This window comes from Pollicipes pollicipes, unplaced genomic scaffold (assembly GCF_011947565.3).
Source record: "Pollicipes pollicipes isolate AB1234 unplaced genomic scaffold, Ppol_2.1 Scaffold_5724;HRSCAF=6776_pilon_pilon_pilon, whole genome shotgun sequence".
NCBI classification, from domain to species: Eukaryota; Metazoa; Arthropoda; class Thecostraca; order Pollicipedomorpha; family Pollicipedidae; genus Pollicipes; species Pollicipes pollicipes.
Genome location: NW_023596746.1, coordinates 17,086,283 through 17,158,371, shown reverse-complemented (window position 1 = coordinate 17,158,371; position 72,089 = coordinate 17,086,283). Strand labels below are relative to the sequence as shown.

The following is a 72,089-nucleotide window of genomic DNA, read 5'->3' as shown; positions in this document are numbered from 1 at the left end:
TGTTCAGTTCGACTGCATGGCCGTACCATCGATATATGCTCAATATACATTACACCAAATTATGATAATACGGAGCTCCTACGGCAACTTGACCAACTCGTTGCTCAATTTCAAAACCCTTTTCTCATCCTCGGCGATCTCCACGCTCACAGTCCAGCTTGGAGTAACGGCACCCAAGCCGTTGATCGCCGAGGACACTTGGTTGAAGATTTTATTGATACACACAACTTAGTCCTGTTAAACAAAGGCAATAATACTCATCACCACTTACCCACTGGTACAGAAACAGCCATCGACCTGTCGCTGTGCTCTCCCTCAATAGCAACATACTTTGATTGGACTGTTGAGGGAGATCTACACGACAGCGACCATTTTCCAATTAAACTTTACACCACTTTTGACGCAACCGCTGACGAAGTTTTGCGATCCATACCCCGCTGGAATTTACGACAAGCAGACTGGGCCAAATTTCAAGAACTGTGTTATGTGAACCGAGACTGTTATGAATCACCAGAGCAGGGCGTTGGCCTTATTACACATATTATTGATGCTGCAGCAACCGCGATAATTCCACTGACTAAAACCCCATCACGCCGCATCCCAGTACCATGGTGGACGACCGAAGTTAAGAAAGCTATTGCGCGTCGGAAACGTGCTTTCCGCTGCTTTCGTCGCCACCATGATGTACCTCATCTTCTTGCCCGAAATTATGAGCGTGCTCGAACCAGACGAACTATAAGGAGTGCCAAACGTCATTCTTGGCAAGCATACATCCAGCAGTTCACTGCTGCTACTCCCCTAAGCCAGCTATGGGGACTGGTTCGAGCACTTTCCGGAAAACGCACCTCTATTTCATTGCCCACTTTACGCATTAACAACCAAATCATTTCGGCAACACCTCTTATCACCAATGCTCTTGCTGAAGGTCCATCTTAGTGTAGCTCATCCGGAAATTACCGACCAGGATTTGTGGAAACTGCGCAAGCCCGTTTTCGTTTGCATACTGATTGTTTTGTTTCCGAAAACACCGAAGACAATAATTTAGCATTTTCATTTCTGGAACTACAAAAGGCTATAAAATCCACCGGCAACACCTCAGTAGGTCATGATCAGTTACACTATTCTTTTTTTCGTAATCTTTAAGAAGATATGCTTCGTTTTATATTGGCAGTTTTTAATGATTTGTGGTCGACCCATGTCTTTCCTGACGCCTGGAAAGACACCATCATTATTCCACTTGCAAAGCCAGGAAAAGACACAAAAGATCCATCAAATTATCGTTCCATTGCACTTACCAGCTGTCTAGGAAAACTTTTTGAGCGGATGGTGGTGAAGCGAATCTCTTGGAATGTAGAACGAGACTGCCTGCTTACAAAAAATCAATGTGGTTTCCGACACAATCGTAGCACAATAGACCATGTCATCAGGCTTGAAACTGACATCAGACGCTCCTTTAAACATCGACACCACACAACTGCCGTATTCCTGGATATTAGCCGAGCCTACGACATGGTCTTTAAACCTGCTCTAATTTTCAAGCTCCATCAGTTAGGGTTTAAAGGCCATTTGGCACATAATCTTATTGTGTTTCTTTCCGGCATCAGACCATTTCGTGTGAGATGCAAATCCGCCGTTTCCGACACTCACCATCTAGAAAACGGCCTCCCACAAGGGAGCTGTATCTCACCGATTCTTTTTAATTTTATGATAAACGATCTATTTGACTCATTACCATCGGGTATTTCCTCTTCACTTTTTGCGGATGATAGCGCCATCTGGTGCTCAGACGCTGAATATGACCATTCGCTGCCACGGCTCCAAGCCGCCCTAAACAAGTTCCAGCAGTGGTCAGAGCGATGCGGGTTCCGCTTCTCCGCTCCCATATCTGCAGTTATGATTTTCAGCAAAAATATGCGTGGTACTCCCAATTTTCGGCTTCGACTAGATGGACACCACATTCCTTTCGTTTCGTCTTTCAAATTTCTTGGCATCGTTCTTGACCCCAGATAATCGATGCGACAGCACGTGGAGCATGTTTGCTCCAAATGCATAAAAAGACTAAATTTCTTTAGATGCATTTCCGGGTCAACATACGGTGCCGACCGCCAATCGTTATTACGTCTATACAAACCCTTAGTTCTTCCCATCATTGAACATGGCTCCGTGGTATATGCAGGAGGCAGCCAACACACTCTCAAACCACTGTCCACCATACAGAATATGTTTTTGCGAGTTGCCCAAGGAGCTCTGCGTACTTCCCCGATTTCAGCGCTTGAAGTGGACGCTCATGTTATGCGTCTTGCCCTCCGACGAATGGAACACACATTGAGATACTTAACATAAGTGCGACAAAATCCCGGTCACCCAGCATTTAAATCCACACATGTCTTACCTCACATTCACCATAACTACGTAGGACCGGCAGAACGTCGCTCAGGACTTACAATAGCATCTCGAACCACTATCTACTGTATCACTCTTTAGTTTACTTTACCGCCTCCTTCCATGCCACCTGCTTTAATAGTACCACCATGGCAGTTAACCCCTCGGAAAGTTTTGTTTCTTTTTGATGATCCCAAACGCATTTTCACAAGTTATGTTCAACAAACATTGAATCGTCTAATTTTCAACAATCAAAATAGCAGCTTTATTTACACCGATGGCTCCAAGGCCAATAACCACACCGGATGTGCAGTTATTTGCACTGAACATTACCATAAAAACTGTCGGTTACCGGATGGCACCTCGGTATATTTGGCTGAATTATTTGCTCTTTTCCTTGCATTGCAACACATTCAACAACACACCCACAAAACGAAGACAATAGTTATTTGTTCGGATTCAAAGACAGCTGTGCAATCTCTTATTGACCCAGACTTCACACACCACCTCCTCGTTAAAATCTTCAATCTCTATCATATATTACATACACAGGATATGAATATCAAATTTCTATGGATTCCAGGACATACAGGCATCATGGGCAATGAACGGGCTGACCAACTAGCCAAGGAAGCTTTGACAAACCAATACATCATGGAGATCCCTGCTGATCATGCATCTACAAAACATTCCATTCGCACAATGACAAAACATTTTTGGCAACAACAATGGACCGATACTCCCAGAACACAACTTCATGATATCAAACCAGACATTACCCCTTGGCCATCAACGCATCGTAAAGACCGTCTGGAGGAGAAGGTGCTGACCCGTTTACGAATGGGACACACTACACTCACACATAGTTACATATACTTAAGTGAACCTCGTCCTCACTGCCAGCCGTGCGATCATCCACTTTCGGTTAAACATATTGTTATTGAGTGCACAAAATATCAACAGCACCGCAAAGATATGCAGGCTTTTTGTCGTAATCAAAATATCGAGTTTTCTTTAAAAAAACGTCCTTGGCAATGACCACCCTGAACTGCTTAACATTGTCTTTAACTTTCTCAGACTTGCCGGTTTGCTTCAAGCTTTGAAAATGTCAATAAACGTACACTTTTCTTCACATACATAATTACACCAATTTAAAATAACATCATCCGCCCGTGAAATGGTCTGAACAGGCCGAAACGCCTCAAACAAATAAATGAAAGTATCTGTAGTGGCAGGCTCGGACAGGCTCTCGTCGACCCATTCGGTGGCCACACACCCGTCTGGCACGACCCCAGCAAGTGGTTTGCTCCTTCTACGGCTCTCAGCCAAGGAGTCCTTTTTTCGCATCGTCGTTCTCGTCGCTTTTTCCGTTCGTACTAGCTTCAAACACACCTTTCCGCTTAGTTTTTGTTGTTCCCTTCTCGCTCCCCTAATATGGGGAAGCAAAGCAAGCGCAAGAAGAATGATACTGACACGGACTCGAACTCGGCCTCTGACCTTGATAATGCCCTGGATGTAGACGACGGAACTGCCGCCAACCCCGCTTTGGCTGCCGCTTCATCTGATGACCCTCGCGCGCCCCAGGCCATGACCGTTGGTACGCACACTTCCACCGCGGTGGGTGGACAGCAGACTCCGTCTCCGTTCAACGCCCCCGGTTCCGAGCCTCGCTCGTCCTCGACCACTCCGGTGCCTGCTCGCCCTGATGCTGACCCTCTCTCGACAATGACCAGTGTTCGCCTGCCTTTTGAGCCAATTCTGGATCCTCTCGGGTCGTACGTTGTCGTCCAACCTTGTAATGAAAATGTGTCGTTTCGAAAGATCAACGTTTTTTGGCCATCAAAGCAAATCAAAGCTATCTGCGGTCCATGCGAACTCAAAATTGAAGCACCAGCAAACGGATCACTCATCATTAAAACAACCACTCGCGCACAAACCAAGGCCCTACTCAAAACAGCTGAATTTTGCGGCAAACAAGTCAAAGTCTCCCTGCACCATGCCAGAAACACCAGTAAGGCCACCATCTTCGCGCCTGAACTCCGCTTCATGACGGAGGACGAGATCCTGGCGGAGCTCAGAGATGAGCAAGTTTGCCATGTCCGTCGGCTGACGACTTTCAGAGATGGTCAGCGTCACGACACCAGCCTGCTCGTTATCACCTTTGGTACCACCCGACTTCCAGATTCGCTCACCGCTGGTTACCTTTGTTATAAAGTAAGAGCATTCATTCCAAATCCACTAAGGTGTTTTAAGTGTCAATGGTTCGGACACGGCAGCAAGTACTGCAAACAGAGTGTCAGATGCTTGAAGTGCGGCAAGACTCCTCACGAGGGATCTGCCTGCACATCACCCCAGAAATGCCTGAGCTGTGGAAGTGCTGATCACGCCGCCAACTCTTCTCAGTGTCCCACGTGGAAAAAATAAAAATAAATTTGTTCTGAAAAGGCCAAGCAGGTGTGTCGTACCCCGAAGCACGGCGCACCGTTGAATCTAAAATGTCGTCGCAGCCCAGCAAAACATATGCACAAGTAGCGAAAGCCACGATGGCCACATGTGCAACACAGACCGACCCTATCACCCATCTGCCTCCCCTGAAACTTCTCAACCCTCGCCTCTCGGTTTCAGTTGAGTCAACTACACAGACCCAGGCGAAAAATGCCGTTGAGTCGCCCCTGGCTGGACGTTCGGATGCCCAGGCGCCCGTGCACCCCCGTCCCCAGGTCGGCCGGCGTTCCAGCCCGCCGGCTGTGAGTGATTCACGTGCGGGTCAGGCCGTCCGGCGTTCTAGCCCCCCGGCTATGAACAGTCGGCGGCCCGGACCCTCTGGCCACCACACGAGCATTACCTCCCCTCCCCCCACCACAACACCTGTCGAAACACGCCCGAACGAAGTCCGCCGGTCCCGTCCATCGGTGAGGGTGGCGATGGGACAGCCTCGGTCTGTTTCGTTCGGGTGTCAATGGATCCTTTCATCCCTAAATGTCTTTTATCTTACAGTGGAATTGCCACGGTCTCATTTCAAAATGGTCCGAAATGAAAGCACTTTTTGCCGTATTAGCTCCAATCATCATTGCCGTACAGGAAACATGGTTGTCCCACCGACACATATAACCTTAAAATACCAAATTACTCTTTATATCGCACTGACACCACGGACGGTGAGCGTCGCCAAGGTGGGGCGGTGCTGTACATCAGTCAAGAATTAACACACACGCCACTCATCCTTGACACACCTCTTCAGGCTGTTGCATGTTCAGTTCGACTGCATGGCCGTATCATCGATATATGCTTAATATACATTACACCAAATTATAATAATACGGAGCCCTTACCGCAGCTTGACCAACTCGTTGCCCAATTTCAAAACCCTTTTCTCATCCTCGGCGATCTCAACGCTCACAGTCCAGCTTGGAGTAACGGCACCCAAGCCGTTGATCGCCGAGGACATTTGGTTGAAGATTTTATTGATACACACACCTGCCAAATGAAGGCAATAATACTCATCACCACTTATCCACTGGTACAGAAACAGCCATCGACCTGTCGCTGTGCTCTCCCTCAATAGCAACATACTTTGATTGAACTGTTGAGGGAGATATACACGACAGCGACCATTTTCCAATTAAACTTTACACCACTTTTGACGTAACCGCTGACGAAGTTTTGCGATCCATGCCCCGCTGGAATTTACGAAAAGCAGACTGGGCCAAATTTCAAGAACTGTGTTATGTGAACCGAGACTGTTATGAATCACCAGAGCAGGGTGTTGGCCTTATTACACATATTATTGATGCTGCAGCAGCCGCGACAATTCCACTGACTAAAACCCCATCACGCCGCATTCCAGTACTATGGTGGACGACTGAAGTTAAGAACGGTATTGCGCGTCGGAAACGTGCTTTCCGCTGCTTTCGTCGCCACCATAATGTACCTCATCTTCTTGCCCGAAATTATGAGCGTGCTCGGACCAGACGAATTATAAGGAAAGCCAAACATCATTCTTGGCAAGCATGCATCCAGCAGTTCACTGCTGCTTCTCTTCTAAGCCAGCTATGGGGACTGGCTCGAGCACTTTCCGGAAAACGCACCTCCATTTCATTGCTCACTTTACGCATTAATAACCAAATCATTTCGGCAACACCTCTTATCACCAATGCTCTTGCTGAAAGTCTTTCTCAGTGTAGCTCATCCGGAAATTACCAACCAGGATTTGTGGAAACTGCGCAAGCCCGTTTTCGTTTACATACTAATTGTTTTGCTTCCGATAACACCGAAGACTATAATTTACCATTTTCATTTCTGGAACTACAAAAGGCTATAAAATCCGCCGGCAACACCTCAGTAGGTCATGATCAGTTACACTATTCTTTTTTTCGTAATCTTTCAGAAGATATGCTTCGTTTTATATTGGCAGTTTTTAATGATTTGTGGTCAACCCATGTCTTTCCTGACGCCTGGAAAGACACCATCATTATTCCACTTGCAAAGCCAGAAAAAGACATCAAAGATCCATCAAATTATCGTCCATTGCACATACCAGCTGTCTAGGAAAACTTTTTGAGCGGATGGTGGTGAAGCAAATTTCTTGGATTGTAGAACGAGACTGCCTGTTACAAAAAATCAATGTGGTTTCCGACACAATCATGGCACAGTAGACCATGTCATCAGACTTGAAACTGACATCAGACGTTCCTTTAAACATCGACACCACACAACTGCCGTATTCCTGGATATTAGCCGAGCCGACGACATGGTCTTTAAACCTGCACTAATTTTCAAGCTCCATCAGTTCGGGTTTAAGGCCATTTGGCACATTATCTTATTGTGTTTCTTTCCGGCATCAGACCATTTCGTGTGAGATGCAAATCCGCTGTTTCCGACACTCACCATCTAGAAAACGGCCTCCCACAAGGGAGCTGTATCTCACCAATTCTCTTTAATTTTATGATGAACGATTTATTTGACTCATTACCAGTGGGCATTTCCTCTTCACTTTTTGCGGATGATAGCGCCATCTGGTGCTCAGACGCTGAATATGGCCATTCGCTGCCACGGCTCCAAGCCGCCCTAAACAAGTTCCAGCAGTGGTCAGAGCGATACGGGTTCCGCTTCTCCGCTCCCAAATCTGCAGTTATGATTTTCAGCAAAAATATGCGTGGTACTCCCATTTTTCGGCCTCGACTAGATGGACATTACATTCCTTTCGTTTCGTCTTTCAAATTTCTTGGCATCGTTCTTGACCCCAGATTATCGATGCGACAGCACGTGGAGCATGTTCGCTCCAAATGCCTAAAACGACTAAATTTCTTTAGATGCATTTCCGGGTCAACATACGGTGCCGACCGCAAATCGTTATTATGTCTATACAAACCCTTAGTTCTTCCCATCATTGAACATGGCTCCGTGGTATATGCAGGAGGCAGCCAACACACTCTCAAACCACTGTCCACCATACATAATATGTTTTTGCGAGTTGCCCAAGGAGCTCTGCGTACTTCCCCGATTTCAGCGCTTGAAGTGGACGCTCACGTTATGCCTCTTGCCCTCCAACGAATGGAACACACATTGAGATACTTAACATAAGTGCGACAAAATCCCAGTCACCCAGCATTTGAATCCATACATATCTTACCTCACATTCACCATAACTACGTAGGACCGGCAGAACGTCGCTCAGGACTTACAATAGCATCTCGAACCACTGTCTACTGTACCACTCCTCAGTTTATTTTACCGCCTTCTTCCGTGCCACCTGCTTTAATAGTACCACCATGGCAGTTAACCCATCAGAAAGTTTTGTTTCTTTTTGATGATCCCAAACGCTTTTTCGCAACAAGTTATGGTCAACAAACATTGAATCGTCTAATTTTCAACAATCAAAATAGCGGCTTTGTTTACATCGATGGCTCCAAGGCCAATAACCACACCGGATGCGCAGTTATTTGCACTGAGCATTACCACAAAAGTTATCAGTTACCGGATGGCACCTCAGTACATTTAGCTGAATTGTTGTTACCAAATGTCTATGTAAAATGTTCTAGGTGATTATAAGTTAATTATATGAATAAAATAATATGAATAATGGTTTATGTTTGATGATATAATCTTTGAATTCGCTCCATTGGGATACCAGGGACCTGGTATTCCATTGGAGAATGAATTCATTAAATGGGGAGTTCATTTATGGGGAGGAGAGCGTGGCGGTCTTGCCGCCCGTGAAGCGGGGCGGGAGCGCGTTTGGGCATGACCGACGCGGGTCCGTTTGGAGGGGGCGGGGGAGACTGAGGGCGGGCGGGGGAGACGGAGGGCAGGGGTCCTCTCACAGGGGACGGGGAAGTGGTCCGACTCGACCCTGACGGTTCTGTCCCCAGACTGGTCCGGGGGGAGCCAGTCGTTGATGACCCCGGCCCGACACTGCTCTCGGGCGCGCACAGCGTGAGCCACTGAACGGCCGTGAGGTGGCGTCAACGGGGTCTCGGTTCTGACGGGTCTGGCCGGAGGGGCCGGGAGACGACCCTCAGGGGGCGGAAGGGGGGGGGGGGGTGGCCCGGGGACCGGACCTCAGGGGCCGGGAGCCAGGCCTGGCGGGCCAGGGTGCGGGCCATGGGGCCGCCCCTCAAAGGGTGTCCGTTGGGCGGGACCACACCTCCGCTCTCCACTCCACCCCGGCTGGGGCGGGTCGGGCGTGCGCCTCCGCCGGCGTGGGCCAGGCCCCAGTCTCGAGGGAGGGAGCGCGAGGAGGGAGGAGCGGGGAGGGAGCGTTGTTGTTTTGTTTTAGCCTGAGGTTGGCCCGGATCTCCAGCCACGCCGGGCAGGCGCGGCGGTCCCATGCCGGGTGGGGGCCAGTACAGGAAGCACAGCGCGGCTCCTGGGCATCACACTGGCGAGCCGAATGACGGCCCGCACATACCCCGCACTTCGGATGGCGGGCGCGGCAAGTGCGCGCGCTGTGGCCGAAGGCCTGGCACTGCGCGCACTGCTGCGGGGCGGGGTTCCACGGGCGCAGGGGCACCCGCATGTAACCGCACAAGAAGTACGGCGGAAGGGTCGTACCCCAGAAGCGCAAACGAAGCAGGGGGTTGGGTCCCAGCTCCGTACGGCGCGACGGCAGGCGCGCCACCTCCATGACACCCTGAGCGAGACACTCGCCGAGAATGTCCTCGGACATCTCGATGAAGGCCGGGACGTACACGTCTGCCATGACAACCGCGACGTCGCGGATCAGAAACCGGTTAAGTTTAGGAGTACGTACGCCTGATGGGCGCCCTGAGCTTTGACAAGGAGGGCCCCCGAGCGAAAAGGTTCGCCCCCTCGACCTCTCCGACATGGCGCTCAATTTCGCGGCGGGTCGCGAACGGGCTCAGTGATGCAAAATTTTTGCCGTCCCTATTTTTAATTAGAATGAACGATGGTCCGTCCGGCGGCGTGGGCGACGGGGAAAGGCGGGTCCCACGGCGAGGGGTGGGTCCCGGTTCGCGGCGAGATGGGGATGGTGACTAGGGCGGCATACTTCGTTGTCGTTGATTAGAGTTTTAGGGCGCGCCGACTATTGTCGTCATTTTGAGCCCATAACAGCTAAATGACTACCTACAGCGGTAAATGGCTAAACACACACACACACACACACACACACACACACACACACACACACACACACACACACACACACACACACACACACACACACACACACACACACACACACACACACATATAGATATATATATATATATATATATATATATATATATATATATATATATATATATATATATATATATATATATATTAGTCAAAAATGAAAACGGATGAGTTGCGGCAGGAACGCGTCACCAATGGTGTCCGAATACGTGAACCCATAATAACATTTGATACGAAATTTTCGGCAACCTAAAAACTTCCCATACGCGGGTGAACTATTGAGGCAGGTGTATATAAAGTGCAGAACTTAACATGCGATACGAACTTGAGGGCATGTTCGATATATGGTGAGCTGTCACATAGTAAATCGGAGAGCGTCAGGGACGGCGCCGCCGGGCCAAAATACCTCAGACACCCGACGCGTAGTATGGGACAGCATACGAACACTTGCTCTTCTGTGAGCGTGGTGTTGCAGTGGTGACATCGTGGTAGTTCGTCGTGACATAGTAAGCATCGATATGTAGCATAGTATGGTCAATCCGCAAGCGACACAGGATTGCTTCTTCCCGTCTGGACTTTCGATAGGATGACTGCCATTCCTGAACAATCGGCCTAATGCTTTTCAGTTAACCGGTGCCCATCGCATCCCATGTGCTCTGCCATTCCCCGCGCAAAAAGGCAGAGATGGCCGAGTGTAACGGGCATCGGAAACGCTCTGCCATAGGGACGACGAGTAGCACGTTTTGCAGCAGAGTCAGCCAGCTTATTTCCCGCAATGCCAACGTGGCTCGGAATCCAGAAGTACTATGGTCTTGCCAGCCCGGTACAGAGAGTTGAGACGCAGTAAAATATCCTGTATAAGGGGATTGACCGGATTAAAACACCATAATGCCGAAAGGGCACTTAGGCAATCCGACAAAATCACGTGCAGACTGTCTTCGCCCACCTCTATAAAGCAAAGCGCCTTAATGATGGCCACAAGCTTTGCGGTATACACGGACGCATGGGCTGGCAGTGTAAATGATCGCGTATCGGGACCACACGCAAAAGCGGAACCAACAGCCGTATCCGTTTTAGAGCCGTCTGTGTAAGTAATTGTGAACCCCCGATATGTTTCGACATGTCTCAGAGCTGTTGATCTGGCAACGTACGGAATCACATTTTGCTTCCGAACATCCAACAATGAGACGTCGACAGTTGGCGATACCATCACCCACGGAGCGGTCGGCAGGCTACGTGGGAGTGCCACACCCCGAAAACTTAAGCCACTCTCACGAAGGGCATTACGAACACGCACACAGAACGGCGCCACACGTGTTGCTTGTTCGGACTTAAAAACAAAATTAGATGTGAGGCGTGAGAACACAGCGTCATGTGTTGGGTGGTTCGGGAATTGCGCGCGTTTACAAGCGCGCCGCATCCCCAACAACTGCCTTCAGGTAGCCAGCGAAGGTTCGTTGGCTTCCACAAGCAACCTGGCTGTCGGAGACGTACGAAATACACCAATAATGATTCTCAACGCAGCATGATGGACCGCATTCAATGTACGTTTTACGGACTCGGAGACGTGTCGCCTTTCCATAAAAAAAATGCGCACAGTTGAGTCCAAGGCTAAAAGATGACCAATGATGCTACAGTTTTTCCTGAAACCACAATGCGCATTCGAGAAGATATTGTTGCTTTCTAGAAACCAAGACAACCGTGTCTCAACCATCCGCTCCAGGAGTTTGCACATAGAGGAGGTCAGCGCAATTGGACGGTAGTCCGATGGACTCCTCCCATTCTTGCCAGGTTTCACCAACGGAACTATTAGCGACTCCCGCCAAGACGTGGGGAACTCTCCTGTCTTCCACAACTGGTTGAATGCCACCAACATTTTGTGTTGTGTTGCTCTTGGTAGAAGTAGCCAGAGCATATCATTATGAATGAAATCCGGGCCTTCTGCCACGCTGCGCAGAGAGGTAATGGCAGACGTCAGTTCAAACATTGTGAAAGGTTTGTTATATGAAAACTCTTCTGCTGTATGAAAGATTACCTGGACTGCCTCGCAACGAGCACAATGGTGCATGAAACCGGGAGCGACAGTTGTCCGCCCACAACGCTCCGCGAACGCACGAGCCATTTCGTTCGCTACCTTAGATGGGTCCAGTATGTCCCGGCCATTCATATGAAGAACTGAGTGCGCACTGAGGAGTGTTGGCCTGCTAAACGCTTCACCCGCGCCCAAACCACCGAAGCCGGCGTTTGGCAATTCAGCTGGCCCACATATAAACGCCAACACGTGAGCTTGGCCTCCAAGATAGTACGTCGGGCTGCCGCCCGAGCTCATCGAAAAGTAATTAAGTTGTCCGTAGTGCTGTGTCGATCGAAGTCTCGCAGGGCTTTTCTACGCGCACGTATAGCGTCGCGGCACTGGTCCGTCCACCACGGAACAGGGGGACGACGTGGGGCACCGGATGTACGCGGTATGCTTTCTTCTGCCGATCATAAGATTGTGGAGGTACGTTCCTCTATCGATACGGGCACATCCGCCGAAACGGAAGCCATCCTGGTTTCCACCCGTGCCTGAAATCCATTCCAGTTAGCATTTCTAAGATTCCACCGTTGTGGCCTGGAACCGAGAGCTGCTCCGTTCTGGTAGCGCAACCAGATGGGGTAGTGATTACTACCTCACTACCAAAGGAGTCGTTGTCAACGGACCATGTCAGGTGTACCGCCAGTTGGGGGCTTACAAAACTCAAGTCCAGCGGCGATGCCTGACCTGACGGCAGCGTCATATGAGTTCGGGTCCCGGTGTTTAAAAGACAGAGAGACTCATCATGTAAAAAAGTTTCGCAATGCCTGCCGCGAGTGTTGGTCTGGGCGCAATCCTAAGATGTGTGGTGAGCATCGAAGTCACCCGGCAAAAGAATAGGCGGGGGAGCTCGGCCACCAGAAATCTCATTTCTGCCGTCGGAAATGGAGTGCCAGGAGGTAAGTAAAGCGAGCAGACGGTTATTGCACGACGCCCGAAAAGTACCTTAGCTGCAACAGCTTGCAGATCAGAGTGCAAGACGACGCGTTGGACGGAGACACTGTGGTGCACAGCCAAAAGAACTCCGCCGTGTGCAATTGGATCAGCTGGCATATCTCGACGCATTACGGTGCAGCTCGGGATATTAAAATGAGAGCCAGGTACCAGTTTGGTCTCCTGCAGGCAGGTGATGGCCGGATAGCGCTGATTCAGAATGACTCTGAGATCGTATAAACTAGTTCCCACGCCCCTGGAATTCCACTGTAAGATATTTGTCATAAAGCTAAGAAGTGAGGGTGACCATTACACACCTAGCTCACCAGCACGGCGCGCAGAATATCACAGTCAAGACGCCTGCAAGGGGTCGTACTAAAAAAAGGGGTCAAAGTCACAATTTAAGACAAGAAACGGTTCAAAAGACCTGGGATGCGCCTGTTGTAGGACCGGACATCTCGGTCTGAGAGTTACGGCTCGATTCCGTAGGGCGGTGCTCCACTCTGGGCCGAATCCTTGGGCTTCCTCCGTCGGATGGAGAAGCAGGACCGGCTGGGGGCGCTTTGTGCAAGCGTAACCAATCCTGGGTGGTGGAGGGGGAGGACCCATGAATGGGGCCCTGCCAGACATCTGAGGACCAGCGGGAGGCTCAACTGGTTTTCTCGGCGATGGAGCACCGCTGCGGGGGACGGACTCCTTGCCTGTCCCAGACACACGGTTTGCCGCTTTTGCCCGTTCTTGTTCGGCCAGGCGTGCCCGCTTGGCATCGCGGGCGCGCCTGTCCGCCTCGTGCCACTCCAACATTTCTATCGCCAGCCCGCATGCGTTCGCTAGTGGCGTCGGAGGTGACGAGGGCAGCGGAGCAAACGAAGCGCAGGCGGACGAGTGTGGCGAGGAAACCGACGCGGAGGCCGGTGGAGCCCGCGCGCCACGGCCACGCCGGACCACCGTCCACCCCTCCTCTCCGGCAGGAGACAACGGCGCCGGGGGAGTCGGCAACACGGAGGGTGCCGACCGGCCAGGCGCCGGGGATGGAGCAGAGGACTTAGTCCGGACGCCAACATCCGCCACAGAGTGGTCGGCCGGCGATGAAGGAGTTCAAACTGCCGGCTGGGAGTCCAGTGTACGTGCTGAAGGTACAACAATTAAAGGTTTTTCCGGAATGGTTTCTGAACGGCGCGGCGTAGCCACGCCAAATTTTGCACTGCAGGCAGTTAAACAGCAGATCGTTTTATATTAAAAAATTTAGCTGCACCTCGTGAGGTAGCTGACCTATGTCAGGTCAAAGTAAGGCCCTGGATTCTGTGAATCCAATTTCTAGGACACATTAAATCTGATGCGACAACGAAGGGTTAAACGAATCATTACATCTCAGAGATGCTTTCTTAGGCAGCGCAATAAATTGATGAACAAATGTCATTGACCTAAGGTCAGTCATGAGGGTCAGACCAGGGCCAAAACCAGCCTGTTTTTTATAACCGTAGGGATTGCTGTATGTGGTAGTTTCTGGTGCTCATTTCGAGTTAATCGAAAACAGGATTCGCATTATGCATATTCCATGGACATCTCAAAGGTAAAAAGATGTCACTGACGTAAAATGATTCATATCGACATTTTGTTTTAGGAACATACTGCCTAGCATAACCTTTGTCGTTTATTGAAATGCAACTCAAAGCAGTCTTGTATGGTTGTGGTCACCACGAACTTCAAAAGGTCAAACAAGGTCACTGACCTTGAATGAGCATGTGACCTATTGCTTAATGCAGGTGTCTAGTTCTGTGGACACCTTGGAGACCAATCTGGAATTTGACCTTGTTTGACCTTATTTGAACCGAAGGTCATGATCTAGGAACCTTAAACTTTGACCGAAGCGATTTCAGGCACAGGCCAACACACCCTAAGAAGTTGGCGTTTTCTAGCTCTCTTAGTACCTGAGATCTCAGGGGATCAAATTGCCCCCCCCCCCCTCACCCGAGCGAAGGGCACCCAACCGGCCACCCGGGTGCGTGTTAACGTTCCCATACTGAAATTATCCTGGAGGGCCCACCGTTCGGTACTGGAGACGCTGACTGGAACATGACTCTTCCATTGGCTCAATGTGAGCAATCATCGTGAGCTCTCATGTCTCCTTTCATTGTCAGAGGCCCCGACCAACGCAGGAGGCATCTCTCATTTAGGATCCCGCCGCCGTCCCTGTTGAGCAAATCTTTCTCCGATGGACTCGAGGCCCCTTGTTGACGCAGATTATGTTAAGGACTGTGGGCCCGTGAACGATATAGCATTATATAACGATATAGCATTGTTGCAGGGACCCAACCAACATCAGTCGCTAACCCGGTCATGTCTCTGCTTGGGAAATGGGCCCCAAAGGCTCAGACAGATACGGAGCCGTTTGTTCAGTGTTGGTGATCTCTGGCCGAAACAGAGAAATGCTCTTTCTCCGGGGTCCCCAATCGGTAAAATCGGTACAATCTAACTGACATTTGAGATCACGACTCTACGGATGGGGGCAGGGGCACAGCCAGATCCTTGGCAACGGGAGGAGGACACAGGGTTGGCAAAGAGCGCCCTGAAGTATAAAGGGCCCCCAAAATCGCCGGATACGGCTATTTGTCATTGAGGACATGTTCGTAATATGTCACATTTTTATTGCCAGTAACTGGAATATAGGCCAGCCGCTACCGCGTGATCAGTTCTCCCTTAAGTTTTTACTAAATAAACTACCAAAGTCATGCGTTAAATCACTGCATGAAATAAATCATCAGCACTATTCATTGTACACTGGCCCATTGGATTCTTTTTAAACCGATAGAACTCAGATATTTTGTCAGAATTTTTGTCTGGGCTGTTCAGAGATAGCAAAAGTTCAGCGAAGGTAGATTGAAAATAGAAACAATTTGATTTAACATGGCCAAGCCATGTTTGTCTGGACACGTTCAATATTCAGTTAAAATTGATTCGTGGTACAACTTATTTTACGTAATTTCGAGATTGCGCGCTCGCATATCTTCGCGTATCCCGACGGTGGGCGTTGCAGTCTCCTTATGTTGCGCAGCGCCGGCCCCGCTGCTAACATTAGGCCATGGCCAACAGGTGAACGGAAATGGTGACGCATCTCAAAGAAGTGCCTTTGAACGCTTGCTGAGACAACATCATGCATTTAGAGATGTTTCGGGCGCGTATTTCACCTGTGCGGCTTTTAGATTGATGATAATAACGTCTTAAGTTTTCCGTGTTGCTGTGACTGTTGATCTGCCCAGAAGACAATCTCAGAGTTGTAAGAAAAAAATTGCCAAGTGAAACCCTTGAACTGTGCTAATTGATTTTGAAGGACATTAAGAAACATTGTTTGTTTTTTTGGCTGTTTTTTGACAGTCATTGCTTCGCACTCTGCGTCGCCCCTAGCTTACTTGCAGTGGACAACGCCGTTGGGTTTTACGAAACCTGCAACCTAAGCCGTCGCTGTCCTTGCTCCTCGAGATTACGAGCGCATCAGTGAGGCTTAATGATTCACTCCGCTTATGGCTGAATGTGGCGTAGCCAGCCTCTCACCCTGGCGAGAAGGGCGGACACCACGGGGAATCGAACCCAGTACCCGCGCAGTGGTTAACGCAGACGCGTTAAACACTGCACTATCGGCACCGCCACGCGGCTTCAAATCTTTTGACGGTATTCGTTTCCCTAGTCGATTGTGTAAAGTAATGAACGCTCCTAGGGAAGAATCGGATGGCCTTGTGCGTTTTAAACTCATTTCGACCCACTATATTCAATAAAATGAGACCTCTTCTTCCCGGTAAAGGGGTCCCTTGAGTATAACACTACGGGACACATTGATGTTCCCGGTCAAGGGCTGAAGGGGCATTCTGTCCCACCACGGTGCGGTTTCCGGTCGTTATTTTGGCAACATGGGGCAGCATCCCCTGGCAGATCCAGAGGCCCTTGGTGGGATACATCACAACCGCATTGGTCCGCTCCCTGAGGCGGAGGCGTCTTGACCCGCGCGCTTGACTCCGGATCGATGCATGAACCATTAACCATTTACCACGCCATTAACGCAACAACATCCCTGCTCGTTGCGGATGGTCAAATAATTGGCACATAGACTCCAGCTGCGCTTAATGGGTCCATGCTGGAATAGTGTTGGAGGGCCCATCGTTTGGTACTGGGATTTCCCTTAATTGTCGGACGGCCCCGACCAACGGAAGAGACCCTCTGCCATTCGGGCTTCCGTCCCCGTCCACGTTGAACGATTCGAGACCCCTTATTGACGCAGAATGACCATAGTGCCCTGTTACGCACTGTGAGCCACTGAACGATACAGGAGCCCGACCAATATAAATTGCGGGTCCGGCCTTGTCCCTGCTTGGAAAATGGGCCCCAGAGCTCAGACCCACATGAAGCCTACTGTTCGTTGTTCGTGATCTCTAGCCGAAGTAGAGGAATGCTCTGTCTCAGTGGTCCCTATTGGTGCAAGAGATCATCTGACATTCGAGGTCACGGTCCGTGACCTACAGCCAGCCCTTCGCAACCTTCAGCCATACCATCGGAATCTTGATCTTTGGTCCCGAGAGGCCCTTCGGCCTCTCGTCGGATCCCTCTAACACCGCTCCGTCTTGGGGTCACTTGCCGCCACAGGACCCCTGTTCGGCACTGTGACTCCTAAGCGACACAGGAGCCCCTCATTGTGTCAGGGAGCCCGAACATTGAAAATTGCGGACCTGGCCTCGTTTCTGCTAGCGAAATCGATCTCAAGGGCTCAGACGGGCATGACGCCGAATGTTCGGTGTTCCTGGTCTCTGACCGACTTAGGCACCCGCATTGTTTCAGGAGTTCCCCAAACGGTGCAAGAGGACTTCTGACTGGTGTTTCAGGTGACGACCGTACGGACCACGATTTTTCTTGTGACCTACAGCTAGTCCTTCGGGCCCTTGTGTCCTCCAATCGGGCCTTTGATCGTTGGTTCCGGTGGCCGCCTGGGCCCCTCTTCGAGCCTCATCAAACATTGCCCTTGGTCGCCTCGGCTCCTTGCAAGCCGGCCTTATAGCTGGTTGAGAAGTGGGTCCTCAGGCCCATCCCGGCACGGAACCGACTATGTGGTAAGGTGGTACCTGACCGACATAGAGGCCCATATCGGCTCAGGGGGCCCCTATCGGCGCAAATAGCCCTCTGGCCGCTATTTGACAGGCCATCGTCGCAGGTCGGGGCCCTTGAATAAGATTCCGGCTAGCCCTCTACGCCTTTAGGTCCTTCAATCGGGCCCTTGATCGTCGGACCCGGTGGGCCCTCTAGGCTCTTCTTGCCTTTTCGAGCACTGCTTTTGGTCGACTCGAGGCCCCTTGACAAGACCCTGTTAGGCACTGTGGGCCCCAAGCAATGTAGATCGCTGGCCACAGCTTTGTCTGCCTGGAAAATAGGCCTTTAGGCCATGCCGGCACCGAGCAGGCTGTGCGTTGCTGGTGATGTCTGACCAAAATATAGGTCCTTATCGACTCAATAGGCCCTTCATTAGCGCACAGAGCCTTATGGCTCGCATTGGGGTGCCCTGCTAGCCGGGACCCCTGGGTGAGACCTTCGGCTGGTCTTTCGGGCTCTCCATGCCCTCAAATCAGGCCCTTAATCGTAGGTTCCGGGGGGCCCTAAGGGCCCCTCGGAACCTAAGAGGAACATTTACCCCCTGTGCCTCCCCCCCAAACCTGCGCTACAAGGCGTGGTCATTAATGTGATCTAGAGGCAGCCCTTTGTGCCGTTCAGCCTTCTCTTTGGGCACCTAGTCTCAATAACCCTTTGACCCCTGTTCGGGCCCCCTCAAACACCGCCCTGGCTGACTTGAGCCACTTGCCGCCACACCACTTCTGTTCGGCACTGGCTCCTGACCGACACAGGAGCACCTTATTGTGTCAGGGACCCAGAATATTGCAAATCGAGGGCCCAGACCCGTTCCCGCTTGGAAATGGGTCTCACAGACTCGAACGGACAAGGAACCGACTGTTTGGTTCCGTGTCGAGGCCCTGCGTAATAGGGATAGAAAACCACAATAAGGGGGCCCTAATGAAAACCCTGACTGGCACTGCCCTTCTCTGACATGAAAGCACTCTGAAGCCCGAGCCCAATCGGGCCCCTGATCTGGACAGGGGTTTACCAGGTGTGTTTGTCGGGCAGGGGTAAAGCAGTACAGCACCATGCACCTTGAGTGCCCCACAGCGCGTATGATGCGCTTGCCTAGATGTCATGACCGGTTGCCCGGTGTCATCGGGTAGACTTGCCAAACGGGAAAGTGTATCAGTTCCACAGAATCAAAAAGAAAAAAAGAAATAAAAGAAGGCTATCGCCTCCCATCATTGAAAGCAACTTTTGAGCCATAAGATAGTTGGTAGCATTTTTCGGAATGCATTAACCAGTTAATTTTTAGTTTACTCCAAACGGCTTGCAGAGCTGACTGAGACAACCGCTTCACCAATTTTGTCAGGAAATCTTGCCTGCAACCCTCCGGGAAACCGTTCACGCGTTATCAAATGCTCGGATACGGTCACACCGTATAATCGTGAATACTTTTTGGCCCCTGCCTACGCGTATCTTCCAGGTCAAAGAATCACCTGCCTCAGGATTCCAATCCCCGGTAACTCCCTCACGGTTGCGTGGGGAGAGTGTAAATACAAATATATGGGATAATATGCCTCAATGATGGACCACCAAATCGCAAACTTCCAACAAGTGAGAACCACATGATCGACGCTTAAGGAGTTAGTGTCAATAGCTCTGACCTATGAGGCGAAAGCTTAATGAACAGGATTGCTTATATTATTGAACATCAAGCATCAAATGACAATCGAAAGCGTTGTGTGCACGGCTAAGTCAGCCTCTCTTTAGGGCACGTGAAGAAATTCCGCACATATACATGTGTGGACATATATAAGCCAGGTCAAAGAATCAGCTGTCTAAGTATTCCAATCCCCGGTAACTCCCACACGGTTGAATGTGATGATGGACCACCAAATCGCAAACTTCCAACAAATGAGAACCACATGATCGACGTTTAAGAAGTTAGTGTCAATAGCTCTGACCTATGAGGCGAAAGCCCAATGAACAGGATTACTTACATTATTGAATATCAAGCATGAAATGACAATCGAAAGCGTTGTGTACACGGTTTAGTCAGCCTCTCTTTAGGGCACGTAAATAAATGCACATATATACACACACATATATACACACACGCACGCACGCACGCACGCACGCACGCGCACGCAACGCACATGCACGCACACACACACACACACATATATATATATATATATAATATATATATATATATATATATATAATATATATATATATATATATATATGCATGTGTGTGTGTGTGTGTGTGGTGTGTGCGTGTGCGTGTGCGTGTGCGTGTGCGTGTGCGTGTGCGTGTGCGTGTGCGTGTGCGTGTGCGTGTGCGTGTGCGTGTGGTGCGTGCGTGCGTGCGTGCGTGCGTGCGTGCGTGCGTGCGTGCGTGCGTGCGTGCGTGCGTGCGTGCGTGCGTGCGTGTGCGTGTGTGTGTGTGGTGTGTGTGTGTGTGTGTGTGTGTGTGTGTGTGTGTGTGTGTGTGTGTGTGTATTCGCCAGACAAATGGGATAGTAATGGTATTACAGAAGGTGCCCGCAGCAAGGCCTGTCAAATCTGTTAACTACTACCTACACAGTCTGTACAGACGCTTACGATGCGTCTGTCTGTCCATCCCCCTTTTCGTTGCGTTGTGCCCGGGCCGAATGGTGCGTTGCCGAATGGTTGAACACGGCGCGCAGGCGCACGCGGTGGTTTTCCACAGGTAGCTTGCGATTCACTGCGCCCCGCGTCCGGGTTCGGGCGTGCCACGTGGAGGATTCGTTTGAGTCCCATTGGTTTTGCAGCGGTCGCGTGAAAATGTAACCCACGACAAAGCCGACGAGCGGACATAACAAACATCGTCCACATCCCGGTAACCAGTGGTCAGAGCGACAACACATTGGCTCGTCTTGATACGGGATTGATCGGTGAATCGCGTGGTGCCAGATATGCGGACTCTCCGCACTGGACTGGACTCTCCGTTCACCACTACGAGTGATGTATTTTGATTTGCCTCGCCTTTTCCAACATGAGCGTTTGTAATATTTGCACCACACTGATTTGTCAAAATGTTTGAGCATATAAATGCAACAAAAGCTTGGAGCACTGTACAGACAAAAAAACGAGAACATGAATCAATTATCCCACAAATTCAACGAAACGTTGTGCTATAGCTTTCATTTCTCCCCAGGACGTTGACAACAGTGGCTCCTTTGCGAGGTCTACTTTGGCCCCAGAAAATGGGAGCATCACATAATCCCAACTGGCGCATTGCTTCAAATTTTAACGAATGCGCTTCTCGGTAACAGACTCTTATCGCCCGCTGGGCCACTCACAAACGTTCTTTCATTCGCCCCAGTAGAGGTGTCATGGCGGTGGTCATGAGGACGGCGATCGTGACGCAGGGAAGAACTGCTGTTGCAAAGCGTTGGCAGCGTGATTTGGACTCGGGGAATAATAAAAATAGATGTATTTATTACGCATTGACAGTGCTGCATTGGCATTACCCAGTGTTGCCATTAGACGCAATTAGTATTAAGGTTTCACTAGAACATGTTTTTGAAATATGCCCCAAAGGTGAGCCACTCATTTCAAGTAAAAATAACGAAACGTGCACGTGCCAAAATAGTTATTCAGCTTGAGCTCATTCATTCGTTACGGCGAAAATGGCGAGTCACAGTGACAGTCGAATGCATTGCCCGAACCTACTGCTTTGAGAAATACCGGAGGAGCCACAAATTTGAATTAAGAATAATTTGCAATGGGTGCAATGCGACGACCCAGGAAATGCATTGTGACAAAACAACACCGCGATGTCTTGATGAGGTGTGTTTTGGAGTCGCAGGATCGTCTTAGTAAGCAGATCATAAGTTAAGCACGTGAAGATGCATCAAATGATGCACCAAATGATGCTTCAGATGATGCTTTTAGCACTTGTGTGTGCTTCATCATCCTCATATTATCATAGTGCTTCATCATCTTCGGCGCATGACTGTGATGTGCAGTTGGCAAGCGCAATGACAGCGTTTATCTCAAGTTTGCATTACTGCCATACCCATAACATAACTACTGCTTCTTCAAACAGATAAATTGAAGTTCTTCAGGTCTTTGCAGCAACCATCTCGCAGTACGCGAACGCGTATGAAGAGCGCGGGAGGGGGGGGGGGGGGGGGGGAGTGGGGCGAGCGGTCACCGACCGATTCCCGTCACGGCTGCAAGCGATTCACCCCATGTTGCTGCACCAAAAACTGGCTTACAGATAAAGGTTTTTTCCCATGACCCCATACGTCTTTCATAGTCAGCACATCACACCCCCGTCCTTTCTGGCATCCCGGCAGCCATAGGATCGGCCAGGAAATGATATGAATGATGAACGTATCCCGAAATAATGCAAACACAGATCGTAGATGGACGCAACAGCTCTTTACATGCGCTTTTAAGGACTCAGCTCCGTCGCTTAGCTAAGGAAGTCCATAAGCATGTGCAACGACTCAAGTTTTAGTCAGATTAGATTGCGCGTAAATCTTTTGTCAGTTTGAACATGGCAAGGAGCGTTCGAAGTTTCAGAATGTGTTTCAGCCAAAAAATCCGCGACCAACACCTACCTCTTGTAAAGCATTCGGCAGACTCCAGGCTGATGATAACTTTCGTGCACTAAGGAACATGGATTCGAATTCTGAATTTCATCCACCATCCTAACCATCCTGACTATCCTGAGCCCAGGCTATGTTTTGGCATGTGAACTGTTCATGCAGATGCCTTCCCAGTGACCCAAAATTTCTACCCGCTCGTGGAATTTCGCCTCCCCAATGAAGAAAATGTTGAAACGGACAACTAATTTTAGAAAACTGTGTAGTATCATTTACGGAATGGCAGAGATAATTCATCTGAGTTGTGCACCATTATGCAACAGTTGCAGGCGTGTCTTACATAGCAGCCAGAATATTTATATATCTCCAGGATGTGCCGTGAATTAGAAGCATGCAAAGTCTTCCGTCCCTACGCCGCCGCCGCCCCATCCCCCATCGATTGTCGAGCTTGCCTCCCAGTTAGAGCTCCTTAAATACCCTGGGCCTGGCCCCCACTTTTTGAGAAGATCCCACGCCTATAGTGTTGACAAGTGCATGGCGTTAAACGTATCATCTGTCAGGCCTTTGAGCCGGAGCTGACCATTTAGACTGCGTGTGTGGACCTCACTCCACGGAAGAGGGCCGCAGCCAGGTTAATCGCGGCTGTGTGAAGTATCGCTGCTGGAGCAAGGCTTTAGTTGTTACGACAGACACATTACTACGGTGTTCTACATTGTATTCGGTCGACATAACCTGCATATCAAAACGAAGATGGTTCTCGGCACTGTAAAAAGAATACTCAGTCAATATCAATCCTACATGGGAGGAAACACAGCAAATGCCAGTACCATAACCAAAGGCAGCAGAACATTGGCACCTGACCAGACCCTTTCAGAGGATCTCTGGGCGGGCGCACTTCATGAATGATCAATGGGGAACTACCCATGCATATGCGAGGTGAAAAATGTGCCAGCTGTAATACACCATTTACTCAAGTTAGGCATCGATCAACACAATCCAGCGAGCAGCGCAGAGCCATCACTAGCCCCAAACGTCACCGACAAGGCTGCAGCACACACCTACGCACAACCCTGGCTGCAGTCGCACGACCGTCGACCGGCGGCGGTCAGGGCGGCGGTCAGGGCGGCCGGGCACCGCGGCCTCTGCCCAGCACCCACTGTCTGCGGATGTGCAGCAGGTGGTCGATGGGCGTGAGGTCGGCGTCGCGCTGCTCCAGGTAGGCGAGCAGCACGTCGGCCGCCCACTTGGCCACAGCCTGCGTGACGTGTTCGGGCGGCCGCACGAAGGTGGAGTGGCCGGTAGCCGCCTCCGGCTCTGGCTCCGCCTCCGGCTCGGCCAGATCGTCCGCGTCCAACAGCCACTCGAGTGTCACCAGATCGGTCTCGGGAACGCCCAGTCGCGCCATGTCCTCGCCAAGCTGTCGCATAGCCGCCATGTTCAGCTCGGCGGGGTCCGGCCGTGGCGGCGCCGGCGGCGGCTGAGCCGGCGGCGGCGGATCCAGCGCCAGTTTGGGCGGCGTCACCGGCCGCAGGTCCGGCTGATCCGGCAGGACGTACGCGCCCCCACCGTGAGCACTGAGTCCAAACGGCGCCAGGAAGTGCTGACCGAGGCCGGTGTCGTAAGTGCTCACGGCCGTCAGCTGTTGCATGTCTCCGGGACCCGGCTGCAGGCTGTGGAAGAACGGCTGCTGCTGCTGCAACCGCGGCTGGTAGTGCTGCTGTTGGTCGTGGTTCTGATGCTGTTGGTGCTGCTGCTGCTGTATCTGGTGCTGGAGTTGCTGCTGATGCTGATGTTGGTGTGGTTGCTGCGGCTGTTGCTGCTGCTGATGTGTATGTTGTGGCTGCTGCTGTTGATGTGGCTGTTGTTGAGGCTGTTGCTGCTGTTGATGTGCGGGTGGTTGTGGCTGCTGCTGTTGATGTGCGGGTGGTTGTGGCTGCTGCTGTTGATGCGGCTGCTGTGGTTGCTGCTGCTGTTGATGGTGAGGTGGTGGAGGTGGCGGTGGCGGAGGCGGAGGCGGAGGCGGAGGCGGTGGCGGTGGCGGTGGCGGCGGCGGCGGCGGAGGTGGTTGCTGCGGCTGCTGCTGCTGTTGCTGGTGCTGGTGCTGGTGCTGGTGGTGGATGTGCGGCGGCGGCGGCGGCGGCGGTGGCGCGGGGTGGCCGTGCGACAGCGGCGACAGCTGGTGGTGCGGCCGCGCCGTGTAGTAGTACGGCTGCAGCTCGTGTCCGGCCGGCAGCGGCGCCACCAGCTGGTGCAGGGCCGGCTGCTCGGCCGGCGGCGGCCGGTCCTCAGGCGCCGCCTCGGCCAGCGCGCCGCTCGTCACACCGACCAGTCGGTACTCGGGCACCACGCCGACCGCCAGCCAGGCACCGAGCACCAGCGCGTCCGGCACCCGGCGCCAGCTCTCGCGGATGAGATACATAGCATCGCGCAGCTCGGGCCCGCCCAGCTCAGACTTGTCGCGCGCCTCGCTCGCCAGATGCTGGAACTGCAGACGCCGGTAGCCAATCTTGAAAGCCATCTTGATGCCCTCCTCGAATGGACTGCGCGCGCCGATGGTGGAGAGAAAGCGGAGCTTGACGTTTGTCAGCTTGTAAGTACGCTCCACGTTGCAACTGGTCTGGCCGACAAGAAGCACTATGTTGCGCTCCTCGCGACGCATTACTTCGTCCACCCGGTACAGCCACTCCGAGAAGATGGAGTCGGTGAGCGTGCCACGCGTGCTGTACCGATACTGCAGAAGTTTGTCCAGCGAAAACTTACTGCTGAAACCGCAGGTGACGGTGCGACCAATCACCAGCGGCGGCAGGCGCGTGCTGCCAGTCATGTTGGGACACAGGCACACCGACACGCTGCTGCAGTGTTGCCGCTTGGCGGCCGGCGAGCTCACCAGCGACTGGCGCGGCAGCAGCTGGTACATCAGCGGCAGCTCGCCGAAGCAGAAGATATCGGCCGGGTCGGTGTTCTCCAGGTCGTGGTCCAGCTGCTTCCGCTTGAAGAGCACGAAGCGCTTGGAGGCGGCGTCCGTCTTGGACTTTTCGGACGTCACCCGAAAGCTGTATCGGGTTTGGAACTTCTGTAACCAGCCCTTGGAGTACGTAAACGTGTCGGGGATCCCGACGGCGCGCCCGATCTCCTTGGCCTTGGAGAATAGCCGCTCGCGCGAAACGTACATGCCCGCGTTCCGTCGGTCCATGTACCAGTTGTACAGGCGCTGCTCCATGAGGTCATGCTTGCCGGTGCGCGCCCGTTTGCTCTTGGCTTTCTCTTCCGACATGGAAAGCCATTTGCCTTTATTGCCAATGACGGCGGCCACCGTCGAGCGTCCCACCGTGACACCCCACTCCTTGCGGAAGTAATCCACCATCTGCTTGGCGGTGGCGTTGCGGTTCTCGTTGTGGTAGAGGCAGATCTGGCGCTTCTGTTCGATGGTGAGGTCGGTGCGGTTGCGCTTCCGCTTGGGTGCCCAGCCCGACTCGTCCTCTTCCTGGCGCGGCGCGTCGGCCGGCTCGACCGCTGGCGCCGCTGGCGCGTCGTCCTCGTCCTCCTCTTGCTCCTCCTCGCCGTCCTCACACTGCGCCGCGCCGGAGCGCGTGGCCGGCGGTCCGGAGAACGGACTGCCGTCCGTCGCGGCCGGCGGTGACGCGGCCGCCGGCTGCACCGCACTGACGGAGAGCGAGGTGACGGCGGCGGAGCCGGGCGCCGCCGACACGGCCAACAGCGGGCCCGACGGCGGCAGCACGAGGGGCCCCTCGGCGCCCGCCGTCGGGAACAGGCTCGGCAGGTGGCCGGCGATGGTCAGCGGCGTGGCGAAGGTGACCGCCTCCACCGGAATCTCCTTCAGCGTGTACACGGGCAGCGACATCTCCATGGCCGCCAGTCGGACCGCGACAGCATGCAAAAGTGAGGTCTGTTGTGATGTCAATGCCCGGGTAATGTTGCCATTTCAAGAAAAGGCCAGCTTTGGTTCAGACAGTTGGAAACAGCTGATGACAAAGCACTCCAATCTTGATATGTGGGCACGCAATTATCTTGTGCGTCAACAACATGCGATGGACCTCATATTAATTATTGTAGATCTTCACATATCATGGTTATGCAGCTATTTCCAGGAACTGATAAGCACGCAGAATATTCTTACTCCTGTAAACAACATAAAACATGCACATAAGTGAGTATGGAAATGCCAGTACAATCATCTCAGGTTAAAAAATTCACGCATACATCTTGCAAGTGGGCACACAGTACATCTTGCACAAACATTAAGATGGCCAGTATCTACCAACAGAGCTGCGGGCATCTTCAAACTTGTGGCAAGACTGGTTTCAGCCCTGTAAGTGGTATATGAACCAGAAATCTTTATCATTGAGGGTTCATTAATATTGGGACATATTGATTCTGCGGTCACTGTTGCAGAACCCTCAGTCTGACAGGGAGGGGGAGGCGATGCGAGCCCGCAAGTTATTTATGGATCCGTCTCTGGTATCCTGTGTCATCGCGGCCAAATTTTCAGTAGCATCCACATCCGTTGCACGTGTTCCGACAAGATAAATGTGTCCTTAGTGTTTCTGGTTTCGGAGCAGCGGCGGTTTCTGAGGAGCAATGCACTATGATCCACGGCCGGCCCGGACGGCGGACCGCAGCCGGTGTTCCGCGGCACCTACGATGCCGCGGAACGCGTGCGGCAGGCCGACATTCTCACATTAATGGAGCCATACATCCTAAAGGGGCTTGTAAAGCTATGCACCATTACACCCAGAATTGATCAAAGGATATACCTGTTTAAATGTAGTGTCCCTACAATGCATGGCCTCCTGTGTACGAGATAGGAAAGCGGAAAAGTGCGGTTTTTTGAAAATAGCACCTCGGACATGGCATACTGGGGTCAATTTTGAACCTAGCAACATAAAGTGTTTCGCCAATCACGAGATCTCAATGACATTATGCCACTGATATGTTCTGCTATGGTTTATCTTCCCAAGGTTGGGAGCTGCAGGGGAGTGGCATGGATGCCCTGCTATGAGGCCATGTCATGAAAACAGGTGGCCAAGGTTGAGGTCTAAGAGACTTGGTTCTCCAAGATTGTGAATGGCTAAAACATGATATACTATGCCGCATGATAAAATAAAAACAGTCTTGGGAGAGGCTAGCCACTGCAACTCAGCTTCAGGAAGAAAAATGACCAGCAGGTGCAGTAGAATGCAATATGACATTCTCATCTCAACTGTATATTGGCATAACTAGGCACAAATTTTCTGCATCTTTTTAACAGATGCACACTAGCAACTCGCCTCCACTGACATTTTGCTATTCAATTTGCATGGTAAGTGAATTATAAAATGGATGAATGATAAATGGGATGTTTCCAAACTTTCCCAAAAGATAAGATCAAAGCATCCCCAATGTGCATGGATAAGCAAGGGTTTTGCACCTGCCACCCAATGCGCATCAAGTAAAGGCTGAGGCTGGGGCTAACTATCACTTGTGACAAATAATGCAAATTCCTATAAATCCACCAAATGGCACACATAAGATGCAAATAATGTTAGTAACTATTACTATTTTATATACATATATATATATATATATATATATATATTATAATGCTGGTAACTACAACTATTTTACAGATGGGCTGTGGGTGTAAAAAATTCTCACTCAGGGGTGAAAATGCCTCAAACTGTTACATGGGGCACAGCCAAAAACTTATTGAGTTGAAGCTCTGTGAAAATGTACCTCACTGACCTTTAAGTTTATGTCAGGAGCCATCTATGCTAAGAAAAAATGCAGACAAAAGAGAGGGGGAGAGGGAGGAACTGGCTGAGTCTGTGGCATAAATTAAAGTTATCATGTGAGTCCAGTGATATCTGCTGGTCAGAGCCTGGTCTGGGCTCTGAGGCACATTTCTGCTCATTTTAGTGTTTTGAATAGGCCTGTGGAGAGCACCAAGATGGAGAAAAGAATGAAGCCAGGACAATTTCACTCCTACATATTGCTTGCTGATTACCTGTACTGACAAACATTACAAGCAAAAGGGTAGCAATGAAACCTGCTAAACACATGCCAACCTAATTTCTATTCTACAAAAGGCAGCAGCCCATTCAACATACTGAGAGCAGGTTCAACAGTGCCCCAAATATGGCAGCCAGGTTCTCTGCTTGGGGATAGGACTGTTTATCTGAGGGCCAGGGGAAGAGCCACCAAGATTTTCATGATGATCTTATCTTTATTATCAATATCTAATTACCCCTACTGTTCTATCTTTCAGAAGGAAAAAAATCACACCAAATTAGCCATCCAATATTTTAGATTACACCTTTACTACACAACGACAAATCACAGATGTAAGAAAAAGCACCAAACTTTTCACAATGCTCACTGTAAAACTTCACTGCTGCAGGAGAGCTGATATACTGATCAGTTATTTGCAGCTGATTTGACTGTTAAGCTCAAGCATCAGAAAGTGACAAAAAAAGGAAAAGTCTGTTGCCCTTCAATGCACCATGTTTGTTTTTATCTAAGCACTTTAATATAATTGGTGAATATAAGGTTGCTGGGCAAAGGTGTGGTTTCATATTCAGTTGGGAGAATTCACCCCCCCCCCCAAAAAAAAAACTTTGAAAAGAAAGTGGGCCAAACCAAGGGAAAGACCCATTGTAAGGACATTTTGGAGGTTTCTTCATTTTTACTCTTCAGCCCCCTGCCTCCACCAACTCATTTTTCAGTACTACATCTCTGCTACAAGGTCCCAGACAAACCAACGTGACAGTGATAAGAAGGCTGTGATGCTTCTATGGCTATGCAGTACAGTTATGCTGCAGCAATGTTAACTGCCCTATTCCTTCTCAATCATCATTCCTTCACTTTTTGCACACTATTATGTATCTTGTGGTTTAATCCAATCCTTGCTTCTGTTCAATATCTGTCATAAGGTACCACCAGCACTCTCAAAACAACACAATCTTCTCCAATTGAAGAAATTCTGCTCCAAAATACCCAAAACCTGCCCAAAGATGACTTCTTGCCCTAACAACCCCACACAAACAGGATCTCATAGATAAGACAGAGCTAATAATCTTATTCCTCAGAGAAATACCCAGAGAATGGAGAAATAGATTGGTTCCAACTAATCACCAATATAATTCTCTATTCTCCTGGTTTTTCTCTGAGGAATAAGACTATTACTGCTGTCTTACTCATGTGAATGATGTTCCTTGTGAATGCGCTTAACAACTTGCAAACAAGATCTCCTTAAGCCCTGCCATATCCCATCAGCTAGCCCTTTTAGGCAGCTCAACTAATTTATCAACTGGACTATCAGGGCTACTTAACTGATAACACTTTAGATACAGCACACAACAAGCATGCTGGGTCAATGGAATGTTCCTAAAGTTGAGGGCAGGTAATAGTTTTTGACCATCCTTCTTGTGAATGCTTGATTTGCTTGATGCTTGCTTTGCAGTGCTTGCTTGATTTGCAAAGAGCTCACAGCTTAAACGCCTGACTCCCCCAATCTTCTTGTCACAGCATATATGGGGAACCACAACTGACGGCAGTTAAGAAATTAAATGAATATGCATCGAACGACGCAATGTGCTAGTGATCGCTGCATCAGTGGACTGCGTTGAGAATGTCTCCGCTCCGCCAAAATTGCCTGCATGGAGCAGCGTTTAACACAATCCATCACCCAACCCCGGCATAGCAAAACATGGCAAAAAGCACGTATCGGCAAATTTCTGGAGCTACCTATATGGCTGCCGCGTAACACAAAGACCATGGCGGGAGGCGAGGCACTGAGACTCACGAGATGAACTCCATTGCGCACCTACCGTCCCAACAGGAACCATAAACAAACAAGGCTTGGTGTTTGGGTACCGGTAAATGCGAAGAACACCTGTGAGCACCAGCTGACGGCATGACGTCAATGTAGCCCTGTGTTGATTTAACACTGCCTTCTGACGTGTAAACAGGCCCGTGGTTACGCGGGTGCGCTTGGTGCCTGCACATTCCCTGGGATCTGCAGTGCGCCCCCCCCCCCCCCTTTCAGCCTCCATTCATGCAAGCCTTGTACCTAAGGTAAAGCGGTTTATTTAGACAGGGATTTAAAAAGGGTAAAGGGGTTTGTGTCAGATCTTAAATGCGTAAGACAGTGTAAGGTTTTGTGTCGAAAGGACACCATTTTAACTAGCTTACTTTTATTGCGCGGGAGCTGCCAATATTCGTCTTTATCTCTAGGCTTGGACAGATCAGACCCAAATATGAAAACCAGATCCAGAAACGTATTAAAAACAAAAGACCAAAAAAGGCCCAGTCACATCTAATTTAAGATGCCCAAGCATACATACACACGAAAGTGTGCAAACAAAAGTTTCCGTCGTAGTCACATGATTCAAATCACTGCCATTCGATAGCGAACTTGCACACATGTGGGAGAGACGTAATTCAGTAGCACAATGCGTAATTTCACCAAATTGTTACTGACGTGTCTCCAGCATGGCTGAAAAGCAAAGAAAACAAGAAAAGCAGTATGATCCTTGATTTCAAGCACTCAAGCTAAACGGCGGCTTCCTGTTTCGCGATGTTGAGCGAGCGAAGGGCTTGCAGAGCCCGCTCGGCGAGCTAACTGATTGATTAGCCCTGGGTGCGGCTAGCTTACACGCAGCACGCCTCAAAGGAAGCTTAGGGCAAAACCGGTATCATGATTCCAAGAAATAATTGTACGACTCATCCCCGCGTATTGCTCGCGAACGCCTGACCTGACGGTTGGTTTGAGGATCACACGCCCTGCTGCCTGCCTCCGGGCCAGAGGGGCTGACGCGTTTATGCGAGGTGCTAGCCCAACAGTATCTGGGCCGTGGATGCAGGTGGGGGCTCGCACGCCTATGACCGTGTTTAGTCAGTCCCGTAACAGTTTGTGTGAGGTTCACACTTCTTGCCTAAACGGCCAACTCTGACCAAAACGTCTGAAACGTGATCGTTTCAAGGCCATGTATTTGTCAAAACCTAACTTGTTTACACACTCGACATCACACTCCGAGGCACCAATGCATCCAAAGTACGTGTCGTAGCGCCTCTCGACCATCCGCATGGGCATTCGCGCTCCAAGTCAACGCATACCTCGCAATCGGGTGCGTAGAGAGCAGCAGCAGGACGACCTCAGTCGCAACGACATCCACCCAGCCCAGCACCGTCTTAGTTTGGACCCCGACGGTCGCAACATAGAACCCAGCGGGCGGACAGCCCCAAAGGCTGCCTAGGTTAGGAGGCGTCCGACCGACAATATCACACGGCACACTGCACGCTCCCTGAAAGTCTGCACAGCAGCGCGCCGGCGCGGGACAGGCTGCGCACCGAGTGGCTTCCCGGCGCGCGCCACTGGACCTCGAGGCGGACGCACAGCGTCCCGGACTATGGCTGACGTCATTCGGGGGAGGATCACGCGGACAGTGCGCAACGGCAACGGACCAAGTCGTCCAGAGTAGGTCTGCTTACGTAACGCCAGCAGTTTAGCTCCCTGCACGCAAGGATGTGCGTTTCGAGACCTTTTGAACCCAGGGTCATTCGGGACTCAATTAGGTAACCACGGCCACGAATTCCACCGAATACCACCGAATAACGGGCCCATGCAGTGACAGCGCGCGTGGTCCCGGACCAGGGCAGCCAGCCGTGTGAACGGGCCGCGTCAGGGCGTCGCATTCGAGCGTAGGGTCTTCATGAAACTGGTCAGGTCGTACTCCTGCTCGTACTGCTCTCCTTCCCACAGTTCGGGCAGCGACTCGAGCATGGCCTTGATGCCCCGTGCCTCGGGAGCGCGCGACCCGTCGGCCGCGCCGCCCTCCTTGCGGTGCGCCTCCAGCGTGAACAGGTCGAACAGCTGTTGGAAGATGAACGGGTCAGGGTCCGACTGAAGCAGGGTACACCATACCAGTCCACTTGATCAAGACACGCCCCGTCCCTGCACACCCAGACGCTCAGTGTTGGCTGCAACTTGCTGGTTAGCAGCATCCAGATCTGCCAAATAAACCCCGAAGAGCTGGGACTGAAAATCTGGGATTTCTCCGTCATGTCCACCGCAATCCATTGTGCGGATAGTAAACATGAGCGCGTTAAACACAAACACCCCACTTGGGTGGTACTCGTGGTTACCGGCGTCCGGTACGCCACCACTCTTCTGTGCGTCAGCCTTCCCAAACGTGCCACTATCTTGTAGGATCCCATAATTCCAATGAAATAAAGCACAAGAGTAAACGTTCTCAGTAGCTTAACGAGGATAGTCATCACGTTACGTTTTCATGCAACGTTCCAAACCAGGCCACACACATTACACGAATAACTCTTTTAATAACTCGAATAACTCTCGAATAACTCTTTTAAGTTCAACTCCACAGGAGTTGCGGCATACTACACTGAGCCAATCATGGCTAGGTGTGAAGGGTTCATGGGAGAACGACAGGCTGATATACGCAGGCCCAATCCCTTTTGGACACGCTAGACCTTTTTGACCACGACAACCATAAAAATATTATTTCAAACAGAAAGGTTTTCAAGATCACTACATTTCGAACAGTCGAAATATTACATTATACATTAATGGAACGCGTGAGCGGGGGTGTTTGTGGAAGTGCGCTGGTCTAGCACACCCAAGCGCCTGCGTGGATGTTCCATGTGGTACTCAAAACTTCATGTCGCATACCCTTCTGCAGGTTTGCGAACCCACGTCAAAGTCAACGTCAAGACACATGCCCCCACTGCGAGGCAATATTCGCACCATACAAGGGCAGGAGACATGCGTTTATCGCCCTGGGGATATGCGGGGCAATGCGCACCGGATACACACAAGGACGCCGCACGCCACACAGGTGCCCACACAGTAAGACACAGGAGCGCGGCGCACGCACCTGGTCGGTTCCCATGGTGAGCAGGCTGCTGTTCTCGCTGGTGATGACAGTGTTGGCCGTCATGAGCTTGAACTTCTGCAGGCCCATAATCTTCTGCTCGAGCGTGCCGCGCGTGATCAGCCGGTACACGTTGACCACGCGCCGCTGGCCGATGCGGTGCGCGCGGTCCATCGCCTGAAGGTCCTTCATCGGGTTCCAGTCGTGCTCGACGAAGATGACGGTGTCGGCGCCAACCAGGTTCAGGCCCAGCCCGCCCACCTGCGTGGTCAGCAGCAGGCAGTCGATGCTCGGGTCCGTGTTGAAGCGGTGCACCAGGCCCTGGCGCTCGCCCGCCGGCACAGCGCCGTCCAGCCGCAGGTACGTCACGCCCGGCAGGTGGCGCTGCAGCAGGTCGCGCTCCACAATATCCAGCATCGACTTGAGCTGGCAGAAGATGAGCGCCCGGTGCGGGTGCACCACGTCGACGGCGAGCGGCGCCGCGCCCGCCTCCTCGCCGATGCCCAGGTCCAGCAGTAGCTGGCGCAGCGCCACCAGTTTGGCCGAGTGCTGGATGTGGTCCAGCGTCGAGTCGTGCGCGCGCAGCCACTCCTTGACGTCCGTGTGGCTCGGGTGCTGCTCGCTCAGCACCAGTTTCGGGTGGTTGCACACCTTGCGCAGGTACTGCAGCGCCTGGAACACGTGCGCCGGCGCGCGCTCGCTGCGGCCTGTTTCAGCGCTCTCCAGACCCTCCACCAGCGAGAGCTGCGCCTGCGAGCGCGTGAACGCCTCGTACAGCCGCTTCTGCACGTCAGACAGCTCGCAGTAATAGTCTTGCGTGATCTTGGGCGGCAGGTCGTCCAGCACGTCCTCCTTCAGGCGGCGCAGCAGGAAGGGCAGCACCTGGCGGTGCAGCGCCTCCATCGCCAGCGCTCCGGCCTCCTGCTCGCGCGAGTTGGCCTTGGCGTCGCGCGACAGCAGGATCGGCCGGCTGTAGCGCGACGTGAACTGCTTCTCCGTGCCCAGGAAGCCAGGCATCAGGAAGTCGAACAGCGACCACAGCTCCAGCACAGAGTTCTGCAGCGGCGTGCCCGTCAGGATCAGCCGGTGCATGGCATCCAGCTGTTTGATGGCGCGGGCCACCTTGGTCTTGCCGTTCTTGATAATGTGCCCCTCATCCAGAATGCAGTAGTTCCACTTGACGCCTGAGAAGAAGTCCAGGTCGTTGCGGACGATGTCGTAGGAGACGATCACCAGGTTGTGCTGCGGCAGCCGCGCCTGCAGGCGCACCCGCTCGTTCGGAAGGCCGAAGTAGTGCAGCGGGCTGAGCTCGCTCGGGTCAACGAACTTCTCCACCTCGTACATCCAGTGGCCGGTGAGCGTGGGCGGGCACACGATGAGGGAGGGCAGCAGCGCACCCTCAGCGCCGCCGCCGCCGCGCCGCAGCTGCTCGCGTCGGGCGGCCTGATCCACCGCCAACATGCAGAGGCTCTGCAGCGACTTGCCCAAACCCATGTCGTCGCACAGCACGCCGTGCAACTGGTACGTGTTGAGGAAGGCGAGCCAGCTGACACCGCGCCGCTGGTACGGCCGTAGCTGCGCGCGCACTGACGCCGGCACGGCCACCTGGTCGATGCAGGCCGGGTCCATCAGCTGGTCGAGGAAGCGGCGCTCGGCGCGCTTCAGCTCGGCCAGGTGCGGCGGCACGGCCTCGGCGCCGCCGCAGCCCGGCTCCAGCGGCATCAGCTGGATGATGGCGGCGAACGAGCGGGACGCCAGCAGACGCACGGCCGTGTCCCGGTCCGACATTCGACCTGGCGGCACGGCGCCCGCAGTTACCGCCCACCGCCACCGCAGGCCGCGTCGAGGAGCTGCACAGCTTCACAACTCGAGTGTCCTCGGGGCAGCGTTCTCACCGAATATGCTAAAATGGAAAGGAACCCCAACACACGCAACCCGCCAGCACCAGCGGATCAACGGGGGTTGAAGTTTGGCAGACATGGGTGGCCTGTGACCACGTCCCACTAGTTACGCACACAGCCTCACAGAGCTCTCGGCGCCGCCTCACCGAGCACGGACTCGTTAAGCACTCCCGCCTCACAGAGCTCCCGGCGCCGCCTCACCGAGCACGGATTCGTTACGCACTCCCGCCTCACAGAGCCCCCGGCGCCGCCTCACCGAGCACGGGTACGACGAGAAGCACGATATAGGGTAGCGCGTCCATCCAGAGCGAGTCGACTAGGCAGCTGACTGCTTCTATGGCGCCCTGGCGCGTGGCCACGCTCGAGCCGCTGCCTGCTGGCGGCCGAACCACGGGAGGTTGTCAGATGAGCGCCACCGTCGGCCGAGCGCGGCACGCGCCCGGCCCGACACCGCGCGGGCCAGAGCTTAGGCCGGTCGCGGCACAGCGCGCTGTGTCGATAGCAAGCCATCTATCTTAATAAAGGAAGGCGACACACGGTCGCCGCGCACCCTTCATGGAGGGCTCGCGACGGCAGAAGCTATTTAACGTCCAAGGGCCAAGACGCGACCGGGGTATGAGCCCGGTCCCCATACCGGGGTCTGAGTCCGACCCCCATGCAGGGGCCTGAGCCCGGTCCCCACGCCGGGGTCGAGCCTGGTCCCCATACCGGGGTCTGAGTTCGGTCCCCATGCGGGAATTGAAGGCGTCAACCGTTCGGGCATAAAGCCCCTGATAGCGAGCCACACACAGTCCCCGCTATTGCATGGTTCCAGACACACTGAGCTGATCTCACGCGCACGTCAAACAAATACAACGCACAGGAGTTTCATCATCCGCCGCCTTCCGGTCTGCGCACGGGAGTCAAACATGGGACTTGGAGCAGGACAACATAGTAATTTTGCAGATGCTTTATCACAGCTTACTTTCCAAAGAGTGCCATGGTAGGATGAAGAATCCTCTACCGGTCGGTTCGAAACGAAAAACAGGTCCTGTAATTGCACATGATTGAGTAGATACTTTACAAGAACACTTATTCTCACGAAGGTGTAACATATATATTTTGGCAGTCAGCTTTTGACAGAACTGGTCAAAAGCGGACTGATAAAATCTGGTTTGGTCACAAGCAAGGTTACAAACAAATTTACGTTTGCCCGGCGAAAGTGCTAAACTAGCTGATCAGAAGTGATTGTGGACAGATGCGGCAGCCCAGCGGAGCGTTAGGGCCAGCTGGACCGGCGGGCGGCGCCGCCCCGACTGACCGAGCAGCGGCAGCACGTGCTCCACGAGGTAAGTGGCGGCGCAGTGCAGGTCGAGCCGGGCCAGGGCGGCCAGGCAGCGGGCGGCCATGTGGCGCACCGCCTTGTGGCCGTGGCACAGGCAGTCCCGCAGCCGGTCCAGCCGGGAGAGCGCCTGCCGCAGAGGGGCCGCGCCGTCAGAGGGTACCCTACTTGACTGGTCATCTCCGCTACCAACAACGCAGCCACCGCTCGTGGTGATCACAGGCGCAGTAACAAGGGCTGAACCAAATATCCCACATGAAACCAAGTGAAATCAAAAAAATAAAATCAAACGAAATCAAATATCAAATATGACAAATGTGGCCTCGGCCATGTTGAAGTGCTTAAATCACATGCCCCGGTGCTTCTGGCAGAATTAGCTGTTGAGATCTTTCAATTAGCCAACAGCACCAACAATCAAATCGAGGACACGGTTATGCCTAATCGATATTTTCGCATCACCTGCCGTGACTTTGCCTTCAAACACCAGTACCCGGGAGTCTGCTTCCATACCAGATGGTGTATGTCGGGATGCAACGCCGGCACGATGACCTCAGTGACCTGGAGGCCGTTGATGAGGTGCTGAACGGCGTGATCGGGCGGCGGCACGGTGTCCAGCTGCGCCAGCGACAGCTCCAAAAGGCAGTCCGGCAGCGCGGCGCCGAAGCGCTGGCAGACCGCCGTCAGCGCGCGGCAGGCACCCCGCCGCTGCACCTCACGCTGAGCCTGACATGGCGCGGGTCAAGTCAGCATGAGACACCCTGCCGCGGCACCTCACGCTGAGCCTGACATGGCGCGGGTCAAGTCAGCACGAGACACCCCGCCGCTGCACCTCACGCTGAGCCTGACATGGCGCGGGTCAAGTCAGCATGAGACACCCTGCCGCGACACCTCACGCTGAGCCTGACACAGCAAGGGTCGCGTCAGCACGAGACACCTCGCCGCTGCAGCTCACACTAAGCCTGACACGGCAAGGGTCACGTCAGCACGAGACACCCCGCCGCCGCACCCCACGCTGAGACTGACACGGCGCGAGTCACGTCAGCACGAGACACCCCGCCGCCGCACCTCACGCTGAGACTGACACGGCGCGGGTCAGGTCAGCACGAGACACCCCGCCGCCACACCTCACGCTGAGACTGACACGGCGCGGGTCAGGTCAGCACGAGACACCCCGCCGCCACGCCTCACGCTGAGCCTGACACGGCGCGAGTCACGTCAGCACGAGACACCCCGCCGCCGCACCTCACGCTGAGCCTGACACGGCGCGAGTCACGTCAGTACGAGACACCCCGCCGCCGCACCTCACGCTGAGCCTGACACGGCGCGGGTCACGTCAGCACGAGACACCCCGCCGCCGCACCTCACGCTGAGACTGACACGGCGCGGGTTAGGTCAGCACGAGACACCCCGCCGCTGCACCTCACGCTGAGACTGACACGGCGCGGGTTAGGTCAGCACGAGACACCCCGCCGCTGCACCTCACGCTGAGACTGACACGGCGCGGGTTAGGTCAGCACGAGACACCCCGCCGCTGCACCTCACGCTGAGACTGACACGGCGCGGGTTAGGTCAGCACGAGACACCCCGCCGCTGCACCTCACGCTGAGACTGACACGGCGCGGGTTAGGTCAGCACAAGACACCCTGCCAGACCCCCCTCTCACCCAGAGCTTTGATACGAAAAGGGACCAACTAAATAGCAACAGCACAGTTAAAACTCAGCCCAAACACGTACAAAATGTCACAAGACACCACTTGGGTGGGAAATGAGATACAAAAGAACCAATGGGCAACAGCTAGACACAAAGGCCTCAGCGGCGGCCGGACATGTTCTTGCCTGGAGTTCTAACGCGGCGTTGTTCTCTTGAGCGGCGGCCGAGGAAGCGGCTGGAGCGGCGGCGCTGACATCGCTCGGGCGCCCGGGCGGTCTGGTCGCCGAGCCGCGCCGACCCGACCGGTCCTCCTCACTCTGCAGCAGCACACAGCGCACCTCACCGACGCACCCGGCCCGCACACTCCACTCCACATCACAGCGCCGGACACTTGTCTGATGCGCGCAGGGCATGCTCACGACACGGAGGGAAAACGGGGCACGGTCGGTGGCCGACTCCAAGCCCACAGCCTACCGTACACAGGCTGCGGTGCCACGCAGGGGACGCCACACTGACCTACGCGGCAACAAAGCTGCACACTCCTCCACAGCGTATATACGGACACGCACGCAGAGCGAGAGTGCTGCGTAACGGACCGACGGCCCGGCAGGGCGAGCCCGACTGACAGCCGGGAGGAGGTGGGGAGGGGGGGGGGGGCGTCACGACGCGACTGACCTGCTGTAGCCTTTCCAGGCTGACGATGCCCAGCAGCTCGGCAGGCGGACGGGCGTCAGCCGGGGCGGGGCCGGCGCCGGCCGGCTGGCAGTCCGGGGAGCACGGTGTGCCCGGCCTGCTGTCCGAGCGCAGCTCCTGCCGCCCGACACGGCACACACGGGTCAGTCGAACACAGCCGACACAGCACACATGGGTCAGCCGATCACAGCCGACACAGCACACATGGGTCATCAGAACACAGCCGACACAGCACACATGGGTCAGCCGATCACAGCCGACACAGCACACACGGGTCAGTCGATCGCAACCGACACAGCACACATGGGTCAGACAGCCGACACAGCACACACGGGTCAGCCGATCACAGAAAACTATGGGATCAGAGGCGCTAGAGACGGGTAGCGCACCAGCACACACCACACACCCGGCCCACGATGACCCATTCGGATGTACACAGGGAAGACAGGAAGCCGCCCGAGCCCGCCTCCAGTCACAGATGCAGTAGCTTTTTCACTGCTGCCAGCCAGCTGATGGCGCGAACAGGCCGCAGCAGCGGCGGACTAACCTGAACGCAGGGCGTACTCAGAGGATCACAGCAGCTGAAGGCACAGAGGTTTCTGATGATCTTGGAGACGGGCCCCGACTGGCGCTGGCGGTGCAGCTCCAGCAGGCGGACCACGCCGTCGGCCGCAAGGTCCTGTTGATGACGTCACACGGGCGTCAAACACGCCGTTCGCCAGTGGCAGACGGGCGGCCTCCAGGATCGCCGCACAGGCGGCGGAACGGCACAGTGCGCCACGCGAGGGCGCACAGCTGGCGGACCGCGCGGCCGGCGAACGGAACGGAATAAATCTGCTGCCGCCGAACATCGCCTGTCCACCTCCGCACACGCCGACCTCGCAGTGGCTGGTCCCATTTTCGGCAATGTCATATAACCAGCCATTCGTCTGTCACTGGGACACGGACAGTCTGTGCCTTTCCGAGCAATACACTCAGAACTGTGCATTGTCAGGGAATTCACAGCTCCGTGGCTGCCTTACTAAAAATGTGTAATCAATATTTAATATCATTTCCGGGTTTATGTGGCTAAACCTGTGCGACGCCGCATTTTCATCTCCGCGCTTTGTTCGACCTGAAGGCCAGTCGAATACCAGGAATGAATTCGATGAGCGAGCTTGCAAATTAAATGCTGAGTGAGGTGACGTAGCGGTCCCCGGCCCGCTGCCGGCCGGAACGGACCTGCAGCTGGGGGTCAGTCTCGCGTTTGATGCTCTCCATGACGGGCCGCACTACCGGGTTCAGCTTGTCGGTGAGCCGGTTCATCAGAATCACAGCCCGTGCCAGAGCCAGCTGGGTCCTGCCGCAATCACACGCAACCACCATTAGAAGGTGAACAGCACGCACGTACGCACGACTTCAGATGTGCGGCTCGGTCGGAGATGTGGCTAAGTTCACACGAGCCGAAATCGACACGGCAAAATGCAGAGAATCGGCGAAAACAGGCCAGGGGACCATCTAAGCCAACAGTCTTCCCCTCTGCTCCCGTCACACCAAACACCCGATCCACACAGAGCATGGTAAAACGAGCTGTTTTCCTTACATCTCGCCCCCTCCCTTCCACATATTCACCTCCAGGCCATACATTCATCCACTCCCCACGTAATGAGTGCCGCGTGAGCGGACAGCCCGGCCGGCGGCCCCGTCCGTCCACCGCCACTGACCTGGTGGACCAGCCGGTGTGGTCGTCGCACACTTGCGCGCCCGAGCGCTGCAGGCTCAGCCGCCGCTCCTGCAGCTTCTCCATCACCTTGGCCGACAGGCGGCTGCTGTTGAGCAGCGCCGCCGACACCGGCCCGGTCAACTGGCGGATCTGCTCGAAACTCAGCACGCGCGCGCTCTGGAAAAGGCAGCCGACAACCAGCTTAGCAGCCCCGCGGCAACGCTCTACAGTCATTTCGTGAAGCTGAGCTATGGCAGACGAACCAGACTCCAGTTCGTGATGCTGACTCTGTGCGTTTGGCATGACAAATACGCGAAATTAAAAAAAGACTGTCATGTCGCTACCTCAGCTTCGGCGCCCCGTCTTTTTTCCCCTCCCCCCCCCCCCCCACCCGCGGAAAGCCCGCGCACTCCGAAGCCCTCCTGGGCTCTTCTCCTGTCCCCCCCCCTCACCTAAACGCAACTTGTTCAGCCCGAGCGCCTCCTCATTTGCTCCCCCCAAAAAAACAAAAACAGAAAAAACAGAAGAGCGCGCGTTAGCCAATCCCAGTAGCCTATCCTGTCCAGAGAGCCTCGCACCACCCCGCCAGCCCCCTTCCCCTCCGCCACCGGACCCCGTCGGCCGCACCAGTCACCAACACCAGTCAGCCCCTCCCACCGCTTCCGCCAGGGGGTCCCATGCCGCTCAGACCGCCCGCTTGCCTGGAAGCCGGCATCGACGGCCAGCTTGTAGTGTTTGAGCAGAGCCAGGTAGTCGCGGCAGTCCTGCTGCAGCCGCGAAAATCCCACGGCCGTCTCGTCGAAGCAGACCGACTCGGCCAGGCAGCCGTGCAGACGCTGCACGAGCGAGTCGGGAAACTCGAACCGGGGCGCCGCCTGCGCGGACGGCGACGGCCGCTCAGTCAGACGGCCTGCCGCGGCGGCCCGCGGCAGCCCGCGGCGACGCCGGCACTGCTTTAGAATTACGCCGGCTAACTGGCGCTTGCGCATGGGGAACGCTCAGAATACGTACTATCCCAGGGACATGGTGCATGTCTGGCCGTTGTTGCCTTCGTGTGCCACTGGGCTGTAAACAAGGGAACTAAACAAGGGAACGGGAAGGGGTGGCAGGGGAACGGCTGTCCCTCTAACTGGAAAATTGGGATTGGGATAGCTGTCACATAAGAACGTGGAGGACGACGGAAGGGTGCGATGTCCTAAGGCCACGTTAGGTTCAAAATATCCAAGCATACCGTCCGCACTTGGCGTAACGCCAGGGTTTCGAGAACCCGTGGTCCTTGACCACAGGCGTCACGAATGGACGCGTGTGAGTGTAGAGGACGGGACTTTTACACTTGTACATCACACTTTTACACTTACACTTGTCCGCCGTGCCGCACAACAGTCTGATGTGAAGACACGCACGCGCTCGTACACTGCGCTTTCATTCCCTCCGTAACCGACCCGCGACTTAAGAACCACTCCAGCCCAAGTCAGGCCGGCAAGAGCAGGACTCAGGACTCTCCAGTCCAGCCACGACAGCGAGCAGGTGGTCCACGCACGGCTGGTGACACCCACCTTGACCCACTCGGCGATCACGTGGCCGACCACCGCGCGCTGCATGGCAGACAGTGAGGTCAGATGGGTGGAGAGCAGCGCCACATACGTGCTGACGGGCGACTCGACCAGGTACACGGCGCCTGCGGGCAGGACGGTCAGGTCAGGCCAGCTATGCCGCACCGGCGTCCCGGCCGGCCCGACACCCAGAGAAACGCCACAATGTAGTCACGGCTGCACCGCGACAGACCGCCGCTTCACCTGGGCTCACATGCACTCAGAGTAATACACTCCGCACAGCGCCGCATATCAGCTGGTTCAATCGGCAACAATTCATTTGTGGCAAAAACAAACTATTGGGCACTCAACACTACAGCATCTTACACACAACACATCACATCACAACACAACACGTCACAACACATCATCTTAATCAACCTTACAAAAATTTCAGTGGCGGACCACAAGTCGATAGCATTTGCTCGTTTTTTATCAATAATTGCAAAGTTGCAGAAGTTTAAAAACAACAAAAATAACTTGGAACAAGCACGCAGCGGTTGCGGTCCTACCACTGACAGTTGGAGCACACCCAGCGGATACTTCAGGAAACATAGCCCTTTTCTCCGCTTTAGTCTGATATTACTTTATAGCTGGCGTCGCAAGCTTAACTGTGAGGTTTTCTAAGCCACCAGGATAGGCTGGCTATTGGCTGCGTATATGGCGGCGTCTTAGCCGTGCCATGCAACGCCATTTTGGACTGGTATCGACGCAAAGTCGTTGGACAGTCCGGTTGGTGTTGCTTTTGACCGTGCGTGCGCTTAGAAGCGCACTCCGTGTGTAACATGGAGCACATATGACATTTTCTGAGTATGTGATGCAAGTTTAAGTTGTACAGTTATGCCTGTATGAATAGGCAGTCGATCTTCAGTGACGCCTCTGTCGGCCTCACCACTAAAGAACGATGTCATCTTTAGCGCAAATGAGGTCACGGCGTACTCAGGCTGGTCAAGAGAATACGAACTTTAAACCATTCGGACCTACACACATTCACATACAAGTGGAACAAGAAAGAGGCCACGGACATGCCAATGCGATTAGATGTTACCCAGAGTCTTGAGTTGCTGACTTGCCAATGTAAGCGTCGTGATATATCACAAGTAAAAAGCATTCGTAGTTGCAAAGCGGCCGCGCAATGTCTCTATCACTCAGAGCTGGAGCCCAGAGAGCGAACACAGAGCAATGGCAGCAGTTCCAGAAACAACCGGAACTGCTGCCAAAGGCGAGCTCTAGTGAACGAAAGGCGAGCTCTAGCTGCCCAAAGCGGAGCTTCATTGATCCGGCGGAGACTTCATATTTCCTTTTTTATGACATCAATTTGTTGCACTGACGTTCGCCCTCGCAGGAACACGACCGGTCCCCTCCGAACCTGTCATAGAGCGGTCTTCACGGCGCTGTTACGGACAATCGACAGAGACCACGAGTTGGCATGGGACGGCCGCCGGCAACCACCCGGCCGCCGGGCTGGCCACCTACCGGGCATGGGCTGGACGATGTAGGGGCTGAGTGAGCCGAGCAGGGCGGCGCCGGTGAGGCGGGCGCGCATGGCGGCCCGCTCGCGCTCCGCACCGCCGGCCGTCGCCGCCGCCGGCCCGCCCACGTAACACTGGCTCGGCACAGCCGGGTCCACAGCGCCCGGACTGCACGGCCGGCGGGTCTGTGAGAGGGAGAGGACGCCGGTCAGACGCCCCCGTACCGGGGGCATCGCGGCTCACGTGTCCACACACGGGCGCATGCCAGGCCAGGCGTCTGGGCACAGGAGGGCAGCAGCCCGACCGCAGCGTCCACAGAGCACTGAGCTCACCGGAACACAGAGCACCGAGCTCACCGGATCACAGAGCACTGAGCTCACCGGACCACACGGTCCAGCTCTCGTTAAGGCCAGTCAGACGGGCATAATAGCACATGCCTACAAGCCACCGTAATGAGGCACTGACGAAGATTATCGGCAGCGTGCCTGGTATTATTCAGCTCCCAGAGTTCGCACGAGGAACTACAAACAGTGACAGCACGCGGTAGCCACTGACACCTGGCGGGTCGTCTGCGCCGCGCACAGGCAGCAGCGAGCGCGACACGGCCTGCCGGCGCAGGCGCGCCACTGACCAGGCGGGGGGCGGCCAGCAGCAGGCCGGGGCTGATGGCCATCTTGGTGGGCTGCATCAGGATGCACAGCCAGGAGGCGATGTGCGGACACGTGGCCGTCAGCAGCGTGGCGAGCGACGTGCGGCTGACCAGGCCGGCCCACGCCTGCAAACAGAGCGGGCAGCGTCACTGCGGACACGTGGCCGTAAGCAGCGTGGCGAGCGACGTGCGGCTGACCAGGCCGGCCTCGCCTCCAAACAGAGCGGGCAGCGTCATTGCTGTACGCGCGGCACGTCCTCAGCACCCCGCGCACGCCACCAGATGCATCTCTCGACCGTGCCATCGTGCCGTCTCGCTGCAGGGGCGCGGCCCAGACGTTAACGCAGCTTGTGTCTGACCTTGACCAACAGGTCCAGTATGGCAGCTTGGTCCTCCAGCAAGGCGCGCTGGAAGGTGAGGCGCAGCGCCATCTGAATCACCTCCGCCGACCACGTCTCCAGGTCCTGGCGGTCAGATGGTGGCGTCACACAACCCGCCGCGAGGGACGCCACATTCAGGCCGGCGCAGAGCACAGTCTGGAGATGCGTACAGAACGGACCGCCCTCAGTCATACCCTATACAAGGATAAGATCAGGCTGAATCAGTTCACCTGGCGGAACCAGCGGAATCGCAGCGATAAGCTTGGATGAGACTCAGGTGACGACAATCAATTTTGGCCGACATTTTCGGACACGTCTCCTAAATCATGCCAAACAGCATTGCAAGGCGCGTAGCATAAGCCACATTCCCAGCTGGTTTCTGCACAACCTTCGACACAAAACCCTTCCCAGCACCCACAGACACGAAAAGGCACCAAAACAATAGAGCATCGCCAGTGCCGTACAGTCCGGGCTGGCCGCACCTGACTGTGGACCAGCTGGCTGAGGGTAAGGGCGGCCGACCGCCGCACGCTCGACGAAGTGTGCCCCAGGAACGGCCACAGCCGAGGCACCAGCGACGGCAGCGAAGTCCTGCCAACGAAAACGTCCGCAGTCATCAACCGCATCAGCGCACCAAGCCAATCTCGACCAACTTGCTAATGGCATTTTCGCTCAGCGGCGCTAAGAACAAATAAAGAGCGAAATTAACGGAAATTCAAACAAAGATAGATAACACACGCTGGTTGGAATATGCCCGTTTTACATTTGCGATGTCCCAGCTCAGTATTGTTTTTGAACATATCAAACACCAGGGCAGTGACATAGACGGCGAGAGAGAGGAGAGGGGAGAGAAGAGGGGAGAGAGAAGAGGGGAGAGAGAAGAGGGGAGAGAGGAGAGAGACAGGAGAGAGGAGAGGAGAGAGGAGAGAGACCCCCAACACACATACCGGATTACTTTTTCGGTGGGCTCAACCTCTGTAAGACGTTTGCTTTATCTAAATCACTTGATTTGTTTGGGTAAGACGTCTGCTTTATCTAAATCACTTGATTTGTTTGAGTAATTCCGAAAACTGACGTAGCGGGTCCCAGAACGTCACCATTGTGCTGTATCGAGCCCGCCGGTGGTGTCCGGGACCGACCAGGGGCACAATTAGCTGTCGGCGGAGCCAGCTGTCGGCCACCTCACCTGTCGGCCACCACGTCCTGGCAGCTGAGTGTGGCCAGCAGCTCCATGACGGCCGGCGTCGAGGTCATCAGGTCGTCCAGCTCGGTCAACGAGTCCCAGAGCGTGGCCACTATGCCGGACACGGTGGCGGCCGGGAAGAGGCCGACCAGCTCGTCACAGGACGACACCAGGCAGTTGGCGGCCACGGCCGACACGTCGTCACAGGCGTCGTCCAGTCCTGTTGGCACGCGGCACTCGCTGTGGCAGCTGCACGCACCGCGCTGACGCAGGATGGTCACGGTGGGTGGGTGGTTGTATGTGTGTGTGCGTGCGTGTGTTTGCGCGCGTGCGAATGCACGTGTGCGTGCGCGTGCATCCTCGTGTGGTGTTTTGCGAGTCACATGCGGCGCGAGGCGTGTCGCTTGCGTGCGTGCTTCCGTGCGAGCGGGCGTCCGTGCATGCATGCGTACTACTTGCGCGTTTGCTTATGGGCGCGTGAAAAGGGTGAGTGTGAGAGTCCGTGCGCAAAGGGAGAGAATGCGGATCTGTGCGCGAGTGCGCATGTCACGAGTGTATGTGGGCGTGCGTACGCGTGTGAGGGTGCGCACGTATGAGTGTGCTTACTCGCCGCAGGGAAGATCTAAGCAAAAAAAGCAAACAAATAATGTGAAACGCTCCTCCCACAAAAAGGGTGCCGTTCTACCCTCGACGCAACAGGAGGGCTTCGAAACCCCACAGAGCACATGCCATTGGTGGACGCCTCCCAGCAGGCTCGACCATGCCACTTCCACAGGGGCTACCCGCGCGCGACCGAGCTGCCTGCCGTCCCTAGCACTGAACCGGTAGCGCCGCGGCCCGCCGGCGCCAGCCGCTGCCTCAGCTGGCCGGCTACACTGACCCTGCAGCACGGCGTGCAGGAGGCGGCGCAGCCGTTCGGCCGGCAGCTGGCTGCCACGCACGGCCAGCAGGTAGCGCAGCGCCAGCTGGCCGCCGTGCCGGGCCTCCCACTCCGTGCGGTCGAGCAGCGCCAGCAGCACGCCCGCCAGCTGCCAGACCGACGACAGCGGCAGGAGGCGCAGCACCGCGCCCAGCGCCTGCGCCGCCGTCTCGCGCACTGGCGCCACCACCTGGTCGCCGATGTAGTCCCCGAGCCGGTCCAGCGCCAGCAGGCGCACCAGGCGCAGCGCCAGGTCCTCCAGGCGCAGGCGCTGCCGCTCGGCCATCTGCCGGCGGAGGCCACAAACATCCGCGCGTCGTGACCACAGCTGACTAAGCGCAAGCCTTTCGTGCACTGTTGGTTCAGAGGGTACGGTCTCCAACCCAGGTAGTACCGCCGTCTGCGCGCAGCACCACTGAGACCCAACGAAAATGCTTGCTCTCGGGATGTGAGCAGCCGGCCGTCGGCGGCGGAGATGACTCCGTGTCAGTTCATCAAGTCAGGATGTCCGTGTCAGCGGCTCATCCACATCTGACGCACTACGTTGGCCGTATTCGGCCGATGATGCTGCTGAGACCACGCACATGCGGTACAGAACTGCGGTGGTGCAGCACCACTTCATCCAAGCGTCGAAAGATAACGTAGCAGCAAAGCCGACGCTGGAATCCATTGGCACCTGCCCTGCGTATCCGGCACATTCAGGATAACTTTGTGTGCCTTGGGACGCTGCTTTTCGTTGGCGGCTTGAGGTAGTTGACGGTCTGCCAACGGTGGGGGCTTTACGAAACTATTGTCGCTACCGAAACGGAGAAGGAAGGTTTCCGTTGTTCTGTGCGTTACTCAAGGAACAACACCGTTGTCTCGCCGGTACAGATGAACTTGTTAGTTCTAAATGAAGCGGCGCAGTGCTGCCCTGGTGAAAATATGAATTAAGAACAGATTCAGTGGTCTTGCCTACCGAACCATAAAAACATCCTCCAAACCTTCAAAAACGTCACTGCAGGACCGTTGCCCACAGCAAACAGCTCATCGTATTTCAACACTTTTGAATTTGCCATTTCCAATTAGTAGTACCCTTTTACAAATTTTTCGTTTACCTGTGCACGTTAACGACAACACCGCGTTCCCACTGCCCCTGTCAGTGGCCGACACACAGAGAGCTTTCCTCACAGTGTTATTTGTCAATATTTGGAACTAAACAAAGCTATGCTATTACAGAAAAAAACCAACTGGATGCCTTCCCGATAAGATACCAGTCAACCGCACAGTTCCTTTGGCACTATTTAGAGGACATACGGATCTCAGAGCTGATCTCCGGGCCTCAGCACAGGATAGCCTCTCTTTCTCAGACTAGTTGTTCCTAATCATTAATACCCGGTTAACTACTGGTGAAAAATCGGGAGCTAGATTGAAGGGGACGACTTCGCCCACCCCCTCCCCCACATTGCATGCCAAGCCGAGTGATGGTAATTGGGTGGTTTGGGGTGTAACCACAGCTACCGGCATTTGGCGCGTGACAAGCTAAAACCTTAAGCAAAAGCCGCCGTTAACTGCACCTGTGGTGCTGCGGTGGTAAGGTCAGAACATTTCAGTACCATCTAATCTCCATTTTAATTTCAACCGTTGCGGTCGGCCCGTCTGCCTGTGTGGCCGCGGCAGATCATCTCAGAGGCGGCTACTCCGCACACTGTCGTCTGGCACATACAATGACACAATGAAACCTCCAGAGCGTTCTCACACTATGGAAATCGCTTCTCCACTGGATTATCGCAAGCGTCCTGTGCGGTTTGACGGGTAGTGCCGTTTGTCACGTCCCTGGAGCTGACATTTAGACGCGACCGGTGCCACGTTCAACGGGCGGCTTATGACGGCACCGAGCCGGCATCGTCCACTTCGGCACCGATCAAGCGCTGCCTCACGATGTGATAATGAGGATCTACACGGGATTGCGTCAGTCCAGTGCAGATCCTCATTACGTTCAGTGCAGCGCTCGTGAGGATGCACTGAACGGCTTGCTCAATGCACGCTAGGCTCGCATGTCACTAGCCGAGTACCGGCATACGCCGTCTCAGCCGAAACTCAGACATTACTTCAGCCATGGCCGTACGTACTCTGCGCAGTCACATCATTTTTCATTCGGTTCCTTTTCGGTGGGGGGCGCGTTTATCACAGTACAGCGTGACAATGCGAGTCGGGAAGCGCATCCTTATCGGAACGCGCGGCGGAAGGACCTAATAGGAACAAACCGCCCTAGGATTGGCTGTTCTGGCTACTGTACAGTAATACTAGCCCACTATGACATATCCCTACAGTCAATGCAGTGCCTGCGCCACCGTCGACTAACAAATCATGCGTGGTTTGTTCGCCGCTGTATTGCGCTTGCGTTTGCGGGTGCAGCACTATGCACTTGATATTCGAGTCCATCGCGCGCGTCGCTAGAAATGCTCTTTAACAAGTTGCACCACACCATTTGCGATGCGCTCTGCCAAACATACCTGCTGTTGTGAGAGGCCCGGCTGCCGGCCGGCACCGGAGCCGTGCACCTTGAGCGTCTCGCGCAGCGCGGTGACGGCGCCGTGGCGCACCTCCCACTGCGGCGACATCAGGTCGTCGCAGAGCAGATCACACCAGCACTCCAGCGGCCACTCGTCACTCTGAAACGGCCGCGGCCGGGAACGACGTCACGCGGCTGTCGCCGGCAGCGCTCGCCTCCAGCGCGCCGGAGACGCCCGGCGAGCCGGCCGCCGCCAGACAACCAGCCACACACGGCAGTCAGGACCCTGCGCCATGTCACACCACGCTCGGGCCTCCACCGCTGACGGGCGAGGGTCTGGAGACGCGCGCTCACCTCGTCCCACCGCTCGACGCTGATGTAGGAGGACAGCTGACGCCTGGGTGGCACCGGCGAGTCGTTGCGGGCCAGCTTCGCGGCCGGCTCTCCGGACCCTGCGCGGCCCACACCCACGCGTCACCGGCACGACTGCACGGACCACGCCCGGGCCGAGTCACGGTCACAGGGGCCAGTCAAGCACAGGACGCAGATGGAAGGCAACATCAGTCATATACAATTATTTGGAAGTGGTCGAAACAACGCAACCTTGCCTCGCGTTCTGACTATGGGAAGTCGCCCGCCAAGCGGAGGAGGGAGGGGCGAATTTAAATGGTGATTTGTGGTGGCCTTACATCCCCTACAACAAAATCAAATGCACAAAAAAAATAAGCCGAAGTCCTACGTGACCTGTACATTAAGACATATTTGCATCATCTTTCGGTGTCGACTGACCACAACCGATGCTGTCAACGGGCGAAAAATAATGTGATGGGCTGCACGGGTCTATGAGCTTACGAGAGTTTAGGACAGGAATGCTTCCCAAAACCTCTAATTACATGCTTTGGTTGGTCGCATCACGCAAGCACATGCTCGACAGTCGTTTGGTGGTCCGCCAACAGGCGATTGTGCCGCCGCCGAGCTCGGACCACACAACCCGAGACGTGACCGGGCCTCATCCCAGCGCTGCGAACGCCCGGCCGGCTGGAGAGAGCCCATGTCAGGAGCCTAGTGACCGTGACTAGTGGCCGTGACTAGTGACTGTGACTAGTGACTGTGACCAGTGACTGCGACCAGTGACCGTGACTAGTGACTGTGACTAGTGACTGTGACCAGTGACTCGTGACTGTGACCAGTGACAGCGACCAGTGACCAGTGACTGTGACTGTGACTAGTGACTGTGACCAGTGACTGCGACCAGTGACTAGTGACTGTGACTAGTGACTGTGATTAGTGACTGTGACCAGTGACTGCGACCAGTGACTAGTGACTGTGACTAGTGACTGTGACCAGTAACTGTGACCAGTAACTGTGTCTAGTGTCTGTGACTAGTGTCCGTGACCAGTGACTGTGACCAGTGACTGTGGCTAGCGACTGCGACCAGTGACTGTGACCAGTGACTGTGGCTAGCGACTGCTACCAGTGAATGTGACCAGTGACTGTGACCAGTGACTTGTGACTGTGACTAGTGACTGTGACCAGTAACTGCAGCTAGTGTCTGTGGCTAGTGTCTGTGACCAGTGACTGTGACCAGTTACTGTAGCTAGTGACTATGGCTAGTGACTGTGGCTAGTGACTGTAACTAGTGACTGTGACCAGAGATTCTGACCAGTGACTGTGCCTGTGACTAGTGACTGCGACTAGTGACCAGTGACTTGTAGCTGTGGCTAGTGACTGTGACTAGCGCTGTGACTAGTGATCAGTGACTGTGAACGCGACTGTGACTGTAACCAGTGACTAGTGACCGTCACCAGTGACCAGTGACTGTGACTAGTGACCAGTGACTATGACTAGTGACTGCGACTAGTGACCAGTGACTGTGACTAGTGACCAGTGACCAGTGACTGTGACTAGTGACCAGTGACTGCCTGTGTGCCTGTGAGGGCCTCGGGAGCGCGGCCAGCCGCTCACCGGGCGACGGGACGCTACTGGGGCTGCACCGACGCCGCCCCTCCCTCCGGCCGCGGCGGCTCGCCTTGCGGGACGAGCACGAGGACAGCTCCACCTGCAGCGCAACGGTCGACAACTTACGGCACGCACATGCGCTACCCATTTTTCTTTTCATCGGCATGCACTGCAAACACTTGTGGAGCATCAGCCCGGAGCTAGGCGCGGCTCCGAGAGCAGCTGCACGCTGAGGGTCGCGGCCCCGACGGTCTCTGAGAGGAGCCCCCATCACGGCACGGCCAGGACGAGACAAACATCCGCGCTCGTTACTGTTGTACAAACTGCGCACCTGCAGTACCTACACAGCCAACGCCGTTATCAGGCCGGGCAGTGGGTTCCAAACCAAACGCGTCAGGAGACGCTACTGCCGCCTGCAGCCCACGCCGCAGCATGTGAGCAGCGTGAATCACTAAAGAAGCCGACCTTCCGAACGCTTCGCACGTGTGCGCTGAGCTAAGACTAATGGAACTCCTGTTCACGAAAGGAAGCCACAAGCTTGCATGCTCGCGTCTGTTTGCGGCAAGCACAAGAGCGCCGGCCGCACGAGCACACCAGCATGCCCCGGTGTGGGCGGGAGCCGTTTCGGGCGCCGAGCTTATCCTCCGCTGCCCCCGCTGTGATCCAGCGGGATGGTCACCTGCTGCGGCGTGGTCGCCAAGTCCTCGTTGGAGAAGATGGAGGACGTGTCGAGGCCGAGCTTCTCGGCCACGTCCAGACCCAGTCGCTTGTTGAGCAGCAGCCGCTGGGAGGAGACGTCCGGTCCTGCGGCGGCCGCACCGTCAGCCGCCAGCTCGGCTCGGCTCGGCCCCACAGCCGACATCGCCACGAGGGTGCCAGCTGCCGGCGCCGACGTACCGGCAGCCTGCACTGGCACCAGCTCAGCAAAGCGGTACAGTGGCGGTGTCTCAGCTCGCGCGTGATCACGTTCCGAAAATAGACGATTTTCGTTCTACAAACAACGCCATGTTGTTTTTGTGTGCATCCATTCCGCGACAGCAATTTCAGGGGAATGTTTCCAATTTGAAGATATTGAAGCAAGTATGATATACCATGAAACGAACAGTGGAAAAGACTGCTCTAAATAGCACAATTTTCTGTTTAGTAAACATGCTCCTCGATGCGTCATGGTTTGATTGCGTCATCGTACCTTGCACAATATTAATTGAGCCAATTGACGGCCGTTATATCTGGAAATCGCGCTCACGAATGCCAGATATGAACACCTCGACAATTCTATTTGTTTGGCTTGATCGCCGCATGGGTTGTGGAATAGCAAGGATTGAATGACGTTCTTATGACGTCATGAACGCCAAGGTAACTTTGAAATACTCTCTCCCACACATCTTTCCCATTTTCGCGGGCCTGTACCTCAGGAACTAGAGGGGTCTAGGCCTGAAGGGCTGGATCGTGAACAGCACCGAAAGGTCTTCAAGATGGCAATTTCAGTTCAAAGCCCATGTAAATGCAGAACACTCCCTTTAGCATAAGAGAAACCAGACACGCCAACGCATATCACAGTTTACGCTGTATATACGTTTTAGTGATCCAAGTGTTTCCCTTGCGCCATCCCAACGTGGAATCCCAACATGCAGGTCGTGACCAATGGACATTTCAGGGTCACCATAACCCCACCGCGTATGAATCGTGGCGTATATGTTATCCAATGCTGGTGGAGCTGGTAATGGCAACGGCCGCACGAAAGGTCAGGCAACGCCATCGGAAAACGCCATCGCTCGGAACGGGCCATCGGAAACGACGGCCCGTTCCGAGCAATGCGGCACGTCAAGTTCTCGTGGTAAAGCGTTTCCTTTTACCCAGTATTGGACGACCGGAGGGTGGGGTCAGGGTTCGTGCGACAAGCGCCGCTCAGCGCGGGCACTGACCTCAGAAACCCATCCAATCAAAAGACTCGAGCGAAGTCTTCAAAAAGTTCGAACACAACCATTTCAACATTCTGATATAGACAACAAACACAGCTGACGGCTCCAGTGACGCCACCCCGCGTACAGCTGAGCCGCGTGCACTAACCGTCGGCCTGCTCCATGTCGCAGGCCTCCAGCGAGGTGAGGATGGGGCCCGTCTCCAGCACCTCATCCACGCGGAACGTGTCCAGGCTGAGCTGCACGTGCGGCACGCGTTCCGCCGGGCACGCGGCCGCCTCTGAAACCCGAGCCGGGCACGTGTCACCGCGGTCCGTACCTACCGCAGATTGTTGGCAGAGACCTCCGCGATGCTGTGGACACCAGGGCAGGCGTCTGCAGCACTGCACTGCCAGCACAACTCTTGTAAAGCTGCACTGCCATGACAAACATCCGTGACGCCGTAAATTACGGACGAGCGCCCATTACGCCACGCTGATGTGGCAGTAACAATGCACTGCACTGTGACACTGCACTGCGACACAACAATGCAATGCGCAGCACGTGTCCCACGACAACCGAACGCCATGGAGGTGATGGTGACGGCGAGCCGGGGGGCGCGCATCGATCAGGTGACTCATCACACACACCGCAGAGCGTGAATGAGAAACTCATGGTAGTCAAAAGCTGCCAATATGCCAATCTGCTTTGCCATCGCCGTTCTGGGCCTGCCATCGATCCATCCGGGCCTGAAGAGCAACTGGACTGACAACGCACGCAGCACCATGCAAGCTGGAATGCACACAGGCTTGCTGGACAAAGCTGAATGTATACTTGACATGTGGTGGCCTTTGTTGTTCGTAAAACAGTGCCACTGCTGAGTATTTTTCTACCTTACCAAATATACTTGATGGCGAAAGAAAAAAAAATCAAATCAAACTGAATTTCTGCCTTTCTGCGGAGAAATTTAAGCTTCCTTACCTCGGTTGTCCTCAGTAAAAATTATTTGAAGGTCTTTCGTTCTCAGTGAAATGCCATATTGTACACGTGAAGGTATTCTTCTCACGTGTTGACGTGAAGATAATGCGGAGGACTGCAGGCGCCGTCCGATAAAGTGCCATTCCTTTATGATTAAGCATTTAGCACTTTACCTTAGCACTTTACTTAGCACTTAACACACAACATTAAGACATTTTACGCGTCGACTGATATTCAGCTTTACGCCCAACATGATTTTCTCCACACAAAATGTTCTTTCCCTTGACTGCAAAGCAGTTGTTTCACGTGACCGGCACGGAGGCCACGGTTGGGTCCGAGTAAAGGTTTGCGCACCGCCGAAACGGGGCGGCCATGAACTACGTGAGTCAGCTCACGCCAGGACACACGTCCGATGGGAGCGAGGCTTGCTGTGACGTCAAACCAGGCGTCATCAAACCATCTATCCGGGTCACGTCGAGATACTTCATCATGGACCCAGTTTGACAATAATTGAGCCTTAGGGTCCTAAGTAAGGGCAGCCTTCTCCGTCCGCTAGTGTTAGCATGACGATAAACACCGCAGCGCACAGCGACAACAAAGTCGTTAGGGCGTCTGGGCAGGATACAAGTATTTCTTGAGTTGGGCCGACCTGCGGCGTACCTGCAGAAATCCTTCGCTCAAGACCACACAGCCTCTGCGGACCCTTTTCCCGTACGTGGCAGAGGTAAGGGCGTCATGTGAAGCCGCGACCGATGCCGATGTGGCGTAAGCGGCAGAGGTAAGGGTGTCATGTGAAGCCGTGACCGGCGCCGGTGTGGCGTAAGCGGCAGAGGTAAGGGTGTCATGTGAAGCCGTGACCGGTGCCGGCGAGGCGTAAGTGGCGGAGGTAAGGGTGTCATGCGAAGCCGTGACCGGTGCCGGTGTGGCACGGCGCTGCCTCACCTGCGCAGCCGGCTACGGGCTCGGGCCGCCACTGCGGCACGCTGCTGACGATGGCCTCGACCGCCTGGCCGGCGGCGATCCGGCAGTCCCACGAGCTGCTCTGCAGGTACTGATGCACCTGGCGTCGCAGCCCCGCCCGTGTCTGTCAGCGGCCTCCCGACCCGGCGGCGCGCCAGCGAACGCTCGGTGGCGCAACGCAGTCACCGCGACACAAGACACGCGATAGCGGAGAGCTCGCAGACGCACCAAACAACAGTGCAGTCACGGTAACACACACGCCAGCACTATACTAACGAGCACCCACGCATCCACACATACCCACCCATACCTACCCACGCCCGCACCCACACCCATTCACACCCACCCTCACAACCCACACACACACACAAACACCATCCACACCCACATCCACCCAAACTCAGAACCATCCACGCTCACACCCACACCCACCACCCATCACCCAGTGATACACATACCGATACCTCCAATTGGCAGCGGTGCGGTACACTGCATACTCTCGGAAACACACGTCAGTGGCCTACGGTACTGCACGCAAAGGCGCACTTAACGCAAATTACAAGTGTTGCTACGGTAACGCACCAAGCCGCCCCAGCCGTGCACGCCGTGCCGTGCCGTGCACGAAAGCGGAGCTCAAGAAAACGATACAACACCGCCACTTGGACTATCTATATACATGCATATATATGTGACAAGACCATGGTAGTGCCACTGAACAAGGCCCCGGTCTGTGGATTCAGCAAAAGCAGGAAATGAACGCCGCACCCAGTTTTCATGGGATTTAGCGCATATCGTCACTGAGTGGACCCCACGGCAGACAACGCCAGCAGCACAGGGCTTGCCGCGAGTCGGCACGCGGGGGCGAATCTGCTACTGACCCTGTCCAGCAGATTGTACAGCTCATGGGGGTGCATCCTCTGGACGTCGCCCAGCTGCTGGGCAGCCGCCTTGCGCGTGAGGGCCGACGAGCCGCTCTCCAGCAGCACGAACAGCCGGTCCAGTCTGACAAGACAGCGTGCCGCCGCCGTCAGATGCGCAGTCAGCAACACATCAGAGCCGTCACCAGCAATACTAGTGAGGCGAAGGCTGTGTACGGCGGGTCAAGGACGACAGAGGCTTTTTGACAACGGGAGGAGGGATAAGTGAGCTCAAATCTGTATGTTGGTCGCGACTGTTCTTTCAAGACAACAATCTGACTCCATTTGCATCTACAGCGGCTGTTCGGCCACCAGCAGCACATACAACAGAGCATCCCGTTTTAGCCACGGAGTCAATACACGCAAAAACCACGTTACGGGGGGCAAAAGACACCCTCGGGGGGCAGGTGGCTCCAGGTGGCGGTGGCGGCGGCGGCGGGGTCTCGACAAAGAGGCTGCTTCTGCTGCTCCATCCGATCGCGCAATTCCAGGCAACAACAGAATTTAGCGGCGAAGGCTTAACGTGCCGCAGTGCTCGGCACGGTCCGTCCTGCCCTCTGAAGTCAAATGACCTTTAGCACGATCGCTATCACCGGCCGCAGGCCAGACCTGTCAAGGGCAAATAGCGAACGCCCTAAAGCGACTCGAACCCGGCCTGCCACGGGTGGGTGGATCGGAAGGCAGGCGCTCTAACCAACTGAACCACTGGGACGGACAGAACTGAATAGCAGATCGTTTGGTACCAACAATTTAGATGTGCCTTGCAAGGTCGCTAACCTATGGCGGGTCAAAGCCAAACCACGCATTCAGCGAAGTAAATTTCTAAGGTATCATTCAATCTGATGCAACAACGGAGTGTTGGACGAAACCATACATCTCTGAGATACGGTCTTACTGTCTTAGACAACACAACAATTGAGTGAACAAATATTGACCTAGGGTCAGGTATGAAGATCAAACCAACGTGAAAGAAAAACCTGTGTTATTGCTATACGACTGCAGAATGAAGGTATTTTCTGGCCTTCATTTCGAATTTACTGATGACAGGAACCGCATTATAAAACTTTCATGGGTTTCTTAAAGGTCCGGATAGGTCAATGACCTAAAATGATCCAGATTAACATTCTGTTTTTAGGAGCATTCTATCTAGTGTAATCTTTGTCGCTTATTCAAATGCAAAACTCGAGGGGGTTTTGTATGATTTGGTCACTATGACCTTCAAAAGGTCCAAAAAGGGTTACTGGTTTTAAATAAACGCGTGAGCTTCTGCTTAAAACAGTTACCTAGGTTCTGGGGGCACTCTGGAGACCAATATGGAAAAACTGGAGAGTTTGACCTTGTTTGATCTTATCTGACCCGAATGTCATGACCTAGGAAGCTCACACTTTGGCCTAAGGGAGTTCACGTACAGGCTATGACACCCTGTGCTTTTGATACTTCTAGCTCATTCAGTTCCTGAGATCTCAGGGGGAAGGGCAAATTAACCCCCACCCGAGCGAAGGGTATCCAACCAGCCACCCGGGCGCGTATAGAGCGCGCAGCAGAAGTATTTCCAAAACTACCACAGGACTCAAGCTTTTCGTTCAAATAAATGTGGTCCTTGCGTTTCCAGGTGCGTAGTCTGGCAAGCCCGGCCCTCGCCCTTATCTATCCAGTCAAGAAACGACAAATGTAGCGACCAGCACCTTTCGCAGGGTCCTCGCTGCCAGGCTTTCGTGCTCACGAGAAGGAGTGACTTCTTTTTCTGAAATTTGGACGGACTTCCCGGGAATGTCGTGCATGCATTGACTCATGATACATGTCATGTATTTGCATTTATCTATGAAACGTCGACGTGAACATTCATGTATTTAACGTCTATCTATGGAACGTCTATGCGTACCTTTGAAATTTGAAACGCCAGTGCTGCGGCGACGCCACGAATTTTACATCCCAGCTGTGTTAATGATTGAACGCGTTTGCCAACAAACATTTTGGCTCTTTATAACGTCAGGTTTTTGCCAGACTGCTGGTCGTGCCACACAGCCGGACCGCTGCTCTTGTTGCGGAGGATGTCTGCTCAATATATGTTTGGCATGTCTCATGATGTCTTGTGAACGTAGATGCATGATGTACAAGGTAAATTCCAAAAATAAGGTCCGTTCTGCTGTTGTGAATAAACCGCTTGACGTGGTATCTAGTTCCCGTTTTTTCCAAGCTAAAGTTGTGTTAAAATTCTATCTATTTCCTTCGCACACAAAATAATTCCGCGCTGCATCTTCTCTGGTTTGAGAGGTACGAGCCATTTCCGATGTATTTTTACATGCCACCTGGAATTTTGCAATCATTTTGACGCTGGTTTGCAAGCGGCGAGTGCCACTAGAGCACAACAGCGTTCGGCCATCAGATGCATGACACTGCAGAAAAGGCATGTGATGTTGACAGAGGGAAGACCCGCGGGCCGACTCCACTCAAGCGACTCAAGTGGAGGCTGTGATAATGGAATATCGTGGCGTGATGACCGGCCAGGTAGGTCAGGGCTTCGGTATGACCAGCGGGACGGGCCACCATAATCTCATGATCACCGCAAGACGTCCAAAGTTGCCTCAAGGTGAGTGTCGAAACAGCTATTGCGTAAGAAGGGAGAGAGGTTCTAGCTGGCACAAGAGGGTTTAACACGTTACGAAAAGGAGATGTTTTTTCGTTTTGTTTTTTTTGGTCAGTTGTCACCGCAGACGAGAGCTAGTTTCCGCTGTTTAACCCATAGACTAACAGGCACTCGGTGACGAGGCTCCCTTAAACCCGTGTAGCTTATGCCTGCAAGTTCGGCCACCCCGTACGGCCGTCAAGGGGGGGGGGGAGCACTGGGCCCAAGCGCGAAGGCCGGCCGAGTTATGATCTGTGTGCGCCAGTCGTCCTTCTGTAGCGACATCTTTTGACTGAGAAAAAGTTATTCCCAGCACATTTAACGTTTTATCACCGGCTGCTTAGCGATCGTGGCCAGTAATCATAAGCTTGACCCCAAATAACGTATCAGGATACATCGTGTGCTGCCACTAGTTAGCGTGAAACTCGGAGGGTGCCGGGAAGAAATCTTACGAAGAGCAGCGCCTGAACCCACCTGGTGGTCATCGTCAGCCTCCGCTGATTCTATCCCGTAGATAGATCTGATGCTGGATCCAGCGCTCTGGCCAGGCGTCATCACCTGACCGACCTGCGAGCAAACCGAACATAGGTCAGGGCACGACCGAAGCGGCGTTCATCAGGAGATCGCGGAATGCCAGAAATGGACGAAAAATGAGCTCGCCTCTGAACGCAGAACACAAGCCATAAAATATGGGGCCCGGTGCCATGTGGCCAGTGCGAACCGCACACTACTGCAGACTTAAAAATGCACGGTATATCTTTTGCAATGAAAAAGCAAACATCCACCTTAAAGTGTACGAAGTGTCCGGCACTAACCCAATCTGTCAGAGGGGCCATGCGCACGGGATGCGCGAAAGCAGGGACCATCCGGACAAGAAACATCATGCTTTACTCGTGGCTTGCTTCACTTTCACACCAGGAATGTATTTTTGCAAAATATCTGTCGGGCGGGGTCAAAAGAAAAGAAATCCCAAACCGATTCTCAAAATACACAAAAAACAGCTTTCTTCTCGGCTTTGAACAACTTTGATCTCGAACTGCAAGACTGAATTTGACAGCATGATTTGGACGAATCCTTATCTGAAGCACAACGAATACTTGGTAGCGCCAATACTATTGTTTGGTGCTAAAAATGCTTTCATTTGTGCAGTACCATGGAAAGCGGTTACCGTTTTGATCGTTGTTTTTTCGCCGTGAACCCAGTTTTTTGTGAACCCTTTTATGTATACCGCAAATTAAGTAACTACGTTGACAAGACCCCGGTGCTATTCAGCGTGTCAATAACCTCTGACTATTCGGTGGTATGAATCTGGTCAGTTGTGTGCCGAACTACTACGCTCCCCCTAACGAAAACATATACACACGCCACAGAAAACAGAAATTTGCTTCAAATACCACAAGACGATTAAATAATGCACAATTCTATTACTCTCCGCAACCTAAACTATACGATCATGCCACGTCCACTCCTTATGCCTGAATACGGTCACGGCCTATTGCCGTTGCCAGTTGGTCACGTGACATTTGGTGCGCGGCTAGGCCAGAAGGGTCGCATCAACGTGCCACATTTGGGACCGGATCCAACCAGCGGCGCTCCGTCAGTACAAGCGCACATTCTCCACTGTTTTAAGGTGGGAAACGCGAAATTCGCAACAAGAACTGGAACAAGTTCGAAACCGGGTTCATATCCCGGTAACGAGGAGGGGAGGGTGAGTTATAGCGAAACGCAACCGTCACATTTCAACTCGGAAAAGGACAGGCAACCGCAAAGACACGAGTGCGAAACGATGCGTCCGCCGCTCACGCGCGTTTCGTGCAAAGACAAAAGGTTCAGCGATCCTGAAATATTTTTTTCAGGATTGCCGTCAGATCTGTGACCAGAATAGTTAACGACGTGAGACCAGTTGCAGTGGGCAGGTGCACGTATCGTTCACAGATATGAGTCAGCTCCACATAGGCAGGCCCATAGTGACGTCAGCAATCGATCGGGAAATAATGAATGTCGCGGCTTTGGAGGAATATTCCGAATGCGGCAAGCTGGCAGCTAACCCACGCATGCTGGGGTCGTGAAATTGATACGAACGTCAAACCAAGTTCCGGGTGACTATCACCCACGCAAAATATTCAAGTCATTCGCAGTACTTTGGTCGAAATCGCCCGCCAGGTCCGTCACTGCCCGCTTCCCGCTTTTGTCCGTGCAAAATACCCCTCGCATTTGCCAAACAACGCCGCATACGCATGGACATGGAAGTCGCGACTTTGCACTAACGTCCTACACGGATGGACTTTCAGGCGCATTTATTCCGGCACTATTCAGACGTTAAGGCGATTGGCAGCCGGATTAATAGCCACAAGGGATGAAAATGAAGAGCCTGAGACAACAGCATGCCATGATAGCTATAGATAGATCGATAGACACAGATAGATGTGATGATAACAACATGAATCATGATCTGCACTGGCAATCATCCGTTTGGGTGTTCAGTTGGAGCACACTATGGAGCACAGCACTATGGAGCACAGCAGTTGATGGGCCAATTCTATCATACACAATGTTTATAACATATCTATTTGACGGATATTTAGACATGCGAACGGATATTCGACAGCTCAAGGCCAAAACGACACGGAACAAAAACAAGCGGAATGAGACAAAAGTGTTTTATTGTACTGGCATACATATCCGCCCTGGTGCACAGCTTAACTCGCGCCGTCGAACCCAACACATGCATCGCCCAATGTAGCATGTGCCGTAGCGGACTTTCCGTAATGAACATTTAGACGAGCCTATTTCTGGGATCAGTACGAAAGCTAAGCTGTGCTCATGTGAGTCCTGACCATTCGTTTTGACAGCCATCATGACCTTCCGCCCGATCGTGAAACTAAGCGGCGATGGCAAAATTTTACGTCGTAAGCTTAACGTACCGCAGAGCTCGGCACAATCCATCCTGTCCTCTGATGTCACTTGACCTTTAACGTGGGCGCCATCATCCGTCGCCGCCCACGCCATACTAGTCAACAGCAAATAGCCAGGACCTGAAGCGGCTCAAACCCACTGCACCACGGGTGGATGGATTGGAAGGCAGGGAAACAGTTTAGGCAAGAACACAAGAACACATGGGGATTCTCTGTAAGCCCACTTGCTTTGTTTAGCTGTGAATAGGTCTGTGGTATGCCATGTCTAAAAATGGCAAAATATCTCCTACAATCTCTAAAATGGCAGCTAAAGAAACATGGAAAGGATGAGCTGTGCTCAGTGATCATTTCAGATAGGTGGGTGGAAATCTCCTTAAGTCTGTCTAGTTTCAATGAAAAAGCAAACAACAGCCATTCACTTTGTTGTATGATGTCTGAAACATCCGACAAACTTATTGGGGGCAGAGACAACACAGTCAGATTTATGCTGCTACAGCAACAGTTCAGGGATCCCTCACATCACAAAGTAAAGGATGAACACAAGTTGATGGGGATGCCAACCTGGGTTAACATGTGGGTGGTAGGACAGTCTAAACACCGCCCCTCCAAAGCATGTCATGGCCAGCTCTGAATGGAGCCAACTTATCCTTGTTAAAACTTGGAGAAGTCCTGTAGGCATACAAAAACTCAAATTGTCACTCTTTAACTCAAACTGAATCATGAGCTACATATCACTGCACATTATTTGATAGTAGTTATATAATTTGGAATTCCTCCACATTTCAACTTGTCCTCATTAATCATGTAAGCAATCAACCTGGGGATGATATCGGCTTCTGGGAGTATGGTGGGACAGCTGTAAGTGACTTCTTTGATGGGATTTGTCAAATAAGTACATGTCTGTAATGTTTTGAGCTACTATTATTCAGCAGTAGACAATTGAATAGGCTGTGAAATGATGCATAGGCATGCCTGATATGGTCCTTCTGGCCAATGACCTCAACTTATGCTATGCACATACATCCATGCCTATTATCAGCAATAAATAACCAAAAATCAGCAAATGCACTTTCACTCTCCATATTTCTTTCATAAAAACAATAATAGTGGTGAGCATCACAGAGATACATCACTTCATTTTGAGGGCTGTATGCTCACTACAAATTCAAGGTACCATACATGACTATCAATAACACTGTTTTGTGACTATCAGTGGTAGTGTGTTGTATATAAGTGATGCAGCATAGTTTTGCTGAACAGAATAAACACCAACTGTCCAAATCTTGCCTCCTCCAAAAAAGGTTCATGCTTAATTTGCTGACCCTGTATCTGGATTCCTGTTTTAAAATCACATTATGGAGAAAAAATGGGAACATTATAACAAACTATAACATATCCATATCTTCAACCCAAGCCGACAGTGGCAGAGGGCCTATCCAGAATGACAAACACACATACACAATGTACACAAATCAATAAATTTATAGATATCACATATTGAAAATGGTGGCTTCCAAGCCAGCTAGCTACCTGCTAACTAACAAGCTAGCAACCCTCTGCAACCAGCTGCAGGTATAGAGGAAAATCCATATACATGAATATGAAGCCTGGACGTAGCACGGAAAAAGGAGCCGATTGGTAAAAAACAGAAACCTCAATATATGTTACAATGCTTTATAAAGTAACTTATTGTTTGTCCCAAGAAGACATGATGATCAACATGGTTTTTTCAAAACAATTTTCTGTGATTTACTTATTTAACAGGTAGTAAGATGCTTTGAGGCAAACCTCCAGCTAATGAGCTGAGTGACAAAACCAAAGAATTCCTATGGCTTGACATACACCAGAAAACTAGTCAGACAATTGAAATATGGCTCTGATTTTTAGATCACACAGTGCATTTAAGTTGACTGACTTAATTTAAGAATATTTGGATCCACTTGCCATTTTACACACAAAAGTGACACTAACTCTGGAACCTGGCACCAGTAACTAGCTATCAGCTGGTCAGTCAGCTCACCAGTCAAACTCTGGAGATGTTTCAGCTGGCTACTGACCCAGAAACAAACTGGTTGGAATGATTTACAGCATATCTGTTCATTGTGTCTCCATCCCTTCCAGATGGCATCATGCAATTCAACAGAAACATTAATACACCCACAGCAACACAACAGGATGTTGTTCCTAGAATCAGTATCCAGGGATCAGTTAACCCCCCCCCCTCATCCAAATGATTTTCGAGTCTGAGGTACACGGGTGCAGAGAAAAAGCATGATCATCAGGTACCTGAATGGCTCGTCACGCCGCCCCACGCCAGCTTGCTGCCCACCCGCGGATTAAAAAGGACAACCCATGATAAACTGTACACCATAACGATGTGCCCCAGTTGGTGAATCCATGCAGTACAAGTGTTTACAGACGTGAAATACGAGCTTCGTTTATCATATAATCAAAGTCAACTTGTACTTAGAAACCCACCTCCACCACATCTATCGGGAGCCATTCTCCGCACACCATGTCATTTATATACTGCGGGAGATGCATGCGCGTTTGCGAGTTTTCAGTTCCTCACTTCTCTCTGATTGGCTGGCTGTTTCCGTTGGATAACTGGGGGTGAATAGCTTATGGCTAAAGTGCTGCCAGGGATATGTCTCAGCAGATTAAAACATACTCATTGGCCAGACAGTAGTATTAGCCTCATGCCTCGGAGAAAAACCAGGAAAACCCAACTCTGTCTCCATTCTCCTGGTTTTTGCCTTCTTATCTTATCTATGTGAATAATATTCCCCGCTAATGCACTGAATAACTAGCATACTTTTAGGCGTTTGATTAGCACAACCCAGCAACTATTCCCTTACTGGAACATACCTAAAGGAATTTATTTGATCAATAAGACAAATATTAGCGGTGATATGAAAATAATTACAATATCACGTAAGTTGTTAGCGGCATTGTCGAAGAACATTATTCATACTAATTAGGCAGCGATAATGGCCTAATTCCTCGGAGAAAAACCAGCAGAATAGAGATATAAATTGGTTGATATTTTGGCAACGTGCCTTCATCGAAATGAATAGCAGAGGTTGATTCAAAATTGCTTGCCGATGATGCTACTCGATTTTTCGTTTCTTTTTAACAGTGGGTCATAGTTTGTACCGGACACCAATATTCAGGGAATTAAACAAGGCCATTACTGCCACACAGTGCATCTTACTAAAAATTCGAATACGCGAGAAATACGTGTATATGCTAACAAGTTCAAGCAATTCTATTTTTTCTATTTCGCATACTAATTCTTAAGTTCATATAATGCACTGTATGGTAGTAATGGGTAGCAATGGCTCCTTGTTAATCCCCTGAAAGTTAGTGTCGTGTAAAACCAGTGCCTCGCTATTAAAAAAAAAAGGGAAAATCGAGCAGGATCATTGTCAAGCAATTTTTGAATCATTTCTGCTTTTCGTTTCAATAAAGGCATGTTGCCTAAACATCACTTCATCTATATCTCCATTTTCCTGGTTTTCTCCGAGAAATGTGGCCATATTTACACTGTCGCATCTATAAAGATCACAAAATAGGCGTTTTGATCACTACCCGCTTCATCTTTATTGAGGGGAGTGTTACACATTTGTGTGGGGCATTGAACTGAAACAGCCATCTTGGAGACGATTGGGTGCACTTCACAGCCATACCCTTTTTAAGGCCTAAACTTTTTGGTTTCTAACCTAAACGCCAGCAAATGTGTGTTGACTATTTCGCGAAGACCATTTTAAGGTCATCCAGACATCCACGATATCATATAACGTCATTCAAATTCTGCCATCCATTAGTCATGAGGTGATGAAGGTCAGAAAAAAATTGTCTAGTCTTTCACGTCTGACTAGGCTAAGTAACATTTACAGATATAACCGGACCGCCAAACGGCTCTCAATCAACGTTGTGCACGGCGATGAAGTAATCAAACAATGCCATATTGATCGGAGCATATTTGCTTAGCAAAGAAATTGCCTTGTCTGGGTAGTATACAAAGTATACTAGTAGTAATGAGTGGGCATATCTCATCATGTCTGGTGCTTGCTTCTATATTTTCAAATGTGGAGCATTTTCTGTAAATGTGTTATATCTAACAAATAATTTATCTCGTATATCACTGTGGTTGATGGTACCGTTGCCTCTAAAGGACTATACATTACCGACGTTACGAATTTTGTCGTTTTCAACACTAGCTGCCACTGATTACGTACTGGCTATGCTGAGCAACATTCTCCCTGTGCCTGGCTACGCTTTGTTAAGTGTAACATCCGGGAGCGGATCCAGAGGGGTATTGGTGTCGATGGGGCTATGCTTTTCCGTCCTTCGGGCCTCTGTGAGGCTTTGGTGCCTCTTCGAAACATCAACATCTCATGACGAAAGGGCACCAAAGCCTTACTTCTGAACCTCTTAACCGTTATTTTAAAGACATACACAATTCTAGGAACTCCACAAATATCCCCAAATATTCATTTTTGAGAGGCGCTAGATTTCAGATGCATCGCAATGCCTGCACAGTTTCCATTGACAAAATCCCGAATCGGCTTGTTCAGCAAAGGGCGCACTCAAAATTTCTTTCCGGGGGTTACATGCGCTACTGGTACTCTCATTGACCGCTAGCGACCTGTGAGAATGCATCCCACCTCATCTGTCAGTCGCGAAGAAATCGCCCATCAGCCAACTTTCTAATTTCTGTCAGGACGAGGACGTTTCAACGCGTGGCTATGACATACGCCTACGTTCCGCGCAGGACTTTCGCCGTCGCTTCCCGCGAGGCCCTCTTGCCTACGTGGCTCGTGTGTCCACCTCCGCTGCTACCCGCGAGAAGTCATTCGGTAAGGCATGATCTGTGACGCAATTAGCCCGCCATGACAAAACAACATTCGACTGAACTCGTGAAAAGTTTGCAGTCGCACCAAGCTATATGCAATATATGAACCATGCAAGGTAGAACTATTGACGTCTAACATGGCCCTGACTACGAAGCGTCCTGCCTCATGGAACAACAATAAGACCGCATATTTTTCCTTGATCTGTTGTTTTCCCGCAGACTGTTCAGCTGAACGCGTAGAAAACACGAGGCGGGGGTCAGCACGCGATTTGACACCAGGCATTAGCAACAAATGTGCTAGATTAGACATGCTTATTAGGACAACACGATGCGAGCACGAAGCTGAGTATGCAACTTATATGCAATACAAGACAGTGTTAGAGATCGTAATAAAAAATCCTGCGGAACGCTCTTTTCTTTAAGTAATAGCAAGTACCACTCGGTCTTCACTAGTGCTGTCCTCTGTGTGAATTGACCCGAGCCGTGACCCGGGTGTTAGCGAGGAGCCGGGTGTCAGGTCTCGCTGCGAGAGGACAGCAATACATCATTTCATGTGAGCTGTTGCGCCACCTGCTAACGAGAGCTGCTATCAGAGGAAGTGAAGACTGAACAACCTGGCGACGAGCTTCGGACCGGCACGGGCTTTGTGTCACCGAATTTAGTCAGGAGTCCCGGGAGATGTGGCAGCGATAGTGGAGCCGCGGACTGCGGGCGGTGGAACTTGGTTTCACGAGTCCCGGGAGATGTGGCAGCGATCGTGCAGCCGCGAACGGCGGACGGTGGAACTTGGTCTCACGAGTCCCGGCAGATGTGGCAGCGGTCATGGAGCCGCGGACGGCGGAAGCTGGACAGGGTGACAACGTAGAGCCATCGGCGAAGTGCCTGCGGGCCTAACGTGACCTGCGGATTCGTTCACGTACTTGGCGTGCCGGGGGAGCCGGTCGTGCCTTCTGTCGGGGTTCGAACCCGTCAGGAAACAGCTGTTTTGGTCGGTGGTCAGCTGCTCTGTTCGGCGGATCGGCGCCTGGAGGCAGAAGCTGACCCATCCTGTGCTAGACCGGCCGGCCCGGGTGATGGTGAGCGGAGCTTTGGGGCGCCAGTGAACAGTGGAACAGCGCTGGTGAGCGATCCCTGGGGCGTCAGTGAATGTCAACTCCAGGCCAAGGTGACCCGGCGCACTGGAGAGCAGATTCGGGAGGTTATTTTTGTGGAAGCCTATGGCTCGTTTGGTGGCGTGGGCAGAGGTGCAACATGACATTATGGCTAACTGCTGTAGACCCATATAGGAGTGGTGAAGACTTGGAGAGATGGTCTAGGGGAGTTGAGCGATATATGGTGGCACTAGATATCGTTTACAGTGGACGTAAATGTGCGATGGTGTTGCACTTTTGTGTTCAGTGGTGGCATATCCGGGAGAGGGGGTAAAAGGGGGCAAACTGCCCCCCCCCCCATCTGTTGGGGAAAGGCCAAAAACAGATCTTTTCGCCACAACGCATAATTTCCGGTGGCCCGGAAGGGACCCTCAGGTATGTGGTAGTGCTTGCTTACTGTGTACCAAAGCAAGCGTAGAGGGCCTATGTCTGGTCCGGAAAGGGTTCATTAAGCTCAGAAGGGGGTCCTTGCACGTCCACCAAGGTGCCCGTCTTAGGACTGAAATGGCCCATTTCATGTCGGGAAAACAGTCATGTCAGTTCCAGACAAGGTAGGGGCCCCTTTTTGGTTTTGAAAGGGCTCATCGTAAGCTCAAAAAGGACCGGTCTCAGGTCGGGAAAAGGGCCCATCGTGGGCTCAGAGAAGGCCCTCTCCAGTCTGGAAAGCGTCCTTCATAAATTCAAAACGGCTCATCTCAAGCCAGATAGGACCTAGTACAGGTTGAGAAACGGAGAACCTTAGGCTCGGAAAAGGCCTGTCTCGCTTTTGGGCCTGGGATTTCTGGTCTGGTCAGATTTTCGGACTGGAGTGGGCCCATCATAGGCTCAGAAAGCCAGTGACGGCGTATGCGCGGGCAAACTGTCCCAGGTATGAGGTAACGGTCAAAACTATCGTTTCCTCCGTATTCCAGGTGGCCTGAATGGGGCTCCTGGCGGATTTTTGGAAGAGATTCGTTTGTTGTGTATCCTCCAGTTAAGTATAGAGAACTCATTTCAAGTCTAGAAAGGGTTAACTACAAGGCGGGAAATCCCCATAACCGTTTCAAGCACGGGAAAGGCCCTTTTACGGTCTGAAAAGGCCCATTATAGTCTGAAAAGGGCTCGTCTGTGATCAGGACAGGCCCCTTGCAAACTCCGAAGGGTTCGTCTCAGGCCTGGTTGGGGACCATCGTGAGCGCAGAAAAGGCCCTATCAGGTCTAGAAAGGGCCCGTCGTAGACTCAATCAAGGGCCCTTGTTATTCATGAAATGAGACGTTTTAGACCGAAAAAGTGGGCATCTCAGGCCCGGAAAGGGCCCATCTAAAGCGCTTCAGCCCGAGAAGAGCTTGTCTCAGATCCCACAAGCTCCATCTTATGCCAGGGCAGAGGCCAAGGTTTTGGTATGGAGGGATGGGAGCGGCACACAGCTGGATAAAGGGCGCCCGGTGAAGATGGTACCCCGAAAAATCCCCAGACTTGGCCCATTTTACTTCGAGAGGCCCCAGTTTTCTTCAGCTGCATTCATGATATGAGTGTGGGAACAGGGGACGCCAGGGTGGCAGCAATGTTAAATGCCCCCCCCCCCCCCCACTTTTTCAGTTTTAAGTTACGTTTAGCTTACTTTTGTACCACCTTAAACATACATGCTGATTTACCTAGCTCACCAGCCATCTTTCTCATACGCGTCATCTTTTTCGTTTGCCCATTGGTCATCATGTCACAGCCGCAGGGCTGACGCCGCGCGGCCTGTGGAGACTGCAACGCGGGCGTCGAGACTGTTATTGCTAAGATTTGTGAGCATGCATGCTCAAAACCATGTTACATAATTTTTCTCAGTGATGGATTCTGAATGAGCGTTGAAATTTTAAGATCAACGTGGGTCAGCCATGCCAATGCAAATTTTGGCCACACATCGATCTACATTCTACGTTCAGGGGTCCTCAATATCTCTGAAGAACACAGAACAAATCTGGGACTGGAGTCTACGTGAATATAACTGGACCACCTTCGGCGATCACGAATGTTGTTGTGTCAGCGAGGGTTCCTATTGAGTGAACCCGAGGCCAACTGCGCAGGGTCAGAGGGCCTCCCGCGTCAGGGAGGGGAACAATGTGGGTTATGATGCATCCCTCTAAGGGTCTCCAGAATCGACCAGGGGATCCCGTCCCGCGTCGCCAGAATGGCCTCCTGGAAGATAACCCGCGATGGGACGGAATGGCCGTTCAGTCCTCGAGCGGGAACAGCAACAGTGCCCTGCGCCCCCAGTCTTCTACTCAAGGTGCCCTTCGCCCGGAAGGAAATAATCTCAAGGAAATATCTCATTATGTTGACAATGAGTGTTGATTTCTCAAAATGATTGGGGGGGGGGGCAAAGGCGTGGAAGGTCGCCGAAAAGGGACGGGTGTGAAAAAACCTCGGATAGTACCACTCGGATATATATATATATATATATATATATTTATAACATGTTTTAAAAGGCTAAAATCTGTCTATCCACAGCAATCACACATGCTGGAAGTCGCATTTGCATCAGCCTTTCAGAAGCATGTCACTTGTGTGTAACAGAAGCGAAGCTCTTCTGCATACTGAAAGATAAAATATCAGTATAGTAATGCCATTGCGTTCTTAGGTAAATTGTTAATTATTCATCCATGCAGCTACAGAATGGACTTCCAGGACATACGTGTCTACCGCATCCATTTACACGCACTTTCGCGACAAATCAAAATGTAATCGGCAAAATGCCATCTGGGAAAGGGAAAGCACAGAGTTTAACAAAGCCCTCCAGAAAAAAACCATCGGAGGTGTTCCTCTTCGTTTCAATATCATTTTAACCGGTTTCAACATCACAAGATGCTAGAGGCCACCGAAGATCTAATTCTGTTTGTATTTTTAACTCATGGAGCTGGACGAGTTAGACCCTAAATAACTGCACAATTTTTGTCTCATTATTTTCTGATCTTCCTCTTAGCCATGTTTCAAGTGTTTGGCTTTGTAACTGATAGCATTCAGGGTTTTCGTCGGATCGGATTTTTCTTTTCTTTGCTCTACATCAATAGGCATTGATGACTCCGTGAACGTAGATTGTATGATCGAAACGGGATCAAAGTTGTGCAATGACGCTGTCAACCCACGAGTCTGGGATGCTTGACTTACCTTTAGAAGTGATCGTGGAAAAAATGGAAGTGAACAGCAAGGAGCATGTGCGCTTGCAAGCCTTAAAAACAAAACCCACCCCGGCGTTGCAGTCTCCGTACGCAGCATTATGGCGGCCTCCCTGCCTTGGTTAACAATAGGTGTTGCCAACCGTGCGGATGAGAACATGACGCGTCTGAAAAGAAGTGTCTTTGAAAGTTTTGAAGCATCAATTTAGGGTCCTTATATTGCCAATAAGAACGCAATAGCAGTGACCGCACTGTGAAATCGTGCTAGAATCTGGTGGAGCGCCTGGAAAAGTAAAGACAAAATTTCCATTTCCGCGTTGCTGTAACCTTTAAGCTGTTCGGAGGTCAGCCAACCTCAAAATCGTAGGACTAAAATGTGCATCCCAGTCTTACCTTTGACCGGTACGAATTGATTTTGAGAGACTTTGGGGAAGGATTATTTCACAATGGTCGTTCTGGCACGCCCGCCAATGCCACGCTGTTTGACCGACGCTTAAACTCCGGCCCATCGGTGTTCCTGCTGCTAAGATTGTGAGTACAGGCTCAAAACTTTTTATGTAATTTGTTTCACTAGTCGATTCTGGAGAAGAGCTTGCCTCAGCCACATGGGTCGACCTAATTTCATGTCTTGCCTCATTTCGGTTATTTTATTGAATACTTATGAACCCTTATCTTTTTCCGGTCAATGAGAAACTTGCCTGTCAGTGCTTGTTATTCTTTTGTCTCTTTGCCTCGTTGATATACGTTTCTGGTGTTTTGGCATTTATACAATTGTATCCGTGTGTTATGATTTTTCTTTCTCTCTTAAAACAGGCTTCAAATTTATGTGCTAAAAATAATGGTTCTTAAATCCGGAATTGCAGCTCTGGGGATCTCCATGTATTTCATTCGGTATCATATTTGTGTGCAGTAGGCAGCGCGGGAACCCGATTCATTTTTCCAATATGTCTCAATACGATCGACATCCTTGAAAATTTGTTTCTGTTAGTTGGATTGGTGTAAGCTGCCGGTCGCCTTACAGTGAGTTTAACCACCTGTCTTTTGACTCAGAACCCTTTCCCCTTTAGATTTTGGCTGAACGGTAAAGTTATTGGGTGGCGAATCCGTCGCGTCTCATGGTCC

General features: G+C 52.7%; 1 protein-coding gene across 1 annotated transcript; it reads right to left on the bottom strand.

The window, feature by feature from the left end:
• Nucleotides 1-31,680: 31,680 nt before the first annotated feature.
• LOC119102740 (TATA-binding protein-associated factor 172-like) lies at nucleotides 31,681-64,338 on the bottom strand. The gene is made up of 30 exons (XM_037226197.1): nucleotides 64,293-64,338; nucleotides 59,374-59,466; nucleotides 56,235-56,358; nucleotides 55,339-55,456; nucleotides 53,588-53,719; nucleotides 52,197-52,321; nucleotides 51,524-51,617; nucleotides 49,913-50,010; nucleotides 49,560-49,718; nucleotides 47,136-47,350; nucleotides 47,026-47,060; nucleotides 46,149-46,365; nucleotides 45,445-45,553; nucleotides 44,942-45,046; nucleotides 44,565-44,708; nucleotides 44,062-44,118; nucleotides 43,938-44,016; nucleotides 42,426-42,547; nucleotides 41,571-41,744; nucleotides 40,871-41,046; nucleotides 40,389-40,506; nucleotides 39,715-39,846; nucleotides 39,150-39,284; nucleotides 38,568-38,791; nucleotides 38,012-38,018; nucleotides 37,334-37,540; nucleotides 36,803-36,953; nucleotides 35,759-35,875; nucleotides 33,605-35,394; nucleotides 31,681-32,580 (listed from the first exon to the last, which is right to left on the bottom strand). The coding sequence occupies exons 2-30, from the start codon at nucleotides 59,382-59,384 to the stop codon at nucleotides 32,389-32,391; spliced, it is 5,367 nt and encodes a 1,788-aa protein (XP_037082092.1). The 5' UTR covers nucleotides 59,385-59,466; nucleotides 64,293-64,338; the 3' UTR covers nucleotides 31,681-32,388.
• Nucleotides 64,339-72,089: the final 7,751 nt, after the last annotated feature.

Bases quoted from the DNA above. Each gene is read 5' to 3' on its own strand.
- LOC119102740 (XM_037226197.1), bottom strand. The intron at 46,366-47,025 runs GTCAGTGTAGCC...GCGTGCCAACAG, and splicing joins CCTGCACGCCGTGCTGCAGG to GACTGGACGACGCCTGTGAC. The intron at 42,548-43,937 runs GTAGGTGGCCAG...TCCTGCCCGCAG, and splicing joins CATCGTCCAGCCCATGCCCG to GCGCCGTGTACCTGGTCGAG.